At 40.0% G+C, this 59,092-nt stretch overlaps 2 protein-coding genes across 2 annotated transcripts; both read left to right on the top strand.

Moving 5' to 3' along the window:
• The first annotated feature begins 5,872 nt into the window (after nucleotides 1-5,872).
• On the top strand, nucleotides 5,873-6,982 carry LOC139742903 (G patch domain and ankyrin repeat-containing protein 1-like). Its single transcript, XM_071653412.1, has one exon. The coding sequence runs from the start codon at nucleotides 5,873-5,875 to the stop codon at nucleotides 6,980-6,982; it is 1,110 nt and encodes a 369-aa protein (XP_071509513.1).
• Nucleotides 6,983-20,311: 13,329 nt separating this feature from the next.
• On the top strand, nucleotides 20,312-50,292 carry LOC139742914 (CMP-sialic acid transporter-like). The gene is given in 7 exon segments (XM_071653420.1): nucleotides 20,312-20,501; nucleotides 28,048-28,095; nucleotides 44,495-44,832; nucleotides 45,500-45,719; nucleotides 48,890-49,066; nucleotides 50,038-50,243; nucleotides 50,245-50,292. Coding segments are annotated over 7 exon segments (1,053 nt in total). The 5' UTR covers nucleotides 20,312-20,485.
• The last annotated feature ends 8,800 nt before the right edge of the window (nucleotides 50,293-59,092 follow it).

Below are 59,092 nucleotides of genomic sequence, written 5' to 3' on the forward strand. Positions count from 1 at the left end.
ATTCCTCGACCTTCAGAGTTGTCACATTATGTATCATAACACAGCTTTTGGTCACAGTCCTTCAATGCACTGCTTTATCCTACATTTTCAGCTGAATGAAGACATGCTGCTAAAGATAATGTTGTATTCCAATAGCATTTGAGTACATGAAATGAAGCGAAAATCCAGAAAGGAACCACATCTACACACTACTGTACAGCTAGACCCACAAGTTCATTTCAGAAATACACAGACTGAAGGTAAAGAGCCATACTTCACTGTAGCATGTAGTCATTAACTTGACTGTCCTCAAAATTCACCAACATTGGACACCCGACTGGAAAGCCAGGTGATACTGTGTGGTTACCATGGCAACAAGCAACACACTGAGATCCATTCAACAATTCACTACAGCTGTCAAACAGCATTCATCATCATTGTGTAAACACCTATTCATGGCTTATATCAAATATTGATATTCCCATCCTTCATCCCTATACCACCTGCATCTTGTCTACTACAGAGCCAAAATAAAGCAACGCAGAACAAAGTCAATATTGCCTGAGACCACTGGACGGTTGAAAACACAGTACTTTCTCAGGGTCACTTCAGTTGCACTATTCGGAAACAAGAACTGTCTATCTTATCTGTTTGACTGCACAACAAAGAAATATAAATCCCTTATGTATACAGCCATCAATTAAATTTTTGCTTTCTCTTTTCTTCTTTTGTTCATCATAGCAAATTTCAGCCTTTGCCTTTTGTGGTCCTGACAGTGACCCAGGAAAATGTAATCAAGCATTACATTGCTACCACAAAATCAATACTAGATCTAGATTTAAATCTATTATGAGTAACCTACATGTAGGAGGAGCTCTTTAAAGACCGGTCAACCTCTTATCAGATTTACATCTGATACTGCTTGAACTTCCATTGATCAAGATTTCAGCTTTACTACATGTTTACCCAGCATGAAGGAATTTCTCCTGTATGATCTCTTGAAGTCATTGTAAATACTGTAAAGGTTGTGTCAATGTTCTCTCTATTCTCTGTCTTCCAATATTATCTTTTATGATCTCTTTTTCCTTTCTCATCTTCTTTGTTGACACCCCCCCCCCCCCCCCCCCTCCTCACCCACTCTCTCTTTCTGTTTCACTTTGCTTTGTGTATTGCCTGAATTGATTACCGGTACCTAAATAGATGATGACACCCAGTAAGTCAAAAACTTGTAGAGAGCCATTCAAAGGATTCAATCCTGAGCCTTATGAGTTTCCATGTTAGGTATGATCCACAGGATGGTCAGTTTATGCAATCTGGATTAAATTTGCTATGCTTCTGTTTCCAGTGATCATTGAGCTTAGACTTGAAAGCGTCAACAGATGTTGCCTCGACAGCTTCTACACAAAGGCTATTCCAAGAATTTACAACTCTCACGCTGAAAGAGTTTAACCTCATACTAGTTTGACACCTTCCTTTATACATCTTAAACTTTATATGACCCTGTGTAACTTCATCATTGATAAAAATGAGAACAGCTGGCTCAAAATCCTCCATATCAAGCAAAATCTTGAATACTTGAATCATCTCTGCACTTTCACGTTGATACTCTCGGGATAAAATCCCCAAAGACTTCAGTCTCTCAGAATATGACAATGATTTAAATTCAGACACCAACTTGGTCGCTCTCCTCTGAACCGATTCAAGTTTTATTTGCATCACACTTTGGTAAATCATTCCATGTACACAAGAGCAATATTCCAAGAGCTCATCAATAGTATTTATAAAATGGGTTCAAGAATGTAGCCAATTGGAAGCGCTGAAATGAGTCACGTGTGCGTGCATTATTTTCTTCAGGTATGCACTAAGAAGAGTCTCTCTTCCACCTCCCTGGCCTGACGTACGTCACAATGTTTTACACTAGCAGTGCGCACTCAATCAGTTGTTACAAGTGCGTCACGCGCTACTTTAATGCGCTGTCAATCCTGTAAACAACTTCTAGTTCGGGCCGCGGGCTGCCACAACAGCCGGCGGCCTTTCTTGTGCATAAGAGTATGTGGCGTACGTATACTCTTATAAGTACGTACAGTACTTATGTGCGGGATTTCCGAGTGCGACGTGCGTAAATGTTTGGGACGAACATCTTCGGACATCTTGACTTTTGAGCGAGTGCTACATGTAGCTGACTGGTATTGACCCACAAACGTACGTGAATAATGCTGTTAGTTTTCGACCCATTTTATAAAACAAATGATGCACAGGATTATTTCGTGGCGTTAGTGAAGGTGCGGCGCGCTCGAGAGTATTGACAATGGTGCGACATGCACGAGGCGCACTAACACACTCTATCCTGTGCATCATTAGTATATTATAAAATGGGTTCAAGAATGTAGCCAATTGGAAGCGCTGAAATGAGTCACGTGTGCGTGCATTATTTTCTTCAGGTATGCACTAAGAAGAGTCTCTCTTCCACCTCCCTGGCCTGACGTACGTCACAATGTTTTACACTAGCAGTGCGCACTCAATCAGTTGTTACAAGTGCGTCACGCGCTACTATACGCGCTGTCAATCCTGTAAACAACTTCTAGTTCGGGCCGCGGGCTGCCACAACAGCCGGCGGCCTTTCTTGTGCATAACAGTACGTGGCGTACGTATACTCTTATAAGTACGTACAGTACTTATGTGCGGGATTTCCGAGTGCAATGTGCGTAAATGTTTGGAATGAACATCTTCGGACATCTTGACTTTTGAGCGAGTGCTACATGTAGCTGACTGGTATTGAACCACAAAGGTACGTGAATAATGCTGTTAGTTTTCGACCCATTTTATAAAACAAATGATGCACAGGATTATTTCGTGGCGTTAGTGGTGCATGTCGCACCATTGTCAATACTCTCGAGCGCGCCGCACCTTCACTAACACACTCTATCCTGTGCATCATTAGTATAATATGGAATGATCTCTGTTCAATAACAGTAACATCACAGTATCACAAGCCAGCTAGCACAAGCAATGAACTGTGCAATGTTGATCAGCACACATATTATAGCTAGTCTTATCACAACTATTTCCATTTCTGTTTTCGGTCAGAATTGACTTCTCCTCCGCCCCATCCCCCCCCCCCAAAAAAAAAAAAAAGAGAAAAAAATATGTGTAATCTTAGAACTTGATTAGAATCAGATTTCTGAATTAAATGCGGGGTTGCATGTTACCAAAGGGGTGGATTAAAATGACCTCCTGCTGGATTGCTGTTCAAAATTGGATTCTACAGGCCAATGTTTCTGAGAAAAAAGTGAAGAAAAAAAATGAAAAAGTAAAAGTACAGAGCTATGATCTATAATCACTATATTGTAATTACATGGTACAGTAGAAACATCATAACTTGGCTGAATTGCCATTGGGATCATTATCGCGAACTGCTACAGGGAGGTTCCCATGACCTCCCTGGCATGATGGTACCCCAGGCAGGATGTGGCATAACCCCTGGGCGCTCCCTTAGAAATCTAGTTGTCAGGCTTGTCGCAGTTAGAATGAGATGTGGCAGTGCATCAAATAGGGAACACTGTACCCGTTGATATGAATCTAGACACGTACCACTACCACTACAGTCCAGATATCTGTGTGCCTTCTTCTTCCTGTTCAGTAGTCCACCTTTGGCTTTGGTGTATCGTTACAATTCTCCTGCCTTTTTAAGCTTAGTTTGTTAGACACTTCTAGTTACACAAGTCAAGTCAAGTTTTCTGCAATCTCTACCATTGTTTCATTTCATGATATAGAAAGGTCTCTATTCACTATTGTTAGTCTATTTTTTCTTGAAACACATACTTTCATCCCCAAGTTATAATCTGTTGATCTGCCTTGGGCTTACTTAGGCTCAACAGAACATAAGTTAAATCATGTATTTTATGCCATGATAACCATAAAGTAGAGAGGTAGCAACTTAACTTGTGATTTCATGTCGGTCAAGATTGGTTCTCTTTGCTAAGCAGGGGAAAGAAAGCAAGCAAAACTGTGACGGCCAGGGTAAGCTGGAGCCGAATGCATAATCGGCTTCACCCGCAACCCGGCCCGGCGGAGCTGCGAGAGGCGGGTGGTGAGTCCGAGGATCGAGTACTGTAATTATTGGTATTACGCAGTAGTGGAACGTGATAGTCATTTAAAAAACTACTTTCATATGTTAGAAATTTGGTTAATATCACAAATTTAGATACCAGGCATACTCCCTCACCTTATTCAGCGCCCTATTTCTCTCCTCTATGACTTCAAGGAGATTTAATCTCGCATTTTCGTACATCGACTCAGCTCGTTCCGTTGCCATTTTCAGCTCGCTTTCGGTTGTCACAGCAACTTCAGCAACCGAGCCGCGCGTTAAAATGTCGGGTACGCCGCGCCGCCGGCGGGCGGGTCTAGTCTCGGGACGGCCGGACGTGCGTAGCATAGATAGGTGCGTGCGGATGATGACTGTGTAGCTGACTACACACACATTACTAGCGACAGGCTTCACGTCGGGGAAACGTTGCGACTACATTTCTACGACTACGAAAATGCTAGTGACTGCTTCAAAGAAGATGACGTAAGAAGTTTGTGAGTATAATTGATAAATTCCTTTCATTGTAACCGTAGCTACACCGCATTTGTCATCACATTTTGCGCAGCACATGACTGAAAGTCTAATTACTGATCTTCTGACTGTCTTCAACTCAAGTTCTTGTGTGATGTGCACGTTCCCACCTATTGCTTTTTGTGTTGTCAATCGTATTCACCTGTATTCACCTGTCTTGTCGGGCTTCTCTGGAAAGACAGTAGTCTTGTAGTTGTAATGCCCTCCCACTTTCAGCAAGTTTCCACTGTATATCAAACTTAAGTGCCTCGTCTTTTTATAGCACTAATGACTGCTACTATTTAAGATGATACTCTGCGGAATATGTGAACTTGTTGTATTTCTTTGACAGGAATGCGTCTACTTCTGACTTGAATCTAAATTTATATCTGTTATCACTGTTAACTGTAACTTGTAAGTTAAGTGTAACGTTAGTTGCTTCCACAGCTGACTTTGGTAGCAGGTTCCAGTGAGATACTACCCTGTGAGTGAAGTTGTTCTTCCTGATGTTCAGACGTGCATGTTGTTTCTGGATCTTGAAGTTGTGGCCCTGAAGATAAACTTTCTCATCTTTTGCTTTGAAAAGCTTGGAACAGTTGGTATCCGTGAAGCCATTCATGATTTTGAAGACTTGGATCATGTCACCTCTGAGTCTTCTGTAGGCAAGAGTAGGCAGTATCAATTTCTCTAATGTTTCAGCATATGGCAGATTATGAAGATTAGGTATTATTTTTGTTGCTCTTTGAACTTTTTCTATGGTGCTTCTGTCGCGCTTGATTTGTGGGCTCCAAACACAATTGCCATATTCAAGGTGTGGTCTCACAAATGCTTTGAAGAGGAGGGAGAACATATCTTCATCAATGTGGTCAAAAGTCCTTCTGATAGGCTAGGTCCACTATCCTATTTGCTTTATTTGCAACTCTTCCTACATGTCTACTGAACTTGAGTGTGGGGTCAAATGTTACTCCCAGATCCTTCTCTTCCTCCCTTGTCTCGATTTGGGTTCGTTTTACTCCATCTCTCATATCGTATGTGTAAGGGGAATGTTGTTTCCTATAGTGCATGATACCGCATTTACCAACATTGAATTTCAACTGCCATTTCTCTGCCCAGTCACTCAAGCTGTTCAAATCCTCTTGTAAAGTAAAGTAAAATTGAATTCAAACTTTCCCTCCAGTGTTGCAATAATGATGAATTTTATGTGTGCATTGATATTACCGGTAGCTCTTTTGATCATCACTGTAAACCATTGTCTTTACAGGTATACCACAATTGGCATTGTCGTCAGTGATCAGCATGGCCTTTGGCTTGGAGCCAGTGTTGTTTGTCAGAGCGAAGGATTGCAATGACCATGTGTCGGGCAATGGAGAACATCTCCAGCCCCTCCAGACTCGGGACGATGAGGAGAGAGGAAGGCAAGCCAAGGAATTTTATGAGAGTATCATAGCATCTGAACCATCACAGCCAACACCAGAGTTACGAAATAGTGAACAACATCAACAATCGAGGAAAATGGGCAACAAACAGCTCGGTTCATTTCACAATTCAAGCCAGAAAGGCAAAGCAGGCTGTTCAAGTTCAAGTGCAGGCTCTCGTCAAGGAGATACGTCAAAGAGACTTCATGAATTACTGCGTCACTGCCAGGAGGGGAGTTTATGTGGAGTGAAGGGCCTGCTGTCTAAAGGAGATGTATCTCTTAAACACAGTGATCAGTATGGCTGGAATGCCCTCATGTGTGCGGCATACAGTGGCCACTTTCGTCTTGTCAGGTACCTCACAAAGAAGGACCCTTTTCTGTGTCATCACCGTAACAAACAAGGGCAGTCTGCTTCAGATCTTGCTAACTTGGCTGGACACCACTCAATCGCTAGGTTCCTTCAGCAGTGTGAAGAGGGCAGCGCGGCTACAACGGAGGTAGTCACGGGAGCAGCATGCTCTTCTCCTTCCAGAAGTAATCAGCCATACTGGTGCGATGCATGCCAAGTTGAGATCCGCAACAGTGCTTCTGACATGCATCAGCGTTCCACTGCACATCTGTTCAGCTGCAAGCATGCTCCAAAGTCAACCCTCTACCATATACCGGAGTCCAACAGGGGATACCAGATGCTCCTCCAGGACGGATGGGACCAAGAGATGGGCCTGGGGAAGGCAGGGGAGGGCAACAAGTTCCCAGTGAAGACCATCCTCAAGAGAGACAGGCGTGGCCTTGGTGCAGCGGACACAGACAGTAAACCGAGAATTACTCACTTTAAGCCATACGATACTGACGCTGTTAGGAGGCAGCCCAAGAAAGAAAGGAAGAACCAGGTGAAGACAAATCCTGTGAATAAAAAGACACAAGTTAGAGACAGGGACAGGCAGAAAGTCATGGAAATTGACTTTAGAAGGTCTTTCCATTTGCCTTAATGCTCAAATGTTATAATGTCAAGTTCTGTGTGTTTCATTTGCCAAATATGCTTTACATGTCTCATTTATCCTCCATTATCACTACAGTAACTTGGCTTTAAAGGTGAACTCCGATTTCATTATTGTCATTGCAATACTGCATCTGCGTTTATTTTTTATGAATTTAGTGACATCCATGTGCTTGCTGTGCTATGTCCGTTCAGGACAGGAGTCACAAATGTGAGTGCAACCTAAATGTAGGGAACCTTTGTCTTCTATACACATTGATTGGTCGATTGATGCCTTTTTTACGGTTTTGTAAAAGTGTCCACACATGTGAGTTCATATCATAGTATCAAAGATACTATCAGTGATAGACCACATTTAGCACTAAGTGTACCAGTATTACAATTCTAAACCACTACACACTTCATAATAGATGAAATACTGTCAGTTGCATGCATATACAGTTGAACCTCTCTTATCTGGCCTCCCTTTATCCGGATCTCTCTATCATACGGACGCAATCTCGCCGTGATTTTTTAATGGGAGGAAAGGGGGATTCCCAACTCCTTGAGAACCCCTACACAAACACACATGAATTACATATTGCTTCCAACATGATTAACATACATTACATCAAATTTCCTTCCAAATTGTTGCCTTCAGACATTTTAAGATCCCCAAACATCCCCAAATGTAACAATGAAAAGGTTGCAGTATACACATTACTACATGTGGTACTACAATGGGCTACATCATGTGTATACATGTACATGTATAAAGCATTGAGTCTCCTGTATCTGGCCAAATCCCTTATCCGGATGAGCCCCGGTCCCGACTTGTCCGGATACGAGAGGTTCAACTGTACCATTAGTCATTTTGCATGATAACTTTTAGCCTGAAAAAGAAAATCCATGATGATTGACCAGCATGCCTCCTATTAATACCCAAACGTGCTTGTAGACTGTCCATTTAAAGTTTGTAGCAATTGATAATTTATTATCATTTTTGTCCTGTTCATGTAACATCCTTCAATGGAGTGATGAAGAATCAGCTTACATGTATGTAAGATCTGAGCATACTTCAATTTGAAAGCAAGACCAGATTATCTAGATGCAGGTAACAAGGATACACTGCAGGTACAAATACAAAATATGTATCAAAGCTTGGAAGAAAGTTATATAAACGTGTCATTAACTTTTCCACATGACAGTTTGAGCATGTAATGCATTTCGTGCAACCAGAAACTAGCGTGAAACTGAAAATAAGAGTATGCAAATATTTTTGCATGCCATATGTTCCAGTAGTTAACATCATCACGTGGAATGAAAAACATGCGAAATGCATATTACTGTATAAGTGGTTTCTTTCGCGGTGGTTTAATTTTCGCGCTTTTCGCGCTTGGAGGTTGAACCGCGAATTTAACCACACGCGAAAATGTTTTGAACTCATTGCTTGTACAACGCTGTCATTACCGACCGCGAATTTAACCACACGCGAAAAAGTCGGCACCGATGGAGACCGCGAAAGTTTCTGTACGTGAAAGAAACCACTTATACAGTATCCGGTCAACCGCGAAAAATTACTCGCGCAAAAATATCCACTGTTACAGTAAACTAAAGATTCTGTCATGTTGTAAATGGTACTCAAGCCGGAAGGTTCATGTTCAGCTCATGCATCATTTTGTAACAGATTTACTACCGGTACATGCTTTTGTGAGACATTGCAAACCACTCTGAGTTTGATGAAGTACCATTTACAACAGCCTAGCATGGTTGTTCCTCATAATGGTCATAACAAAAAAAGGATAACAATTACCCCGTTGAGGACGAGTACGGAGTATACAGTACTGTACTCGGGCAAGTGTCTATGAGACATGCGTGTTGTATCAAAATCAACCCGTCCTCAACAGGTTAACATTAGTGACTGAATGTACTTAATCTATGTTCATAATATTTTCCTTATGATATGCCAAAATCTTAAAAGATACTTGTCCCTTTTAAGTGCTTGATAATGCATGTTGTAACACCCCTAAAAGGGTATAGGGGCTAGATTGATGAAAGAATGAGGAGAAACAAGTCGTTGGTTGTGGTAGCAGCATCTATGCATGGAATGGCACAAAGGCTGCTGTCACTTCCTGCCACTGCCTCTCCTCACCCAAACTCCTTAGACTCTTCCATTCTCCAGTAGGGAGGGGTTATGTAATCTGGGAGGGGTGCCTCTTATCAAAGTGTGTACAGCAAGCATGTGTTATAACCCTTTAAGGTAAGTAATGAAAAAATGGAGGGGGGGCAATTTCCATCCCATTCCCAGGATCACACTCTTCCCGACCAGAAAAAAATGTCGTCCTCAACATTTAATCACTTAAGCAATCTATTTACAAAACAGCAGTGTAAAGAACAATGTTCCATCTTGGCATACACCAACTACCCATATTTATATTTCACGTGATCAGCTTTATCCATTATTGCTCCCATAATTTTAGTGAAAACAAACATCAATGGTGTGCACTTTCCATTAATGTTGCCATCTGCAGTCAACTGACTTTAACTTGTGACAGTGAGCATTCTTTGATGTTAAAGATAATCTACTGGCATTTTCTTACGAGTGATGTCCGTCAAAAGAATGTCAGCAAAATATATAATGCATTTACTCCATCGTGAGTATCTTTGCATTCTTATAGAGTATCTGCACTCTCTTATTCCCCCACTTTCCTGTCACACAGCGCTGTGATTTCTTTTCCGACTATCACTCCAACATCAAAACCTATGCCAATATATTTAACATTGACCTTAAATGAAATTAAACTCAGATACCAATCTTGTCACTGTAGACTTTCAATCTAACTTAGGTTTTACAGTTCATGAGACCTTTGCATCAGTTCTGCTGAGGGACTTGCTGCTGCACTGTGCTGGTCGGCGGCCACGCCCAACGTCCATCGTTGATCGGCGGCCACAGGGGTTGTCCTACTGGATACGGTGGTCCCATCATGAATGGCCAAGAATGCACTGGCTGAGTCTGTCTATCAGCATTATCACCTGGTGGCTGGAACACTTGGTAGTGAGAGTGAAACGGATTGTGGGATGGAGTGGTTAAAGGAGCAGGTCCTGGGGTAGGATGGAAAGGCATGGGGAAAAGCATTGGAGGTACTGATTGAAAAGGTGAGAAATTAAATGGGGCAGGATGGTTGATGTCAGGGGTGTGGTGGACTGACATCACATTTCCATACTGGGGCACAAGGGATGGATGCCCAAGTTGGTCGTATGTGAGGCGAGACGGAGGGCGTCTTGTTCGTGGGCGAGGCATTTCAGTCGCCACCTCGGTCCTGTCGGTTTCCGGAGTTGCTGTGCCTTCGAGTAAAGGGTTCACTGGCCTCTCATCTTCTTCTCTTGGAACAGTCATGGGCATGTCGTTGGGAAGATCTGCGGGTTCAGGAGCAATACCGGTATCTGGAGCTACATGTATGTCATTTTCCTGAGCAGCGTCTTCAACACCGTTTGTCTGAGAACTACGTTGCCTTCACGAATTTCAAAAATAGCGTCCATCTCTTCGTCGCTCTCATCACTGTTCTGAACCTGTTCAGAGAAATTTTCAACTTGTTCACCCATCATTTTGTTATTTCGTTCTACATGCTTCTTTTTACGTGGGGTCTGCATCTGTCTGGGGTTGTTACTACTACCCACCGTTTCAGTCAGAAATGGCTGTCTTGGGAGGAGGTCGCACGGCAGCAGGAGATTTCGGTGTAGCACACTAGTCTTTCCACCCCCATTTTCTGCTTTGAGTTCATACACCGGCAATTCACCTCTTTGTTTCACTACCACGTATACCTGGTCTTCCCAGTAAGCTCGCAGTTTGGATGGGCCCTCAGAGCATTGCATGTTTCTGACAAGAACACGGTCCCCAGCTGACAAAACAATGGAGTTTGCCTTTTTGTCATACTGCTGTTTCCTCTGATGTGCGGTCTTGCCTGCATTCCTGGCAGCAATGTCATAAAGCTTGCTCCATCTGCTCTTTCCATCGGGGCACATATTCCTTTCTGCTAGAATTCTCCGTGTGATGGCCATGGTCTAGTCCAAGAGCGAGATCAATAGGAAGGCGAGGGTGTCTGCCAAATAGTAGGTAGAAAGGTGAGAATCCTGTCGTCTCGTTTCTCGTACAATTGTAGGCATGCACAACCTTACCAACATAGTCACTCCAGCTGCTCTTCTGTTCCTCTCCTAGAGTACGCAGCATTGCTAGCAGTGTACGGTTAAATCTCTCGACTTTACCATTACCTTGTGGGTGGTATGGTGTAGTGCGGGAGTGAGAGATTCCAGAAAGTTCTCGCAGATGATCGAACAGGTGATTTTTGAACTCCCTGCCCTGGTCATGATGAAGTCTTTTTGTAAATCCGTACTTGAGACAGTAGTTATTGAAGATGATGTTGGCTGCCGTCTTTCCACTTTTGTTTCTTGTCGGGTAGGCTTGGGCAAAGCGGGTGAAGTGATCAACCACCACCAATATGTACTCATATCCCCCTTTACTATGTTCTAGATGGACAAAGTCAATTGAAACCAATTCAAAAGGCTGTGTAGTTTCAATGGGAACAAGAGTTGCTCTGATTTGTCTCTGGGGTTTCTTCTGTTTCAGACATGAGCATTGCTGTGTGATGTACTTGGTCAAGTCACCCTCCATGTTTGGCCAGTAGAATCTCTCTCGCGCAAAATGAAGGACTTTCTCTGGGCCGAGATGTCCCATGTTGTCATGCAGTTCCTTAAACACCAGCTGTCTACTTTGCAGGTAGCACAACTTGATAGTAGGAACTAGTCTTGCGTCGCAGGATTCCTTCCCCATCTATCTCTAACTTCTTCCATTCACGTAGTAGTTGCGACGTTTTCCTTGGCAGCTGTCATCTCTCCGGCCAGTTAGGGAGTTTTCCATCGCGGACAACCTTCAGTACATATGAGATGGAGGGTTCCTCCTCTTGTGCTCTCTTGATGTCTTCCTTGCTAAACTGGCAGGATGAGGACACCTCAGTATCTACATATATCGTCATCACTGTCAGATGCCATCACAGCATTTATCCAGCTGGTAACACGGAACTGGTCTGCTTCTACAGCTTGGCACACAGCACTGATGGTGGATGGGGAGATTTCTTCAGTGAAGTCATCAATGTCACCAGCTTCTAACAGCATTCTGGACAGCGTATCTGCATCTGCATTGGCTCGGCCTGGTCTGTACTTGATGTTGAATGAGAAATCTGCCAACTCTCGTACCCAACGATGACTGTGGCATTCAACTTTGCTGAAGTGAGGACATAGGTTAGGGGGTTGTTGTCAGTGAAGACTGTGAACGGAGGGGAGTATTACAGGTAATTCCTAAAACGGTCACAGATGGCCCATTTCAGAGCTAAAAACTCTAGCTTACCAGAGTGGAGATGATATCATTTCTCGGCAGGGGTGACGGTTCTTGAAGCATAAGCAATCACTCTCAACTTTCCCTCTTGCTTCTGGTAGAGTACCGCACCCAGTCCATCATTTGAAGCATCGGTGTGTAGTACAAATGGCTTCTTGAAATCAGGAAATGCCATGACAGGAGCCTCCAGTAGACTATCTATCAGATGGTTCAAGATGTCCTGGTGGTTCTGTTTCCATTCAATGGGATGTTTTGAAGGCAGGATGTGTTCATTTTTCTTTGTGGTCTGCTTTGGGGATGTCTTGCGGTCTGAAGTTGGTGATAGTAGGCTGTAGAGGGACCCAGCTTTCTTCGAGAAATTTGGGATGTACTTTCAATAGTAACCTATTAGCCCAAGCACCCGTCTCAACTCACCAACTGTCTCGGGTGTTTTCTCTCGGAGTGCCTCAACTGCTTCCACATCGGCCGGGTCTGATCGGTGTCCGTCTGCTGAAACTATCCGTCCGAGATACTTGACTTCTCTCTCAAAGAATCTGCATTTCGAGGGTTTCAGTGTGATCCCCTTTTCCTGGACAAGTTTCAGTACTTGTTTTAGGTGGTGGACATGGTCTTCGAATGTCTCACTGTACACCAGCACATCATCGAGATAGACATGGCAAATGTCTCCACTCAGACCTTCCAAGCAATCCTCCATGCAGCGTTGGAACACGGCTGGGGCATTCGTGAGCCCAAATGGAATCCTGTTCCACTCATACAGGCCCCAGGGTGTCACAAATGCTGTCATGTGCTTACAATTTTCACTGACAAAACCCTGGTGGTAAGCCTTCACTTGGTCCAGTGTCGAAAACCACTGGTTCCCACCAAGGCTGATTAGCACATCTTGGATTCTTGGAATCGGCTGTCTGTCAGGAATCGTTTTGGCATTAAGCGCCCAATAATCGATGCACAAACGTAGTGACCCATCACGCTTCCTGACACAGACGACTGGAGAGGAGTAGGGAGAGGTAGACTTTCGGATCCAGTCCTTTCTCAGCAAATCGTTGATGTACTCTTTCACTTCTTGCAGGAGGGGACGTGGGATTGCCATGTAATTCTTCTGCACTGGTACATCATCGGACAAATTTATCTTCATATGGAGGTCTCCTATCTGGCCAATATCTTCATCTCCCATGGAAAATGCAGCCTTTTCTTCTCGAAGCATATCTAATACCATCGACCTTTGAGATGGATGGAGATGATCGAGCTTGAAGTTGGAGAGCCAGTCATTGGTGGAGACAGATGCCTTGACTTCACTAGTGGTCACATGATCATTCTGAGGGATCCACTGGATATCTCCAATGGGTTCTAGTGAAGCAACCACTGTTTGTTTGGGAAGAAAAATCTTTGATGAGGTTTCACAACCTCTATTTTGCAGTGCTTGCCTTTTCCTATGTCCACGATGGCTGGTTGGATTTCCAAGGCATCCAGTAGCGATGGAGGAAGGGCTGGTTCAAGCAGGGCGGTGGTACCTTGCAAACCCCTGGCATGTATCTTGCAAGTGATGACTGATGTGCCTGGAGGTATGCATTGCACTTTCCTTCCTGATTTGACTGGTCTGGCAGGAGTGACATCTGGCGTGGTTATCAAGTCAATGACAGCTGTAATTGTAGGCTTGGGATAATTAGGGAGGATTTCAGTCATGAAGACGCCAACATCTTGAGTCGAGTCTGCGACTACTTCAGCAATCACATTGTACCCCAGAATGATGTGGTCTTCCCTCGAATTCGTGACTAAAAATGGTACCAGAATTTCAGTCTTCTTTGCTCTATCCAGGCAGACGGGGAGTTCCACAAATCCCAGGTATGGTATTGCTGTGTTGTTTGCTGCCTTTAAGCGTAGCGATCCGTCAGGAAATAAGTCAGAGATTGGTCGTATCCATTCCTGTGGATGATGCCGCTGAAGCCATCTCTTCGGGAGGACAGAGACTTGCGCTCCCTTGTCCCACAACACCTCTGTCTTAACTCCTTTTATATGACACTATAAGGTACACTTCTCCCCCACCAAACTGGCTACTTTCTGTCGGTTTCCTGAAATTGGGGGCGGCTTCACTGACGTTCGGGACGAGATTGATTTGGGCGCTCCATGTCCCTTTGGGGCGCCCTGCTGCCGTTTCCCTGGTCGCGGCAGCCCCTCACAAAATGGTCACTGCTGCCACATTTGAAACAGTGGGAGCAGCTATCTCCACGGCCAGCTTCATGGCATATGTTGCAAGCCCGTCTACTTTTGCGTCTATTAGAAGGAGGCTGGTGGGTTGCAAAGGTCTGGATCTCATTCTGGACAATGGAACGGATGGCTGCCTGCATCTGGTCCCAGTCAGGCAGGTTTGGTTTTTCAGGCGTTCCCTTGGGCTGATGACTCTCTTTTTTGTCAAGTTTCTCTTGTGATGCAGAAACCTTGTTGATGGAGCTGGTTCGATGGGGCTTCCCTGCCATCAGCTTCTGCCGCCTCTCTGTCTCATGTCCTACTGCCACAGTCAAGGCTTCCAGAAGTTCCTCATCCGAGCCATTATTAATCAGGAATGGCTTCAACTCCTGACGGATGACATCACTCTGTAGGCCAGTGGAGACTGCATGGAGAAACATCTGCTGGACCTGCTCCTCCCCATACAGTACTCCCGATCCTGCTTCCTTACAAGCAAACAAAATCTTTTATTTCAAGTCCATGGCTCTGAGGATAAAATCATGTTCCGCTTCCTTTGGGCTCTGAGCAGCAGTAGACAACTCTTGGAACAGAGCTGTTGCGTCTTTCTCACGGTAGTGGGCACGAAGGATTTTCCTCAAGGTTGACAGATCTAGTCCCGACCGTCCTTCCAGGTAGCTCCGAATCCTTAGCCCTGGACAAACCGCTCTGATCACCTGCTCCGTTACCTCTTCCTCTGATAATCCTTTCCTAAGCCCACTGTCAATTTGCCGAGCCAGGCTTGAGAATGACAGACGATCTTTCTGCTGGGGTTCACCAATCTGTCCCATGATGCGAAAATCCCGGCGTAGGGACAGGCTGCTAACTTGAAGGGGGCATTGAGAGTCCTCCACTTTGGGCTGCTGTGGTGCCATGTTCTCCCCTGGTTGGCTAGCTGGAAGCGATTCCACTTTGTGGTTGGTACCCTCCCTATCTACCCTCCTAACCAGTACCTCCTTTGCCCCTATCCCACAATGCCTTACCTTCGTCATCCTGCTCCTCCACCTCCTCGCTGCTCAGGTAGCGCTGGAGTAGCTGGAGAAGCCCCGCACGTCCCTTGGCCTTCGCCCTGGTCATATCCGCCTCTGGTCTCTGCAGTACCCGGGCCACTTCCATGAGCTCCTCCTCCGTGCTCGCCTTAAGCCTTCCGAGCACATCGGCTATCAGCTCCCCCATCTGTTCAGCCATCCTTCTTGATGCTCTGTAGACTGGGTGGTAGCAAGGTTCCTGCCTCTTTGTGGTGGATACTACCAGGTCGTCGTCCGGTTCGTTTAGGTTGGATGACACATCGGCTAGCAAGGCTGCTCAGCGGCAGACTTTACCTGCGAATGCATCATCCGGGCAGTGCCTCCAGAAAATGTAATGCCCCTAAAAGGGTATAGGGGCTAGAATGATGAAAGAATGAGGAGAAACAAGTCGTTAGTTGTGGTAGCAGCATCTATGCATGGAATGGCACAAAGGCTGCTGTCACTTCCTGCCACTGCCTCTCCTCACCCAAACTCCTTAGACTCTTCCATTCTCCAATAGGGAGGGGTTATGTAATCTGGGAGGGGTGCCTCTTATCAAAGTGTGTACAGCAAGCATGTGTTATAACCCTTTAAGTTAAGTAATGAAAAAATGGGGGGGGGGGGCAATTTCCATCTCATTCCCAGGATCACAATGTGTTTGTAATCAAAAGCTGTGAATTCATGCAACTACTATTTCATGTGAAGCAACAGGCGAGCTACCTCTGTGCTAACTTATTTTCCACTGCAATTTTCTTGCAAATGTTACATTATATTACATATTATTTACTTTTCTGTAGACACATGTAAGTACAAGATAGTAAAAGATAGTGAGTGTTATTGAGTCCAAAGAATACAATTTCCAAACATGACCTACATAATGATATTATGTGGAAACGTATCACAATCCCCAAATTTGTTTGGAACAATTTTATCTCAGTAGTTGCCTTGGGTACCTGATTTGTCTTCTAAATGAAAAAAAAAAAGTATTAATCATTAACCTATGAAATAATGAGATGTTCCTTACATCTCAGTATGATTTTTTACACAGTGGAAATTTTACATGTTTAATTGAAACACATGCACATTAGGTTGTCCTCTGAACTGGAAAGGTTGCCTATTTTTAGTAGGAATATAGATATATTTCCAGAACACTTTCAACAAAGTTAAAAAATTAGCACCAAAGCCAGAAGTAATGACATTTCCTGCCTACAGTAAATATGATATGTGATGCATTCACAGCTCCATTACTTGCATGATTGTCAAACAAATGAGAAGATTTTAGCAGAGTGCAAAAGCTCGCTATAATAGTACAAATGGTGTTCTCTTCAAATTTCAGTGTACTTGTGGACAGTCATTATACAGTGTATATTTTACTGAATGTGTCATTTTATATTTGACCCTTGAGCGAGCTAGCTCATCCTCAGAAATAGGACATACCCGAGAGATACTGAATACAGAGTCATTACACATCTATGATATCTGAAAAGGGATTGGATTTTCTATATAAAATGTCCCACCAAATGAACATTTTTGAAATCATTTTGCTGTAAATCAGACGGAAGCTTTACATAGTAGAATATTACCCAATGTATAAAAATGTGCAATCTACCTCTCTATCTATTTTCAATTGAGAATAAACCACTATCTCTAGAAAAAAAAGCAAGCAAGCAAATGAATAAATAGATTTGAAATAATTTTCTCTCTTCAAAGAAAGTCCTTTCAAACCTACAGTGCAACTTAAAAATCCACAGGAAATGACCGCTAATGGAAAAGCATAAAATGTATACCTTTCAATACAAAGTATCTATATATATATATATATATATATATATATATATATATATATATATATATATATATAGTGAGTGTGAAAGGTGTGTTTTCAGTTGTTAAAATGTATACCTATCAATACAAAGTATATATATATATATGAAGAGTTTGTTCGCAAAAACCAGAGTCCATTTTTGAAGATTTTGAAGTACGGTCTCTGTCATAAAAATAATACCTTTTAAATGACATATTGGTCACTACATATAACGGTACATTTTTGAAGTTATGGTCAAAAGAAGCAAATATTTTCTTATTATTCTCTTTATTTTTCTTGACCTTTGATCGCAAATATCTCCATTTGACAAATATGGACTTATCGGTTTTTGTGAACAAACTCTTCATATATTATATATATATGAAGGGGTCGGTGCAATATAGTACTAACCCACACTTTTGTCAAAATTGAGTTACATGCATTTTCATAATCCTTATCCTTCACTCTAACCTCCGTGAAAATATCATATTTGAATTCAACCGATAAGATGGTAAAAAATGCATGCATTCATGTTTTATTAATGTACAATGTATGTACTTTCCAAAGATTCAACAGCGATTATCTCAAAATGACTATTGTGTGGGTTAGCACTATATTGCACCGACCCCTTCATATATATATACATGTACATATATATGTTATATATATATATATATATATATATATATATATATATATATATATATATGTGTGTGTGTGTGTGTGTGTGTGTGCGTGTGTACATGCATTTATTTTGATCAAGATATTACTATATGTTTATTTATGTATTTGTATCTAGGGAGTCATGCTTCAAAGGTATAAATGAATTTAAAATAAACATGCCCCAAATTTGGTGAGAAGGTGTAAGAGCGGTTGCTGTTAGAGTGAATTAGATCCAGCCACCCCGTGATTAGGGACAGACCTGGATCAAACTAAATGATGAGATACAATTGTATCTCTATACACGTACTTATATTCATGTTTCTGTGCTACCATATGATTAAAAAAAAAAATCATTCTAGTAGTGCCCTGATATGTGACAATTCTGTGCATTGTTATATGTGTGTGTGTTTGTAGGTATGTTGTTTTGGTGCAGTAATGAAACAGGTCATCTTTAACAGTACTCGTGTAAGTATTAGCCCAGTGTTGTCTCCTGATAATAATAATAATGATAATGATAATGATAATGATAATGATAATGATAATGATAATGATAATGATAATGATAATGATAATGATAATGATAATGGCCACAATAATACATAACAATATGGAACTTACAATAGAGAAAATGTAAAGGAACAGAAACACACACACAGGCACAAGACGTTCACTGTAAACAAAGGCAGAACAAACAACGGGAGACAATGGGAAGGGGCAGGTTAGAGGGAGAAGGGGGAATACACACACATAATATATGCCCCCCCCCAAAAAAAAAAAAAAAAAAAAAAAATCAAAAAAATCACAGATTATGAATCAACAATTTCAGTGCATTTGATATGACCACCAGTAGGCAAGTCATACAATGATAAGTAAATTTATACATAACAATGTTGATCTCACTGAGGACCTAATTATGGAATAAAATAAAGGGTAGGCCTATACATAATGAATCACACAGCCAAAAAAAAAAGAATGAAATAACTAAAAAATGTTTCTATAATTATAACAATGTATAGATCATTACTGGAGTGTTATATCTTCATTGATTGGCACATAATTATGTCTCAAAAGTAACTGTCTAGGAACTGAAATTACTGCTGCGTCCACTCCAATGGAAAGGAGAGCGGTGTGATGTGGTGTATTCTAATTATAACATTTTGGCTTATTCCGTTTTAAAAAAAAAAAAAAAGGTTGCCTGACAATGTTTCCCTTCCTGTGGTTGCAAATCCATTGAAATCTCTTTTTTTTTTTTTTTTTTTTTTTTTGGCTGGTTTGTGGTTTTCTTTACGAGGTGTAAGAAAATTAAAGCATGTCAGTCGTATATGACTATATATGAGTGTGAGAAAGACATGAGTATATCGATGTAGATTTTGATCTTTGATTTTGATTTTTGACATGAGGTGTAAGTCTCACGCTTAATTAAGGGATAGTACAGTATTGGTGGAGATGAGTATTGGGCTTTTAACTTTTTGTGAGATACCAAGAAAACACTTATGAAATAGAGCATACCATTTTAAGAGGAATTCAAAGTTTATTATTTGATGAAAATCGGGTTTGGAATGACTGAAACATCCAAAGACAAAGTAAAATAAAGCAATCATAATAAAATGTGGGTCCCACACTTTATTGAATCGCTCTGTTTTGGATATCTCAGCCATTTCAAAACCAATTTTCATCAAATAAACGTTGAATTCCGTATGGATTACATGCTCTTTCATATTTCATAAGAGGTTTCTCATTATCTCGCCAAAAATGTTAGGGAGAAATTACAGAATACAGAAACCTGAAATTTGGTCTCAACCAAAAATATACGATCCCTTTAAAGCAGAAGACTAGGTACTGTAGGTATGATTCTTTGTCATCTAGTCTTTTTTGATTTATCATTACGTAATGTTGTCCCTGTTAGTTGTGGGAGATCAACAAAGAGATTTTTTTTTCACTACAAATAATGTCGAGTACTCTCTTTTTGGAGATCCAATGTCGCTTCTGCTTCAAATCCTTCTGGCTTCAGTGCCGTTCATGTGATTAACGCCATCTACGTTTGGCTGGTACTTCGCTCGGTCTCCCATGGCGAGCTGTGCATGCTTGCAGCTTCCACGTACTGTACGTACAGTACATCCACGCACGAGTCGAGACTGTGTGCATTGAACATACAATACATTTGCGTTGACGTTGCGGCTGCTTGCTGGCTACGGCTCTACTGCATGCTGCTGCATGCGCAATGCACTGAGCTAGCTGTAGCTGTACGTGTGTGGTCGCTCGTTCTGCAACATATTCCCACTCCCTCTGACGACCGAAGTCCCACCTTATCTACTGATTCCAAGTGACAATCCACCATTGCACCGTAGCAGAATACTTGGCGACAACCATTTTTCTATTTAATCAGAAACGGGCATAGGAGTTCCACATCATCATCGTTAATCTCACATCACCAAGATGGCATCCACCAGTGGTAAGTATCATGAATTCGTTTCCTGGATGGAAACCATCTAATACTAGTAATCAGATAGCCATAGAAGTAGAACACTGGTCACTGTCTCTCTAACGTTAACGTTATAACTTATCTCATCAGTGAATGCCAATCTCTAACCCATGTTGAACGTATGCCAGTTGTTAAATAGCATGGTTAGGCAGCTGCTTGATTATGAATATGTTATGATGTCAATTATCTAAACTTAATTCATCTACTTTTAGACCCTAATTGCATTTTGTAAATTGTCACTGTTTGTGTTGGGCTTGATGTTGTAGAGTTTCGTTTCTTAGTTAGATCTAACCGTTAAAGTTGGCTAATGTTAGTTCCAGTTTTGTATTGTGAAGTGGAACCCTGGAATCCCTACTCACCATCACTGACAGCCACACTCATGCGTGTGACTATTTAGTAAGTATTGAATTCTAATTTCTAGAATTCCAAATGTGAAACACTTCTCCTGCCCTGCACATACATGACCATACAACGTTGCTGGTTTACCCGTACAGTTGATTCTGAGTAACGTTAGGGTTCCTATACCGACGGAACCAAAACAGAAACAGAAACAGCAGCAGAAACGTTCTGGCTAGGTATAATACACTAACGTTAGATTAATGTTTCCACAGCACAGCAGCTGCACAGTTAGCCTGTGCTGTGAGAGGCCAGTTGGATACAGCCCCATCAACACGTAATGTTCATCATGGTAATATTCAAGCGCTACCATGTCCATTATTACGATGAACATGACTTCAAAGTTTTCTTACTTTTTTTTCTAGACAACTTTGTTTCCTTAAAATGATAGTTTCATTTCCTTCTCGTCTTTTCTCCTTGCTTTTTTCGGTCTTGTCACAAACGTTTTTTGAAGGCCCACATTCAAAGGTCACTGGATACAGCCATACATACTGTACATATCCATAGGCCTACACACAGAAAAGCTGGATATATCAGCCGTATGGGGAACCTGCTGTGTGTGTGTGTGTAGCCACATCACATGCGGCTACACGTCATGCGGCTGCATGCTAGCTAGTGCAACGCTGTTCACATCAACACACAACACGTAAACGCTAACACGAGCACATTGCCATTACACTATCGACAAGTTACTGCTTTTATTGTGTTGCTTGCAAACATCAAGGTCAAGCAACATAACACAAAGAGCTAAAGTGTGCATATTTTCTGAATAAGCACTACATGCTTGTGTACGAGTATAAGCATGAAAGTCAGAAAACCCTATCCAGATACTGTAAAAATGGAAATTTTCGCGCATTTCGCGCAATCAGAAACTAGCGCGAAAATAAAAGCACGCGAATAATTTTGCTTGTCATATGTTCCAGTAGTTGACGTTTTGATTCTGTGGAATTAAAAACACGCGAAACTCTTCTAACCCCGCCGAGCGCGAAAAATTAGTCGCGCGAAAATATCCACTTTCACAGTATATGTTGCGCCACAAGTCCTTCTCTGTTCGCAGTTGTAACAACTGGAACTCCTTGCCAGACGCAGCTGTCAGAGCAACAAGTGTAAATCAATTCAAATCTATCCTTGAGAAACACTGGAACAGCCATCCCCTAAAGTACAGCCTATATCAGAGGGATAGTGAAACCTGGAGGGGCAAATAAGCAATGCTTTACGTCTCTACATCCAAGTAAACTCCAAGTAAACTCCCAAGTAAGCATACAGGGTCCACAAGCCACCACTAACTTCTCTATGCTGCACTGGTGCGGCTGGCTGGCTGTTTTGCTTCTGGCCGTCGATTGCGGAATCAGGATGCACCAAACCTGAGGCCTGACGTTTGTGACATGATAAAATGTTTTTTTTTTTTCTTTTTACATGGCATGATAATGTGGCTACAGTGATATCCAGATTCTCCTTTGTGTGTACAGATACAGTCTAGTGTAGTGTATCAATACATGCGAGTGGCTGTACCCAGTTTCTCGGGCCATGGATACAACCACACGTGTGTGGCTTGGTGGTAAAGACACTGTATGGCCGTATACTGCCTTCTAAGAATAGATGCTCAAATTGTCTTTTGAATCAACAGTCCTGTTTCACTTTACAGGATGGCCTGAGTAGCTATGGCAAAAATGCCAACTGAAACTGTCTGGATAATTATGTTATGAAAGCAGTTAGACTTCTACTACCAGCTGTAGATGTTTACAATCTGATTCAGTGACCTTGTGTAGAGCATATTTATTGAACTTCCACAAAGAATCTGGTTCAGAATCATCCAAAGATGAATTTCCCATGGCAACCAATTTGCAGTGTAATTCATACGACAATCAATTGAAATTGACCCATATTCTTTCAAGAGGAAAAAAATAAACGAATAGAACAGCAGTATTAATCAATATTATTGATCAGTGGATTAGTCATTGTTTTAGTCAAATTTCCAGTCAGTGATTGAATAACATCATCAGTGATGGTGGACCATTTGTAAAACCTTGCAATGGGCAGGATATTCTCAGGAATGTTCTCCCTCAAGAGAACAGTTTCATTTAAATGGCCAAGAAGGAAAGAAGGGCATTACGACGCACTGCATTCAGGAGGCATAGAGACATTGAAGGTGCGTATAATACACGTGTACGTGCATCAGCGTTGATATGATACTTTAGTATCCATGTAAATATCTCAAATTCCACAAAACCAAAGTGCACCAAAATAAAGGAAATACAGTAATTGCTCACAATAATTTGAACCAGATCGGTTATGAGAAAAAGTTTAAATCGACATCGACTTGCATGTCGTCACTCAAAACAACTCACACGTTGCGAGCTTCACGGAGTGTGCTGCCAACACAATCTGAAACTGAAGTTAGTCATCTAATTTTACGCAAATATGAGATGTTTTCATGCCATCGCTCAGATCAACTTGCTATTTACAAGCTTTGCAGCATACGCTGCTTTAATACACAATCTGAAACTGAAGTTAGAGCTCTATCAAATTTTATGTGAGTATGTGGGTACCAGAATTTGATGCCAACCTTCAGTTAATATGCTGTGGAGCTTGGAAAGAGTGACTTGCTTTGAGCATGCAAGTCAACATCGATATCTATGATTCCTGATAACAGATTAGGTTGAATTTACATGAGTGATTGGAGATTAGATATTATTGGTTTACACATATTTCATGTAATTTTATTGCAGTTTGGTTATGCGGAATTTACGATATATAGAACATGAACACAAAAGTACATTAGTGCCGGTGTGTCTAGTTGTGCAGGTAGCTAATTGGTAATGGGTTTGTTGGGGATGCAACAAAAATGGCTAGCACAGAATCAAGTTTAATGTACAGGCATTAGTCTAGAAGCACTTTGACTAATAGAATGTATTATGAGATGATGACTTGTCAGGAATGTGAGAATGCGTCATCAGAGTTTAGACTTTAAAGTGCTGTTTCAAGGAGGCTTAAAATCCTGAAACGACATCTGGGCCTTGCATTTCAAACCCTATACATGGATCATGCTAGATGTTCCATACCTCTCATGCTGGTCGTCATCATGTAGTGTGTTCTTGGATGTTTTGTGGTATGATCTGTTTCTTTAGGCGTTTCTTCATCAGCCCGAAGTTCAAACTAGCGGGATATAATTGCGGTCTTGGAAAATAGCCCGATACCGCGAATGTGCGTCGTCAGCTCGAACGGCCCGCTTAGGGAAATTAGCCCGAAGTTGATGCATGCGCACTTTGCATCACTACTCTGCTTAGCTTGCGGTTCGAAAGTGGATTTCCCCGCGCAAAATCTCCTTTATCACCGTATGTACGATACTACAACCAGGGAGGTGAGCAGTACAGCATATTCTCTCCAAAGGGGTATCTATAATGCTACTCTGTCCAGTGAGGTATCTTATATGAAATTAACGATTTGCAATGTTTAAAAAAGCCCCAAATACACACAATCTGCAAGAATCTTCAGTTTAGGTAGAGTGGACCAGAAGAAGAAGAAGTACAAAAAAACAGCCAGCGTGCATGGCACTGAGTTTAACAGTGAGGTGAGAGGAGTCACGAGTAGACCTAGTTTAAGTACACAGATGTGATCCTTGAATACACCATTCGTGTATGTATACTATACACAGTCACTAGCTTGTACATGCGCTTTCCATAGCCAGCTGGCTGACCGGATCATAAGCGTGGAGGGATCGAGAAAATTTCGGGCTGATGGAGATGCACCCAAAATAGCGCGCTATTTCACAAATTAGTGCTCTAGTTCACGAACTAGACCAAGATTTTGGGGAAAATTTTCCCGATCAAATAGCGCGCTATTTGCGTCTTCACTACACAGATAGCGCGCTATTTTGACATCGGGTTAGTTTGATAACCGCAAGATAGCGTGCTATTTTGAAACTTCGGGCTGATGAAGACATGCCTTTTGTGCTAATGACAGCCATGTGTATGCACATCATGACAAGTGGCCGTTGAAACTGATGACTGCACTGCGTTGGTTGATATGGCAGTCATGAATGCTTCATACACAGGCTGTATGTTGCAGTAGGATGTATTCTGTTTCTACGTCTGTCAATCTGACGGACTGTTCTTTATTTCTAATTCTAAAGTACTTCTTGTTTACAAACCATGGCAGAAGCGGCAGTTTAAAACATGGAAAGGTTTAACTAAACTGTGCTATTATTGCAAGTTCTAGACTATATTGTAGACCACCTCAGGGAAAGCCACACTTCAAACTGAGATGAATTCTTGCAGTTCTTCAGTTAAGTGAGAATAGAGGTCTATTAATGACATCTATAAGGTTCTGTGAGTCATTTAGATTGAAACAAAGATTTTAATGGTCTTAGGTGCCAAGTGGAAATTTCAGGTTTGTATAAGTACAAGTGTACAAGCAGTAGACTGAAGTACAGGTACTTAGTTTTATATTTGAGATCAAAATATCACATCTAATAGTGTTTCCATATTCAGACGTGATTTACATGTGTACACTTTTATCATCTAGATTCTGACATTTTATACAGTTGTCAGTGTTAATTGTAATATTTTATGAGAAATGATACTCTTATCTTGTATTGATGTACAGTAGCTGAACCCTGTCTATGAAATCATGTTCAGATATGAAGTTTCTTCCATAATGACTAAGTTTACACATCATTGTACATTGTCTCTTTTGTGGAAAATTTGACACAGGTAATCCTTGTATAAAGAAATCAGAAGGGCTCCCCCCCAAAAAAAAAAAAAAACAACAACAACAACAACAACAATAACAACAACGTCAACAACCAAAAAATACCCAAACAAACAAACAAACAAACAAACAAACAAACAAAAAACATAAACAAAACAAGGAAATCCCTGTAGATCTTCATGGAAAGAGAGATCAAAATTTGCAACTGATTGACAAAATTTCATGAATTAGAATGAAATTAAAACTTACCATATAACTGGGCCATCAAGAACATGAATGAAATACACGCTCCCATTAAGCCCCGCCCAGTTATACCGTTTTATGGTCGCCATACGTTCAGATGCACACGGAATGCTGATTCGTTATCGAGTTCTAGTTCGAAACGATGCTCTGACCATCGTTTCGCTATACGTCGTTTCGCTATACGTCGTTTCGTTAGTCAGTGTTCAGACGTATAAATTCATCGTATAGCTATACCGTTTCGGTATAGCTATACCGTTCTAGTATAAATTTCTTGCGTCTGAATGCCCTGTAACTTTTAACTTTAACTTTTGTAACTGAATGCCCTGTTTAAAAAAAACAAACAAACAAACAAACAAACAAAACTTTTTTTTTTTTTTTTTTAAAGAAACCTGTACAATATACATTGTGCAATATACATTGTGCACTTTTATGCCTCGAGTCTCATGTCTGTTATGAGTGAGAGCCTACCATAGATGTGTGAGTACATTGTATACTCTCTGGAGGTTCTGCACAGTACAGGAAGAAGGAGAAGATTACCAACAGCATACTACCTTTGAAATGAGAAAGAAAGGTGATGGATACATATGTACGTGCCATTTGCTGTGCAATGTCAAAACTGCATCTGCTCTAACTGTAGTAAGGAGACGAGAGCCAGTGTTAGTTGTCTATTTTTTTTTTTTTTTTTTTTTTTGTAGCAATATATTGTTATCATGACCCTGGAAACTGTGCCAGAACAGTTCCATATTCCAGAAAGAGAAAAATGTAGTGATTGAGCACGTCAGTGCCCCTTATTCACGAAAGTTATGAAAGTCTGTGATCCTTTCCACTGATAGTTTAGGCTATGTTGCACAAACAACGAAAGAGCATACCAAAGTCGTCATGATCATGTCTACTTTGGGATAGCTGTGTGCCCCCCCCCCCCCCCCCACCGTTTGTCATCGTGTTGTTCATGTGGAATGAAGATCGCTATTCAATTAAACAAGCTGAATTGAATCCTGTTTGAACAGTTCAAAGTACATGATGCTGTGTACATGTACTTTGAAAAAAGGGTATACAAACTTATCATATGTTGTAAAAATGCATTCAAGAAATAAATATGTGTGAGGTTTACTTAATTCAATTTGATGCATTTTTTTTTTTACTCATACAGCGTACACTGTACTTTGTACAAACATTTTAATCTGCACGATCACGGAAAACATAACTACAGCACTTATCCTACAGGCATTTTGTTAAAGCAGGACCTACAGCTTAGTTTCATCAGTTGTGCTAAAGTCTGTTCATTACAACTGTAGATATTGGAACCAGAAGAGTAAAGGTAGGGACATGTGTATGTCGGAGATGATAATTAGGAAAGATATTGTACAGCAGGAAATACTATCACAACATGCAAGGACTGCTTTACCACACATTCTTCTTGATGGTTCTCAACATGCTTGGCCATGTTGAAAACTTAAAATAAATAAATAAATGAATAAATAAATAACCACCATCAGGGGCCAAGGAGTGGAAACAGGAGTGTGTGTGTGTTGGGGGGGGGGGGGGGGGGGGGGGTGGTGCAGGTCCCTACACAGTTTGGCTCTTTGAAAAAGAACAACTACAACTGCAACTACAACTACAACTACAACTACAACTACAACTACAACTACAACTACAACTACAACTACAACTACAACTACAACTACAACTACAACTACAACTACAACTACAACTACAACTACAACTACAACTACAACTACAACTACAACTACAACTACAACTGCAACTACATTACAGCTATAACTACAACTACAACTACAACCACAACCACAACCACCACAACCACAACCACAACCACAACCACAACCACAACCACAACCACAGCCACAGCCACAACAAACAAACAGCAAAATAATTCCCCCCCCCAAAAAAAAAAGTGATTTTCCAAGGGTTTTGTCCTGATATTCGAGTTGAAATGGTGGGGATACCAGTGACCTTTGACACTTGCGTCCTGCAGCTCCCCCCCCCCCCCCCCCCCCCACACACACACACATGCACTATTAAAGATAAAACATTCGGACCGTTTATCGTGAGACAAACCCGAAAAAGAAAGAAGACATCGTAGGCTGACTATAAATTGTATACTGCACAGTGGTCTCATGCAATTATCTCCGACACTCTCCACTAGACTCCAGCAGCAGCACATCTCAAGTATCTACAGCCACAAGAAAGAGTGGTAAGGAGTCTACAGCTTTATCATCTCTACTACAAATTATCTTTTTATCATGGCAAAATCTTGGTGTGAAAAAAAAAAAGTCTTTGAACCCTTCGCAAGATGAAATGCAGTGGTAGTTGCGCATAGCTCTCCACGTCTGCAGCTTGGTATGGTGTAAGCTTGGATACAGGGTACTTTTGTATAAGTGTGTCTCCTTTTTTCCTTTTCTCTACTTTATATATTCTATCGATATTTTGTGAATGAAGGGCATATTTGTGTTAGTAATAGATTATGTTCGTACTCTATTGCTGCCAGATATTTCCCCATCTCCAGTTGTGACTTGTGTAAAGGGATGGTATAGTATTGGTGGAAATGAAAATTGAGCTTTTAACTTTTTGCGAGATACTTGGAAACCACTTTGAAATGCTGCAGAGCATACCAGTCTAAGGATGAATTCAGAGTTCATTTGATGAAAATCAGTTTTGAGATGCCTGAGATATCTGAACACAAAGTAAAAACAAAGCGATCCTAATAAAAGGTGGGTCCTACTTTTTATTTAGGATTGTTTCATTTCGATATCTCGGCCATTTCAAAACCAATTTTCATCGAATAAACATTGAATTCTTGGAATTATATAGAGTGACACACATAAGTATGCATACCCTCCTCATTGTGCAATACTGCTCTGTCTCGGTAAGCTGTAGGTCCAATCAGTCTGAAATTACAGACTATTGCTGCCAAGATGTCAGCCTACCTGATGTGAAATTTGCTGAATTTTTGATAATTTTTCATGGATTTACAGCTGTTTTATTTGGACTATATCTTTGAGGTTGTCCTTGAAGGACTGGAATTTTCACTGTCAATCTGCTGGATCGACAAAATGGCAAGAAACAAGGGGAAATGTATTTGTTTCAGAAGGAAAGAGGGTAATTGAACTATGGCAAGCAGCTAAAATCATTTGAGAAGTTGCACAGATACTAAACAGAAAAGACAAAAAGTAAAAGATTTGTTACAGCCACCTGGGCTAAGAAGGAATAACATCTTTCAGACAGGAAGCGGAAGGTTAAGAAGAGCAAATTGACTGTCCTACCAAAAAGATTTATTACTGCTTTTGTTAAGAACAATGTTATCAAAAATCAGAGGGAAAGCAGCTCATACTAGTAACTGGTAAATCTTAGGAATGAATACAATTCTGTATTTTCTGATTTTTGCAGTAAGAAAAAACTATGAAGTTTCTTTAAAAAGATATGGAAGTTGTGAACACTTTAGTCAGGTTAATGCCATGAGGTATGCATACTTATGTGTGCCACCCAATATACTCTTTCATATTTCATAACAAGTTTCTCATTATCTCACCAACAAGTTACAAATCTGAAGCCACGTCTCAACCAAAACTATACCATCCCTAACTTCCCACCTGTATGTCTGTCCATCTTTATATGTGTTTCTCCGTTTATCGTGTATGTGGGATCTGAGGAGCTTGCTAATTTGGTACAAAGCTTACGTATGTTTCAAGTGACATCCCTCCTGTGTGAAATATGTTAATATTAATCTTTGGGAGTATCTCTTGAAGTGCAGATCATATAACGCTTCTCATATTTGTCATCATTCTGGCTTCCTACATTTGAACGGGGTATGACACAGTATCTGCTTATATGTTTTATTTTTCCCAAGAGACATTCTTGTCTATGAATGTTTATGTTTTTGTTTCTCTCATTTTGTGCATGTTGAGAACCAATTATATCATCTTTTGCTCATTAAAATTACTACAAGTGCAAACATGCTATTATTTGATCATGAAGTTTCAGTACAGCATCATAACGTCTTTTTGCGCAGTGTCATGATGGGTAGAGATTTTCAGAAGCAGTCATATTCCATGCATGAAATACCAACCAAAGATTTTGTTTACATAATTATTTTGTCTTATTTTGTGTCATTTTAATGCATGACAAGTTGACCTAGAGTTACATGGTGTAGGCCTTAGAAATCTTCATGATATTACAAAGATGTGTAAACTGCACTCTAGAACAATGTTTTTACAGATTGCATGAATACGCCCTCTTCTCTGTCATAATTTATGATACTTTTTATGTTCTTTGGGTCTTCTATGATACCGTTAAAAGGATTTGTGTGAAGCCTCACTCGAGCTTTGAAATTGACACGAAGGTGCCTTGTGGAGAAACACTAGGTCAGATGTGATGATCCTAATTTTTTCTTTAATATACAGTGTATAACATCATTTTTATGATGTGTATCATGATCATAAATATTGATTGATTTTGTGACAAAAAGCACAATATATCTTATACATTGCTGACATTCATGGCTCCAAGCATAACAGTGAGTAAATGTGTGCATGAAGGAAAAAGCAACATTACAGCTTATTCTTTAAAAATTGTCTTCACGCTAAGTTGCATTTTCATTGGTCACTTCCTTGTTTGAATGGTTTCATCAACAAATCTCATTACATAAACCTCAATGTTGACTTACGGCAGTTGTAAACTAGCATCTTGGGAACTGTGTCCCTTCACCTAGCAGTAATTGCACAGTTATTGCAACAGCAGTGTGAAAGCTACCACTTTTCCGGTATGATATCAATAAAAACACAGGACATTTTGTTAAAGGTACAGTTTACCATTGGGAGCAGTGATTCTAAAAATGTTCAAGTTATCACATTGGATGCATCATGTGTAGGTCAGTTGTATCACCAAACATCCCACCATATAAAAATTTTGCAATAAAACCTAAAATATATGGAAAATATAAATGGAGATATCACTGTTTTCCTCAATAAACCATAACTGTAGACGGTTTAGTCGTAGAAACACTCTTATTTTAACTGTTGTTTACATTTTGAATATTTAACAATACTTAACATTAATTATCCTAATGAAAATTTTCACATTGGTTGTTTCTATCCATAACTCACATTTTAGAACTGTATTTTGAAGCACTAAAGCTGGGTTTTTGTTTCACCTGCAAATGGTAAATAATGCCTTAAGATTTGTGTGTTTGTCAATAAGAGAAATATGAGGTAAGATAACACCTTATTGACTTTGCATGATTAAAAAAAAGGAAGAAATCAGGTAGTGAAAACATCTTCAGCTTTAATAGCCCATAACTTTCTTGATTCTGTGCCTGATAGTGAAAAAAATCTGTATCATCCTGTGTGTATGAGTTTACTCATTCTAAGAACTGAAGACACCAGCTTCCTATTAGAAAGCATGAGTAGGGGAAGAAGCACAAAATATACCTTAAACCATGCAGCCTAAAAGAACTTGACTATCATACCCACATACTGTAGGTCAAAAAAATTTGGATGTTCGTAATCCGTAATGCAAAATTCAAACTCATATTGAAAAAAAAATACTGTAAAATGAGGAATGTCCACATGCATTTTTAATTGCGCGAGAGCCAAGATTCAGGAAATTAAAGTGCATGCAAAAGTTCTTGTCTACACTATATGCATTGAATGTTAAGGCAACTTGCGAAAATTTCATGCCACAAAAAAAGGCCATCGGCTCCAATTCGCTAAAATTTTATGCTGCGAATATATCTTGTTTTACAGTAAAGTGAACAAGATTTGTCAAATATTTGAACACATCATGTGTTGCTTATTGGCTGTTCTGTCCCAGGAATATGAATGGGATATCTCTGAACCATTAGTGTGTATTTCTTTGTGTTTGCACTTAGCCTGAAATGAGTTAATGCAAAACCTAAAAAAAAAAAAAAAAAAGGTCTGACAAATCATCTGTTTGGCCCTCTGTAAAAAAAATTGAGTGCTGTGCAAATATGGTCTAGTTTGCATGGTTGCAAGTAACACATGTATTCATTTATGAATGTTAACATTCTGCAGAAAAGGTCTGGTGAGTTACAAATTTAATGAAGACTGAGATGTAAAATTCTCAATTCTTTTGAGATGTATAATGTGTGTCCATTATAGTGTGCAATGTTAATGAAATGTGAAATACAACTTGTCAAAAAAAGAAAAAAAAAAAGAAGAAAAGATATGTGGTACATTAATGTACCTTGATTTCTGTTATGCTTCAGATTAGGTCCATTCTGTAAAAGTGGAAATTTTTCGCGGTGTTTAAAATTTCACTCATTTCTCGCAACCAGAAACTAGCACAAAAATAGAAGCACATGAATATTTTTTTGCTTGCCATATAGTCCTCAACAACATTGATTCCCTGGAATTAAAACACGCGACAATCATCTTACGCGGCCTAGCACAAAAAATTAGTCACGCAAAAATATCCGCTTTTACAGTACAGTACAATCAAAAGCAGTTCTTCACACACATATATGTGAATGTTATATCTACCCTGTATGTAAAAATGACATCTGCTTTGTTGATGCTATGGGACTTTTTCTTGGCTCCTTGCTCCTTTGTGTTATTCACTGCCTTGTAAAGCTGTAATTGTTTCCCCCAAAATGATCAGGATATCATATTCATGATGGACGTGACCTGTGAAGGCCAGCCAAAGCTTTGTCTCCTATTAGATCCCTGACCAATCCCTCACTGTCAGCTGATTCTCAAACAATTCATACAAACGGCACAAATCCAAAGGCAGGGTGTTTGTGAGGAAACAATAGGGCTGTTGACCCGGAGACTAATCTGACTGTACTAAATTGTAATTATGCATTCAAACCATAATTTCTTTGGGTTACTAATGTCCAAGGGGCCAAGTACGCTAAATGTGTTTCACCCATTGCATTCTTTGCCCACTGCATTGTGTGTGTGTGTGTGTGTGTGTGTATGTGTGCTGGGGAGGGAAGGGGAATTGTTACAAACTTGCAACCCCCCCCCCCCCCACACACACACACACACAATGGCATTTTTAGGCAGAATCATGATCCTAAACACTTAATGAAGCATTTTTTTTTTGGTGATAGATGAATTCAACCGCATTTCAAACGCATTTGCAAATGCCAACTCGAAACACTATTCAAAGGGTGATTTGAAACACGTTTGAGATCATGATCGCCTTCCTGCGAGTAGATGAAGGCAATGCCGTTTTGATACTCCTTTCTCCAAGATGGTAAGATCAACTTCTAGTATACTGTACGTGCTGTCGATTACCAAAAAAAAAAAAAGAAAAAGATCACGCCTTCGTTGACCTCTACTTCCTGGATCGAACGGCGCAAAGCAACTGCGTAGTGACAACACTCAAATCGCGATTATAGATAGTTTAGATAAACGCGGCACCCAAGAAGCGCATTTCAAACCACCTTCGTAAATGCCATTGGAAACACATTTTGAAACTTGATTCTCCCTCTCGAGTCAGATAAATGCAACCAAAGTCACGAGCAAAGCTCAGAACTCTGAGATGGCAGCAATAGAGGAAAAGGGAATGATAGCACCCACATAGGGAAAGGTCATCAACTTTAGGAATGTACACGTGTATTACAGTCTCATCTAGAGGTTTATAGAATCCAAACGATATATTGGAGAGAATAAGAACTGAATATATTTTCAGATTTTTTCATATATGTTCATGATCATTTTGACTGTTGGAGGAGGAAGAAAATGCAAGTTTTTTCTTCATCAAGCCAAATGCAGTTCCAGCATAGATGTGGGTATGAAGGCTTTTATTTCTTCTTTTTTTTGATTAAGTTTGAATCGCTGAAGTTTACTTTTTATGATAATCCCCACTGTGGAGATTGTGGAAGAAAATTGAAATGTAAAGGCCGTGTCACACCTTTCCGGGCAAGCTAACCGGGCTTGTTGCGAGGAGGGATTTTCCGCAGGCAGGGAAATTTTCCGTGGGCGGACAAGAATGTTTGCGAGTTTCGCACCTGTTTCTTACATATTAGACACGTACTACTTGCCTTCCACTTGCGTGTATTCCGTGTGACCTGCTTGAGAGCTTTGCAACCGATCCGTTTTCTGTTACGAGCGACTTACAGGTACTGAAATGTACCTGCTTTGGAGTTGCCTGCGAGGTGCTGCTGGTAAGGGTCTCGTACTGGTGTTCTGCGTGTACCTCTGCGAGCGAACCCCATGACTCACTCGGAACAAGTTTTGAGCATGCTCAAGGCCTTGTCATACCACATCTGGGGAAGTTTTGCGGCTTGACTTGCAGGGAAACGAATTTGCTACCCGGAGCTCTCCGTAGTTGGTTCGCACCTGACAGTACCTAGTGCGTATCTCGCCTGTAGTTGCCCGGAGGTGTGCACGCAAGTCTGATTTAACCGCAGCCAAGTTTTGAGCATGACCAAAATTTTTTCAGGGTGAGTCGCAGGAATGCCCGGAGAGGTCTAAGCAGAACGCCAGGAGGAGGCCCTTAGCGGCAGCACCTCGCAGGCAACTCCCATGCAGGTACTTCGCAGTCTCGTATGCAGCCAAGATAATGACATTCTGTGGGATTTCAGCTGTTCCTTCAGAGGAATTCCTTCACTGAATTGTCAGCCCCCACGCGACTGGTACAAAGGTCACACAGTATACTCGCAAGTAGAATTTAGGTAGAACGCGTCCAGCAAGTAAGACACATGCACTGATTCGCTCAAATCCTTGTCCGCCCTCAGGAATGCCCGGTATGCTAGAAAATCCCTACACTCAACAAGCCCGCGTAACTTGCCCGGAAAGGTGTGACAGGGCCTAAACATAGTTGCGGGTAAAAAGATTTACGTGCGCACCTCCGGGCGACTTCAGATGAGATACGTGCAAGGTACTGTCATGTGCGGGTCATCTGCGAGTCATCTGCGGGGACCTTCGGGTAGTAAAAATTGTTCTTCGTAAGTCGTACGCAACGCTTGCCCGGAAAGGTGTGACACGGCCTTGATACCACTTGAAAGCCATTTAGGCTCGGAACAATCAAGTACAACCCGAAGAGACGATATTTACATGTATTATGCAGTCAAATTAGGCACAAAAAAAAAAAAAAAAAATTGTATTGGTGTAACGGGTCGTGTAAAAATAGGGTAGGTTGGTTGATTATTTTTGTCCCCGCCGAACGAGTTCGAGCAGGGGACTATGAAACGGGCTCCATACGTGTGTGTGTCCGTGTGTCTGTCCGTCCGTCTGTCCGTCCGTGTGTGATCAAAATGTTCAAAATTCTACTCCTTCGCCATTTCTAACCCGATTTTGATTCTGTTTGCTTTATATGATAGCACTACATGGGAGCTTCAAAACTTGTACACAGAATTTCAGTTGTGACCTTTGACCTTGACCTTTGACCTATATTGAACATTTTGCTTCAAAATGCTACTCCTTCGCCATTTCTAACCCGATTTTGATTCTGTTTGCTTTATATGATAGCACTACATGGGAGCTTCAAAACTTGTATACAGAATTTCAGTTGTGACCTTTGACCTTGACCTTTGACCTATATTGTACATTTTGCTTCAAAATGCTACTCCTTCGCCATTTCTAACCCGATTTTGCTTCCGTTTGCTTTATATGATGGCACTAGGTGAGGGCTTCAAAACTTCTACACAGAATTTTGACCTTTGACTTCTTTGACCTTTGACCTTGATTTTTGACCTATATTGTACATTGGCTACAAAATGCTACTCCTTCGCCATTTCTAACCCGATTTCGATTCCGTTTGCTTTATGTGATGGCACTAGGTGAGGGCTCCAAAATTTTACACAGAATTTTGACATTTGACTTCTTTGACCTTTGACCTTGATTTTTGACCTATATTGTACATTTTGCTACAAAATGCTACTCCTTCACCATTTGTAACCCGATTTCAATTCCGTTTGCTTTAAGTGATGGCATTAGGTGAGGGCTTCAACACTTCTACACAGAATTTTGACCTTTGACTTCTTTGACCTCTGACCTTGATTTTTGACCTGTATTGTACATTTTGCTACCAAATGCTACTCCTTCGCCATTTCTAACCCGATTTCGATTCCGTTTGCTTTATGTGATGGCACTAGGTTAGGGCTTCAAAACTTCTGCATAGAATTTTGACCTTTGACTTCTTTGACCTTTGACCTTGATATTTTTGCCTATATTGTACATTTTGCTACTAAATGCTACTTCCGGCGGGGACATATATTACGCATCGCGTAATTTCTACTTTTCCTTGTTTTTACTGATGCACTTTGCAGTGAAGCAAACACTGTATGGCTCCATATGGTGAAGCACAAAAAACAAAACACAAAGTAAATTGCAAATTTTCTCTTTGAGAATGGGCCTTTTATTAAATCGTCAGCTGTCTGAACTAATCTGATGCAAAGTATTTTGTTGTAACTTCTTTGCTCTACCTGAATTTTTGTAGGTATGTTTGACCAGTCTCACTGTTGTGAGAAGACTTGGTTTTTTCGACCCCTCATTTTTGTCTGATTTTAAGGAAACAACGACTGTTCTGTGTGTTTGATTTTGTCAATATGAATGTGAAATTTTGACCATCTGAGATTCCTCTGAAGAATTTACATGTGGCAACAATGAACAGTCAGTTTGATGTTTGATACATCCTGTTCAAAGGTCATAATATTCCTTTTGCAAACATCACAAAATTTTGTGTAGTTGAAGAACTATGTCGCCCAGCATTGTGTATGAAATCTTACGGTAATACACCTCAGAGTTTTTAAAATAGAAATGAAAATCTAATCCCATGGTACTCCAGAAGTTGCAGCCTCCCCTTTTGCAGCAGTAATAAAGGTTTGATTTTTTTCGGGAGCCGAATAGATTCACTGGAAATTTGTAGTACTGTTTCTCCCTCCATCATAATGAAGTTTCAAATTTTATCACTCTTTTGAAAGATCTGAATTATTTACCTCTACAGTAAGCCAGCTTATAAAGGGAAGCTAATCTTCAGGGTTTGAAAAGGAACACATGAATGTTTAAATGTTTCACCTTTCATTATAATTGGCTATGCCACAAAGACTTTGACTTAACAAGTCATACATAGATGCCTTCACTCTATAAATGCCCATTTCATGCCCAAGTGACATTATTGTGTTAGCAAGAGGTCTATAAAATCTCCAACCTTACCAGCATTTACCATGTTAAGTTTTGTAGTGGAATGATCTTGAAGCTTTACAATCGTTAATCATTATCCTGCCTAAGAGGTTTTTCTTTTCTTTTCCATTCATGTAGGTGACATATGATATTGTGAACATCTGTAGCCTAGAATATAAGTTTGTATTTGGGAAAAGCAATTGGCATATAGCAAATATTGATTTTATACACCTGTGAAATCTCACTTGTGAAGGCATCTGTTGATCGAATTCGTGCCGAGTGCTTCGGCCAAATGTCAATGATGACCATTAAATGTATAATTGTACACATGCACTTCAGCTGACTAGTGCATATTTAACTATAATTAGCCTCTCCAGCATAATTGCTTTGAAAATGTGAAGTTAGGTATTTTATACGGATTTCGGTAAAAGACAAAATTGCGTGAAAATCTGCAATAGGAGAGCTCTAAAGGAGGGTATTCTGAAAATCTTCCTAAATTTCTTCCTAATTCAGAAACTTAAAATGTGCCGAGGAAAGACAGAATTGGTATTCTGAAATTTCTTCCTAGGAACTTCTTAATGCAAATTAGGCCATCCTTATCCCCTCCCACGTCCTTTCCTAAGCCAATACAGCATGCCGTATCTTAAGGAACCCACCTATAAATGGCAATCGCGTATTAGTTATGACGTAGGGTTAAAGACATGTGTGCGCGGCATGTTCCCTTTCTCATGCCCATTTCGCACATCAAAGTACATGTTGCGTGCATTGAATGCCAAGCGCCTATGACAATGATTTGCAGCTTGCTTTATCTTAACAACATACTTAGGACAGGAGTGGAGCTTTCCTAAATATTTTTCTCAAATTCTTTCCGAAGTGCCTTCTAGAATACCAACTTCTTCCTAACTCAGAAATTTGCATATCTCATCATCATTTGCATATTCTCCTAAGTTTCTTCCTAAGTTTAGGAAAAAAGTTATGCCAACACTTGGAAGAAACTTAGGAAAAAAATCCTGACTTAGGAAGAAATTTCTTTCTAGGAACTAGGAACTATTTCAGAGTACTACCTAGGGTCTTCTGTCATTCTCTGTAAATGAGATGTAATGGCAAAGTTTTGTGAGGGCAAGTCTTTTTTGAGACAGACTGAGATCAGCACTCATTCAGGAAACAGTAGTTAATACTGAACCCATGTTTGTACCATATCACAGTACACAACTTGCCACAGAAACCCTTGTTATAGTTAACAAACCGTGCCATATTGTGCTAAAAAAGCATGATATAGTACAGTGGTCTCTGCAAAACGGGGGGGGGGGGGGGGGGGGGGGGGGGGGGGACAAATTTACTCCCATTTAAGGTGGTTCGTGATTACTCAGTGAGCACTGTAGTACATAAGTGGTATCGATGGTATTGTGTTCAGTTTTATGCCCCAGCAATGAAGTGTTACCAGAGGCATTGTGCATTATATTTGTCCCTTCATGAGCAACAGTCATAAAGAACGAAACTTGAAATTCTTTCCTCACTCCGTTAAAAGGCGCCTCCCTTCCAGATAATGCTCAGATGACATGTGCTGTAGAGCAAATAGAATACCTACGGTGTACCAGTATTTATGTGTACATTAGCAATTCCGGCTTTCTCTGAATGGTGCCACGTCCCCAAAGCTACGCCTGGTTGAGTAGCAGTGAACTCTATTGAAATGTGTCCTTCCTGTGTAGTGGGAAGAGTTCCTACTTGGGAATGGCTTTATAACTCAATGACTTCTTTTGGGAGATGCAAAAAAGTAACCCCAAATATTTGGAAGTTCAATGAAAATAATGCAAAGCGCCACATGTACATTGTGTAGTGATTGTGTTGTAGACTGGAAAACTACACTCCTGCAGTTCCCTTATTTGTTTTGGTGTTGTTTTGTTTGGTTTTATTTTTTGCCATTGAAATCATAACTTAAATGAATTAATGAGAATGTGCAGCCAGGGCAAAAATTAGCAAAGTTTTGTGTGTGTGTGTGTGTGTGTGTGTCTTCTCTTGTCATTATATTTAACAGTTGTTCAAAAAGTTATAAGAAGTGCCTGCATGTGCTTAGTAAAGTATCTCCCAAGATTTTCCTGTATGCACACTAATCTTCTCTAGTGGCAATAGGCCAATCACAAATGATCTCAAATAATCAAAAGATTTTGAGCCATAGCCTGGGAATGGGTTACTAATAAAATGCAAGTGGACGAATCTCAGTGAGGATCTCAAAGCTGATATGAAATCAGAAGTTCATGTATTCCATGTTTGCTAAAGACAGACGAACATGCAAACATTGGTCCAGAAGGAATCACTGATAATGTACAGTGGTAAAAACGTATTCAAAGCTGTTAGGAGAATGAACATTGTGGGGAACACGCAAAGGCCAAACAAAGGCTGCCGATGGCTGATCCCAAGAAAGTTTACTGCATATTATTCTTACTAAACAAAATAATCCATGAAGAAGCCCATGAATAGATAAAGAAAACAATAAAAGGTATGAATTTTGATCATGCACTATCGAACATTTTGTTTTGCAATACAATTGTTCATGCTCTGTACAGGCCTCGAATTAACCGACGGCCACCGACGGCCATGGCCGTCGGTGCCCCTCTCGTTGGCCGCAATGCCCTTTCTTCCGTGATCAAAGTTACGGCCAAAAAAAAAGTGCCCTTTTTCTTGTGGCCGTGGTGCCCTTTTAGAATGAAAGTTCTTGTTTATGACGTATAATATGCCCTTTCTCAAAGTCTACACTTCAATAAGCTTGAACAAATTTCCTCATCTCAAATATCATACCTTCTGTTCAGTTCACTCGCGTCCTGTATCTGATTCAAACTCAATGAGACAACGTACACTTGTACTCATGTCCGTACGGCCGACCGGCTTTGACCGTTCCGTCGACTGCCTCCGCAGCGCAGCGGCCATAGAGTTACTAGCTAGGTAGTATAATTTATGTAGTCCACTTCCCGGACTGTATTCGTAGTGTGCCTGCGCGTACGTACGGAAGTACGTTGATGGTGTCTGTACGTCGAGTGTCGCAATCAGCGGTTGAGCGCGTTGGGTGGGTGCTATGTGCATGCGTGTGTTACTGTGGGGAATGCGTCTGGAGCAAGTGGTCGTAAGCCATGTGCCAGGCATGTCGGACGGCTGCGAGCGTTGCCATCTCTCTCGCTCTGCATTCATGCCCGCATGCTCAAAGTAATTTTGATCGAGGGCACGCATGCGAAAAAAAGTGAAATAAAATGTAAAAAAAAAAATTGTGCAGATCCCCGACCCCCGTAACGCTGTATGTGAACACGGGTTGGCTGGTTAGTTGAAAGTTAAAAGTGCCCTTTTATTCCTCAAAGTGCCCTTTTTGTTCCTCAAAGTGCCCTTTTTGTTCCTCAAAGTGCCCTTTTTGTTCCTCAAAGTGCCCTTTTTGTTCCTCAAAGTGCCCTTTTTGTTCCTCAAAGTGCCCCTTTTGTTCCTCAAAGTGCCCTTAGGCCCTTTTTATACCATTGTCGGACTAATTTAACTTTGGACTGAGATTTAAAACTTCGGCATAGCGAACTTTAACAATAATTCGTAATCATTTTTTTTCATTGACATTTTGTGAAGCAGCATGCGTTTCGGTAGTTTGAAACGTGTAAATGTTGCGATGTCTTTCCCCTGCAAGTGCAGACTAAGTTCGGTCACGGCGAAAGTTCCGTTACGAAATAAAAAATAATGCGAGCCTTTTCAAAAATAACGCACTTCCGTACATTTTTATGCGTTTGAACGCAGTTTCTAGTTTCGGACAAGAACCGCAAGTCTTTTCTGCAACGCTCTTGCGTTTTAAAAACAGATTTGCATTTGATTTTTAGAGTTGCGCTTAAACGCAATTGAGTTTAAATTTCATACAATTTTCTAGTTTTGTGTTATTATCAAACGCAAGTCTTTTCAGCGTTCCGTGTGATTTGATGGACTTGTATTTGATTTTCAGAATTGCGTTTAATTTTTAATTTTGCTTACGATAAGTCTTTTAAACAATAACACACTTCCGTAGATGTTTAGAGATGCGTTTAAACGCAATTTCTTATAGTTTCGTACAAAAACTGCAAGACCCTTCTCTGCAACGCTCTTACGTTTGAATACAGCGTTACGTGATTTGATGGACTTACATTTGATTTTTAGAGTTGCGTTTAAACGCAATTGAGTTAAAAAAAGTTCCCTACAATTTTCTAGTATTGTGTTATTATCAAACGCAAGTCTTTCAGCGTTCCGTGTGATTTGATGGACTTGCATTTGATTTTTAGTGTTGCGTTTAAACGCAACTGAGTTTAAGTTTCCTACAATTTTCTAGTTTCGTGTGATTATCAAACGCAAGTCTTTTCAGCGTGCCATGTGTTTTGATGGACTTGCATTTGATTTTCAGAGTTACGTTTAAACGCGAGTTTAAAAAAAGTTCCCTACAATTTGCATACAGTTGCATTTAATTTGTAATTTTGTTTACGAAATAAAAAATAATGCAAGTCTTTTAAACAATAACGCACTTCCATAGATGTTTAGAGATGCGTTTAAACACAGTTTCTTATAGTTTCGTACAAAAAACGCAAGTCTTCTCTGCAACACACTTGCGTTTAAATACAGCGTTATGTGTGATATGATGGACTTGCATTTGATTTTTAGAGTTGCGTTTAAACGCAATTGAGTTAAAAAAAGTTCACTACAATTTTCTAGTATTGTGTGATTATCAAACGCAAGTCTTTCAGCGTGCCATGTGTTTTGATGGACTTGCATTTGATTTTCAGAGTTGCGTTTAATTTTTGATTTTGCTTACGAAATGAAAAAAGTAATGCAAGTCTTTTCAACAATAACGCACTTCCGTCATTTCCGTAGATGTATAGAGATTTATTTAAACGCAGTTTCTAATTTCGTACAAAAACCGCAAGTCTTCTCTGAAACGCTCTTGCGTTTAAATACATCGTTGCGTGTGATTTGATGGACTTGCATTTGATTTTTAGAGTTGCGTTTAAACGCAATTGAGTTTCAGGTTCGTAACAATTATTTTCTAGTTTCATATGATTATCAAATGCAAGTCTTTTCAGCAACGCAATTGCGTTTAAATGCAAAAGTTGCGTGTGATTTGATATCACCTGCATTTGATTTTTTTTTAGTTGCATCATTAGTTGCATTGTAATAAATCTTTTTAGAAAGGGCCCTGGTTTTGATACCGCTTCGGAATAATCAACGTTTCTATTCGGATTTACAAAAACACCTATTTCATGTTCGGATAGTGAATACATGTACCTACTGGGACATAGAAGTGTGCAAAATTTGTGCGTTTTGAGAAAAACGAGAGGGAAAAAAGGGGTAAAGTGAACTGTCTTGGGTACTACATGTAATGCTCCAGTGTAAATGAGTGTATGTCCTTTCTATATTCTGGCATACAAGACAATAGACGCATGGCGCGAACGCTACCGCGCCGTACACTAGCCAATTACCGAGTAGAAACGCAGCGAATCGGAGCGGGAAAACAATTCTTTTTCAGAGAATGGCGATAAGATTTTGAGCAAAAAATTATGTCGACTTAGACGAGGGAATTAATACGTATTTCAGCTCAGTTGGCACTGAAAAATCAGGTCGACTTACGCGAGTTGTCGACTTACGCGAGTTGTCGACTTATAACTGTCGACTAAGACGAGGAAATTTTCAAGGAATAACAAAGGCAAAAATCTGGACTTTTTTATTGTGTCGACTTAAGCAAGTTGTCGACTTATGCGAAGTCGACTTAGGCGAGGTCTACTGTATGCTATTATGTATGGGGGGGGGTTGTTAGAATATGAAAAAAAAACATAAAATTCTTGCAACGTCGCAAAAATCACCCTTTAAAAAAACACCCAACATGCCCTTTTTAATGTGGCCTTGGTGCCCCTCTGACTGACCTAAGTGCCCTATCATGGCTGGCCTCATGGTAAAAGTGCCCTTTTCTAAATGGCCTTGCCCCTCCAAAATCCTATTTCAAGGCCTGTCTGTATATCCCTGAAGTTCAATCACATCAGAACTTAGTTTCTGAACTACTCTCTGTAGTAAGATCAACACATCTTGGTGAAAAGAGTATGCTATTTTGCAAACCCCTTTTGCCGGCCTTTCCATTCTCTCTTCTATTTTTTTTTTCTACAAAGTTTGATTGTAATATAGCAGTTTGCATCAGTGCAGTGTCGTCTTGAATTCATGTCAAATAATCTGTAGGCATTACAAACAGACCTGGAAATCTGTCAAGTCTAACAACTTAGGTGATCGGTTCAATCCTAATTTACATACCAAGGTACTGTAAAAGTGTTGACATATTTGTGCATTTCATGCAACCAGAAGCCAGCAAGTAAATGAAATCACACGAATATTTTTGCTCGCTATATGTACCAGTAGTTCATGTCTTGATTCAGCATAATTAAAAACCTGTGAAACTCATCTCACCTGGCCGAGCGCGAAAAATTACTCACACAAAAAAATCTACTTTTACAGTACTGTAAAAGTGGATATTTTCGCGCGACTAATTTCTCGCGCTTGGCCGGGTGAGAAGAGTTTCGCATGGATTTAATTCCGCGGAATCAAGACATCACGCACAGGAACATATGGCAAGCAAAAATATTCGCGTGCTTTTATTTTCGCGCTAGTTTCTGGTTGCGCGAAATGCGCGAAAATTTCCACTTTTACAGTAACCAAAATTGAATCAGATCAAGAAGTTTGTCAATGAAGTGAGCTAGACAATATGTTCTTTGTGTGTGCAAAATCGTGGGGCGATGAGGCATGTACTGACCAAGATACAGAGTGAAGTATTTCTTACGTTAGAACCTAATTTTCTTAGCCAGTATGGTGTCTTAGCAAAAAGTAATTGTTTTATGAAATGATCCATGTAAAATGTCCAAATTTCCTCAAACTTATGAATTTAAAGTATCGTGCTATCATCGCTGGATAAGGAGACTACTGCTACTACTACTACTACTACAGTCGATGACATCATTATGGACAACAATGTTAAAAAATAGCAGAAAATTCAACATATTTTCACTTTTCTAGCATAATGAAAGAGCACTCATCTCTTAGAGAAAGTAGGGGGAATGAGATTACTCTCAGCATAAGTCAGTAACAAGTCCACGGGATGAGTGTTTTTCATGAAAAAATACATTTTGTGATATTTTGTAGTGGTATGGTTCACTTTTGAAACATTTGGTCACCTTTCAAAGCTTGTTCTAACTTGTAGATCACTCTCAGATGCTGCAGCATGCTTTCAAAATTTCAAGTGCACACACACTGTCACACACACACAATACAACTGTTGCGTTGTTTTTAACTATACAATGGAAATCATCCAAATGGCATTGCATTTTCTGCTATTTCCCCTAATTTGAATCTATGCTTTCTGATCTGAAAGGAATTACCTTCATCAAAAGGCAATTGAATAGATATGTTGTTTTACAGGTGAGATCTGCCGCCTTCAACTTGCACCCTCTTCTTTACCCCACCACCTTCCTTCCCTTTCTGCAGAAGGAGTAAGTCTCTCCTTCAAGATCTACATCCTGTGTGTGTTAACCTTCAATGCAACGGGGTACATCCTCCTAGTCCGCTTCACCCGGTCCCAGGATGGGCCACTCTATTACCCGACCACCACCGTGTTCCTGTCGGAGTGCTCCAAACTCTTCATCAGTCTCCTGATCCTGGTGAACGAGCACCGCAGCCTGCTGGGGATGGTGCGGGACGTCTACCACAATGTACTCTGCAGTCCCTCGGACACCTTCAAGATGTGCATCCCCAGCATCATCTACGCCCTGCAGAACAACCTGGCCTTCGTAGCCCTCTCCAACCTGGATGCGGCCACATACCAGGTATCGGGCCGATGCTGCTCCAATATACCAAGGATGATGCTGATGACGTAATGATGAAGATGTTGATGATGATAGTAATGAAGATTGTGATGATGATGGTAATGATATTGATGAAAGTGGCAATGATAATGATAGAGAAGATGATCATGGTAAAGGTGCTGATGATATAAATGATGGAGATGGTGATAGAAATGGTGAAGATTTTGTAATGATAATGATGAAGATGGTAATGATAATATAGGAAAAGTTGATAATGATGAAGATGTTGATGATAATGGTGAAGACAGTGATAATGATAAAGATGATTATGTTTGTGATGAAAACGAAGATGATAATTATTATGAATATCGTTCGCAAGGAAACACAACCTGCAGCTACACTTGGTCAAGATTCACAAAACTGCAGTGCGTTTATATGAAATACCATAGGATATAGAGAAAACTGTTGAAAGTCTGAAAAGCTTAGAGTTGGACATATCTGCCCATAAGTATCTTCTTAATTTGATAAAACTTGTTGGTAACAGTAAGTGAAAAAAAAAGCACAGAAGTTACAACTTTATTTTGCCTTGTTTACATAAATTGTTATTAAACATGAAGTATAGATTTATGGTATCAAAATACACTTACGTCACATTAAACTGATTTTTGTTTTGTGTTTTGATGTCCAGATTTCCTACCAAGTAAAGATCATCACCACAGCCATATTTATGGTGATAATGATTGGGAAGAAGATCAGCTCAACGCAGTGGCTAGCCATCATTCTGCTGTTTGCGGGCGTGGCGATGGTACAGGTGGAGTCTGCCACAAGCAACAAGGACCAGAAGCATTATAACTACACCAAAGGGTTGATAGCCATCATAGTTTCCTGTCTCTGCTCAGGATTTGCAGGTCAGACATCAATCCCAGCTATATGCTAGTTGGTATTCTAAAATCTATATCAATCCCAACTATATTCAGACATCAATCCCAGCTATATGCTACTGTATAAGTGGTTTCTTTCGCGGTGGTTTTATTTTCGCGCTTTTCGCGCTTTGAGGTTGAACCGCGAATTTAACATCACACGAAAATGTTTTGAACTCGTGGCTTGTTACAACACTATCATTACCGACTGCAAATTTAAACACGCGAAAAAGTCGGCACCGATGGAAACCGCGAAAGTTTCTGTACGTGAAAGAAACCACTTTTACAGTAGTTGATATTTAAAAATTGATATTAATCCCAATTATATTCTAGTTCAATTCAATTTGTCTTGTGTTATGATCAATCCCAGCTATATGCTAATTGGTATTTTAGAATAGATATCAATCCCAACTATATTCTAGTTCAATTCAATTTGTCTTGTGTTATGATCAATCCCAACTATATGCTAGTCGGTATTAAAATCTTTATCAATTGGAGCTATATGCTAATTGGTATTTTAGAATAGATATCAATCCCAACTATATTCTAGTTCAATTCAATTTGTCTTGTGTTATGATCAATCCCAGCTATATGCTAATTGTATTTTAGAATAGATATCAATCCGAGCTATATGCTACTTAGTATTTTAAAATCGATATCAATTTCAGGTATATGCTAGTCTAAAATTGATATCAATCCCAGCTGTATGCTAGTTGGTATTTTAAAATTGATATCAATCCCAGCTATGTGCTAGTTGGTATTTTACAATTGCATTTTGTGTGCACATGTTGTTATGTTGTCTCTTTACACTGAGTGCATTAGGGCCTTCACTTACACCAGAAAGCATGCAAATTTCGAAATGAAGCCAAATCCTCATGGTTCACCCCAGGTGACTAGAAATTGTCAGTAAATGGTATCAACCAGGCACATGTGTCATACCAAGAACTTAACTGAAATGAGTGCAATTCTGTATCAAGTGCAAAAAGAATGGAGTGATGGTATACTATATATCACCAATAAATCTTTAATGTTAAAGCAAAATGCACAAAACTAAAAGGGTGGGGAAACCCCTTGAGTAATTCACAGTGAAGACCAATGAATTCATTTCATGTACAGACATTTCTTCAGGACTTCAATGAAGGATCTAAACATTGCATTCTGTTCACCCATCTCTTCCAAAAAGTGGAAGTTACTTTAAAAAGAATCCTTCTTTGATATTTTTGACTTCATAAATAAGTATTCCCCATAGGACTAGTGTTGACAGTGAAGATGGACTAATCATAACATGCTGAAATGGCTACTCTGTGTCATGCTGGCAGCCAGACACTGTAAACAGGGAACCCACTGTGCGCCATTGGCATGACAACAGCACATTTGATTATCTGGCTAAGGGGGTTAAAATCTGATTTTCCTCGAACTGTTTGTGACTGTTGGGTGATTAGAGGGATATAGCCTCTGTCTGTCTCCAAACCCCACACTTCCTGTCCTAACATGATCCCCTCAATGAAGTGAGTCCATGTAGTGAGGCCAGTTGTGCCAAACTCTCACAAAGTACTATTCCTGGCATGATTTTGTTGTTGTTGCGGATGTCGCAAACTTAATTCATTTAAGGATGAAAGTTAGATTATATATTGAACCAGTGCATAAATAGGACAAAATATTGTTGAGCAAGTTGTGGCTTGCTGGCTGAATTGTCGTGCAACTTGTGGTTCAGTACTAGCATGACAATTTATCCCCTGCACAGCAGAAGGATTGTGTTCTTTGGCCACAGAGACACTGCAGCCATTGTTTTGAAAGCTTCATGCGCAAGTTCCTGATATTTACAAACAAGGGAATTCCTCGTGTATCACAAAACAGTGTGCATGATTTAAGTTTGCATGTTACAATGTTACGCTGGTTCAGAGTTGGTCCTCCAACACAGCTTACATTGTGAATGGATAGACAAACCATGGGGTAATATCCTCTCTTCTTTTTTTTTTTTTTGAGGGGGGGGGGGGAGGGGGAGGAGGTACACAGTTTATTCCTCTGGTCAACATTTCCTTTAATGAATGCTCTCTAGCTAAGCAGAGAATTTCTACTCTTTGTTGAATATTTTGAATCCTGTTGGCCTTTGTCTCTGGTATTTTATGACACTTATTCTCTTTTCTCTTTTACTGTTTGTGATTTTATTAGTAATTTTGTAATTTGTTAGAAATTTAAGCAGGTACTTGCTATTCCCAGGCAGTCTAGTTGGAAAAAAGTTTGAACAGATCACCTTTTGCCCGTCGAAAATCGCACTCACAAACATTCAACTTTCCACTTGATTCTTAGATTATTCCTATTCACAGTGGCATCACAATGCAGCTACTGATCTTTTTATATGAACTGGCTGCACTGTACTACTGTAAAATAAGAAATACAGAGCTGGCATTTATGTATTGATATAGCTGTTAACATTAAGTATTGAGATCTTGCCCCCCCCCCCCCCCCCCCCCCCCCCCCCCAAAAAAAAAAAAAGACATTTAAACAATTGTACCGTACAACGTTTTATTGTGCACATAATTTCAAACAATTTCTTGATGTGAATTTCTTGAATGGTTCATATGCTCACTAATCTCCTGGGGGGTGTTTGATCAACGTTTGTTAGCGCTGACAAGTTGTCAGCGCTGACAATCACCATAGTAACAGTCAGTGACCAGAGCATCTCAGCCAATCTAAACCAAGGATTTTGCTGAAATTGTCAGCGCTGACTAACGTTGATGAAACACCCCCCCTGGTGTCTTTTTGTTTGAATTTCAGGAAATTCATTGTTGCTTCTTATCTCTTACACAAATATGCCAACTTACTTTTTTTGTGGTATTTTGTACTAGTTTTAGCCCAATATACTGCAGGTTTCATGGAAAATATTTTATTTCAGATTGTATTACTACACATATCTGTTGAAGGAAATGTGAAAAATACTGTTTTTCCACTAAAAGAATTTGCTTTTCCATCCTTCAGAATATTGCAATGTTGTTAACAAGATTGCATCCCTATACAGGATACAGAACATTTGCAGTTTATTGCCAAATGAAAGGCTTACAGGTTTACTGCAAGGAGTCCACATTTTGATTGACCTGTAGTTGTTACATCTGTAGGTACAATCTTGACTCCTACCCCCCTCGTGTTCTTTATTGCAGGTGTTTATTTTGAAAAGGTCCTCAAAGGTTCAGACACAACTCTGTGGATACGCAACGTACAGATGTATCTGTTTGGAATCATCAGTGCTTTCGTAGGTGTATGCACCAAAGATTTCAAGAACGTTGTGGAAAATGGTTTCCTCCATGGCTACAATATTTATGTCTACGTAATAATCGGTAAGACGGAAAAAAAGTCCTCATTCCTTTGTCTAAATTATTGTGTGTTTTAGGATTTAGTCAGTACAATGCACAAGTGCAATTGAATTGATGTAAACCTTATTTTCAGGACCCTGTGTGTTTACTATAGTGCACTTCCATTATAACGAACACAGTTTATAACAAAATTCCGGTTGCAACAAAGTAGAAATTCATGCCGTAACATTATCCGCTCTATGTGCTTTTACTGTTTATCTGTTCGGTTACAACGAAATTTCGATATAATGAAAGAAAACTGCGGTCCCGAGGGACTTCGATATAATGGGAGTCCACTGTAGTAAATAGAGACATTCAGAAAGAATGATTGACTATCCAAGAGACTTGTAAGAAGCAGTTGTGGAAACAAACAAACAAGGCCTGTTTCAATTACAATAAAGTTCTCTGTACCTTGTTTTTGATTGTTTTAGTTTGCTTGCTTTTCCCTATCATAATTCTATGCTGTTTTTCTTCTTCAGTGTAAACATTAGCAAGATGAATAATAGTACTTGCTTGTGGATTTCCTCAAGTTTCACTTTTGGATTTTTCACAGTGACCTTTCTGATAGTCAATATCAGTCTTCAACACCTTGCTCCACCCTATCATTGTTTGCTGCTTTGTTAATCTAGCCAGTAATTGTAAGAATATTTATATTGACATACTGTAAAATATGATATATTCGCGGCATGAAATTTTTGCGAATTGGAGCCGATGGCCATTTTCGCGGCATGAAATTTTCGCAAATTGCCACTGGCATGCAATGCATATAGTGTAAACAAGAACTTTTGCATGCATTTTAATTTCGCGAATCTTGGCTCTCGCGAAATTCGCAAAATTAAAATGCACGCAAACATTCCTCGTGTTACAGTAGCGTTCTGACTCCAGTGTCATTAGAAATAAAAATCCTCTGTATCTATTTGTAATGTTCTTGTTGCCCATCTCTCTCTCTTTTACAGCACTGGCCAGTATAGGAGGCTTGTATACATCTGTGGTAGTCAAATACACGGATAACATCATCAAGGGCTTCTCAACATCGGTCTCCATAGTGATGGCTGCTCTAGGTTCCTTCATCCTCTTCCACAAGTCATTCGGATGGCTCTTTTGCACCGGCTCTCTCCTCGTGATCGTGGCCGTATACCTCTACAGCCTGCCGAAGCCAGCGACGACGGTGGCAAGCAAGGGGACCCCAGAAGGGACCTCAAAATGTCTAGCGTGTTTTTTTTTTTTTTTTTTGAGGGAGGGGGGAATGATTTGTGGGATGGATGGATGGAAAGAAGGATTGCTGTTGGTAAGGACCCCATCGCGAGGTGCCCCCACGACTTAATGAAACATTTTCTACACTCTAGTGAAAAGAGTGTGCAGCCATCGTAGTCTCAACTTCGGAGGGATGTTGTCAGCGTTAGATGAATCCAGAGAGATGCATGCTGATGATGGAAGGAGAGAATAAATTCATGTCTGTTTTTTTAACATTTTTATTTCTTAATCCAGTCCTCATGCACTCAGATTTAGCCTTTTTGTCAGAAACCGTTTTCTAACCTGAACGTACGTTTCTCAGCTGATACATCTTGTCGTGTAGAAATCTTTTCCTGTCTTACTTATGTGCGTGTATAATATGTTAGTACTTCTCTGACACGACTTTGTGACACATGTGCTCTATTCTTCCAACAGAACATGAAACGGTTTATGCCCAGAAACAATGCGTTCTGTAGCAGAGCTTGTGTAATACAATGAAAGTTAACTGGGAATGTGGTTTTTAGGCAAAACAAGAAAGGGAGAAATTCTGTCTCTGTCAGTATACAAATGACGTACAGGTCTGAGTGCGTCAGTCGAAATTGTGTGCAGAAGGTAACTATGGAGTGTTTAACTCACAAGGCGAAGCCGAGTGAGTTTAGGCTTGATTTCATAGTTACGTCATGCACACTATTCCTACTGACGCACAAAAAAGATGTGCAGCATATGTTTTATAGAACAGGGGATGATTTTTCTTTTTTTGCCAGAAATCCGTTTTTCGATCATGTAACTTGATGGCAAATTGACTGGATGCATTTTTTTTTTTTGGCCTACCATAGACTAAAATCGTGCATACAGTGTTTCCAACCATGCATCCATTACTGGATGCACAGTAAATTTACTGGATGCATGGTTTGCGAGCCAATAGGCATCTTATTCTGACTGCGCAAACTCTTTCCACAAGTGCGCGATAGCATGTTTACAGTGGTAGCTAATGTCATGAGGCAATGTGCGGCCAGTGAAAAATCAGCACACAGCTCTCGACCAATGGGATTGTAGGATTTTCGTTATCTCTTCTATAATGTGCATTGCATACCCAGAGTGACAACAACTTTCTTTTAGGGAGTTTGAAGTGAGATGATATGTTGTAACCCTTATGCATAACAGTACTCGTGTAATTATTCAAAAGTGAAACATCATTGTAAATCTAGTATTTTGACTCTCCAATGTTAAAAGGTAAGACAAGGGGTTCTTGTGGTGAAGTCATAAATCTATTTGAAAATGTAGAGTAGTGCAAGTTTTTTTTATATTCTTACTGTGAACATTCTGTGATATGTCAGAAATTTCACTTATAAAATTCCTACAAGAATGACAAATTGTGTTTTATGAGTGGATTTATATTTTTGTGTATTTACCAATATATGAGACAGATCGACTGACCATTGTATGAATGAACCTCAGTGATAAAAAAAGAAAAGAAAAGAAGAATCATTAGTATCAATCCCAACATTTAGAAGCAAAACCGTCTGGTTTGTTCCTGTGCCTCACAAATTGTAAATGTAAGAGGAGGAGAATGAGTAACCATAGTATCATGCCTGAACTATTCCTCAAAAGTCAAAGTAGATATATTCTGAACTGAAATGACACTCTGCTCAACATTGCCTCTCTTTCATATATTATTTTGAAAAGGTGGCCATTCTGTATATCGTATAGGATGTTTATCCCACTGCCCTTTTTGCCATATTTTGTAGTTTATTTCAATTTTGTAGCCATTCAAGATACCCCTCGTCATTATGTACTTAAGGCAGTCCTAAGTTACCAAATATGACTGTTCTTCAGAGAGAATTTTTAGGAATAAGTCTTGAATGATCAATCAGTAGTAAATCATAACATTGTCTACTACATTAGAATGGGATGCAGGGGTACTTCGATGTCCAGCCAAATTTCTCCAAGGAAATTCACTGATGTTTGCATTTCCTATTTTATGGGACTGAAATGTTTAATTCAAATGATTATATTTGGATTTTTTTTTCCTAGTGTCAGCTGCTATCCAAATAGATTTGGAATTTTGAAAATTGGTATTGATCACACATGTGGCATAAGAGCTTGAGTGATGCAAAATATACTGGAAACTCTGATACCCAAGTTTTTAGTTCACCTGAGCCAAAGGCTCAAGTGAGCTATTGCGATCGCCCTTTGTCCGGCGTCCGTCGTGCGTCGTGCGTCGTCCGTCGTCCGTCATCCGTCGTGCATAAACTTGTTACATTTTCATCATCTTCTTGAAAACCCCAAGACCGATTTTCATCAAACTTGGCAGGTAGCATCCCTAGGGGGTTAGGAACTCAATTTGTTAAAATGGGCACCATGCCCCACCCAGGGGGCCCCCAGGGGGGCCCAAACCCCCCAAAATTAAGGAATCTGTAAAAATCTTCTTCTCTAGAACCAGAATTGATAGAGCTAAGTTAATACTATGAGTTAGTACATTGATGACTGTAGTTTCAAGTTTGTTCATGGCAGAATCAGGGGTGCCCCCCCCCCCCCCCCCTTGGGACCCAGGGGAGGGGGGTGGGGAGGGGTTCTAATGGGGCCTAAATTGTACATTTTCATCTTCTTCTTGAGAACCCCATGACCCATTTTCACCAAACTTGGCAGGTAGCATTCCTAGGGGGTTAGGAACTCAATTTGTTAAAATGGGCACCATGCCCCACCCAGGGGGCCCCCAGGGGGCCCAAACGCCCCAAAATTAAGGAATCTGTAAAAATCTTCTTCTCTAGAACCAGAAGTGATAGAGCTAAGATAATACTATGAGTTTGTACATTTATGACTGTAGTTTCAAGTTTGTTCATGGCAGAATCAGGGGTGCCCCCCTTGGGACCCAGGGGAGGGGGGTGAGGAGGGGTCCTAATGGGGCCTAAATTGTACATTTTTATCTTCTTCATGAACCCCATAACCCATTTTCACCAAACTTGGCAGGTAGCATCCCTAGGGGGTTAGGATCTCACTGTATTAGAATGGGCACCATGCCCCACCCAGGGGGCCCCCAGGGGGGCCCAAACCCCCCAAATGAAGGAATCTTTAAAAATCTTCTCTAGAATCTGAAGTTATAGAGCTAAGATAATACTATGAGTGAGTACATTAATGACTGTAGTTTCAAGTTTGTTCATAGAAGATCCAGGGATGCCCCTCTTGGGGCGGGGCGGGGGGGGGGGGGGGGGGGGGGGGTTTGTTGGGAAGGTCCAAATGGGGGCCTGAATTGTACGTTTTCATCTTCTTCCTGAAATTCTCATGATGTATTTTCGTCAAACTTGGCAGGTAGCATCCCTAGGGGGTCAGGATCTCAATTTATAAAAATGGGCACCATGCCCCACCCAGAGTGCCCGAGGGGGCCCCAATCCCCCCAAATTAAGGAATCTTAGAAAATTTGGGCCCTTATTGTACATTTTCATCTTCTACTTGAGAATGCCTGGTCAAATTTTGGTAGAGCTGTGAATAATTTAGATTAGTGACTGCGCGGAAGGTGAAGTTGCGATACTCAGGTGAGCGCGAGACCCGCGGGTCTCTTGTTAGTTATTAAGGCTTCACTCAAATAAAACAAGCGACAGACCAAAGCATAGGAAGTTAGTGTATCCCAGGAATCCATTATTTATTTTTTATTAGGTGATCCGAGTATCCTCTCGGATCACCTATTGTATCTGTACGGATTCTTTCTTCTTCTTCTTTCTTTATTTCTCCCCAAAAGTTGTGCAGAGGTTAGCTCAGAAAGTACTCTGCCTATCAATTTCAAACTTATACCATGTATGTATCGTGTCCCAAAGACGGCAATCGAACTAAAATCAAAGTGATCAGTCGACCGTGACGTCACTATGACGTCATTATATGAAAACACATTTTCAGTCATATCTCATTAATGGAATGAAGTTTTTCAATGAAATTTACGTCACATATATTTCAAGTTATGCGCATTCTACTCATATTCTCAAAATTCACATTTTCTCTTGGTACGTGCGCGTACGCGCGCGTTGAAATATTTGTATGCTCAAATCGAGCTCAAATTTTTTTTGCACACGTTTCAGACCATTTGGAGCATTTTTTGAAAAATTGAAAAAATCGGACGGACGCGTACGCGCGCGCGCATATACGCACGCACAGCTTATATGCAATAGAAATTTCCCGTTTTTTCACACGTATCGGCTGCCTGAAATGTCAAGGAATATTTCTACCAAGTTTCAAGTCAATCCGACTCAATATGACGTCATACGGGCCCGTCAAAGTTGAAATTCCGCGCGCGCGTCAATGGCGATATACAGTACAACTATGCCAAAAAACTGCCAATTTTAAATCCGATTTTACTCGTCAGGATGGACGGTGACCCCCCATTTTCTATACATATTTTGAAAACTGATGAGTTGTACATGTCATTTCATGGGTTGGCAACGCTGACAAAATGATTAAAAGATATCAAATTTCTTAATAAAGTAAAAAAAGTAAATTTTCAAAATGACGTCATCAAATTTCAAGTTCATTCGAGCGTATCTCACTAGTCCTTTGTCAATTTTCACCCAGATTTCAGTATGATGTAGCTTATTTAATGTTCTTTCAAACATAAAATTACAGTGTTCTGATTGGATAACGGTATCACCTCGTAAAAATGGATTAAAAGTAACCTTGTCAAATTTGACCAGTTTACGTGTTATCTCTATGGGAGTGCAGTTTTTCTGGAAATGAAAATTGACATGACTATCTTTATCGAGCACTAGCTCACTTAAGCTTCGGTAAATTTCTCCCAGATTTTAATATGTTGTAGCTGAGACTTTACGCTACCGTAAGTGTGCCCTTTGTTTTTTCATACGATGTCAAAATCACGTCAAAAAATTGGGTTGAAATTCAGGCTTATCTTCGATGTATTGAGATATTTCTTTCTTTCTGCAACTTTCTTTGCAATAACTCAAGAAAAACGGCCTCTATCACTTCTATATTTTGCACATGTTTAGTTCATGTCACGTGAATTATTTCATAAAATAACAGCTACTTGATCGGACACCATCTTGGGTATGTAAATTAGGGTCAAAGGTCATAGGTGTTTCACCCTGTATCTTAGTGAATACATGTCTTATCTTTCCCATATTTTGCACACGCAAAGACCATGTTACAAGGATCATTTCACAAAATAATCACTTTTTACTCAGATGCCATCTTGTCTGTGCAAATTGAGGTCAAAGGTCATATGTACTTCTTTTTGTATCTTCGTTATGACGTGTTATCTCTATGGGAGGGAATTTTCTTTAATGTGAAAATTGACATGATTGTCTCTATCGAGCACTAGCTCACTTACCCTTCGGTGAATTTCTCCCAGATTTTAATATATTGTAGCTGAGACTTTGCGCTATCGTTTCATGTCCTTCCTTTTTTCATACGATGTCGGAATTACGATAAAAAATTGGTTGAAATTAAAGCTTATCTTCTATGTATTGAGATATTTCTTTCTTTCTGCAACTTTCTTTGCAATAACTCAAGAAAAACACGCCCTATCACCCCCATATTTTGCACATGTTTAGTTCATGTCTCGTACATTATTTCATAAAATAACAACTACTAGATCGGACAACATCTTGGGTATGTAAATTAGGGTCAAAGGTCATAAATGTTTCATCTTGTATCTTAGTGAATACCTGTCCTATCTTTCCCATATTTTTCACACGTATAGACGATGTCGCGAGAATCATTTCACAAAATAACCACTATTTCATCAGATGCAATCTTGGGAGTGCAAAGGTGGGTCAAAGGTCATATGTATTCATTGCTGTATCTTCGTTATTCAGTGTATACAGAATTTGGTACCAAAGATGGCAGATATGACTCCCTTTTCTAAATGAGAATGCAAACATCACACGGCCAATGTCTCTAAACACAGATGAAACTTGTATGGTCATGCCTATTGCGATCAGGACTCGAATCATTGATAAAAAAAATCGGATCACCTTAATTTGTCAGTGATGACAAATTAAAATCTCTAGTTATTATTATTATCATTGTTGTTGCTGTTATTTTGTCTGGAGAGCAAAGATCAGTCTGTTGCGTACGCAAGGGAAAACATTACATAATGAGATATTGGTACAGGTGTATTATCTTTTAAATCAACACATATCTGTGAGCATGTTGGTTGAGTTGGTGGGCAGTATTTCTTCATGGCATAAGGCAGGGAAGGCGTTTATCTGCACACCACCATTATTGAAATAGTAATTTTCATTAAGTTTCTATGAGAGAAAGTTGATTTAATATCTCTTGGAAACAATCTGAGCACTGCAATGAATGCATAGTTGACGAGAGGTGAATGTCAGTTGTGACAGAACAACGAGTAACATGTACTCTGTGATTTTATGAATTGAAAATTTGTGTGTTGTCAAAACTTATTGTATGTTTTTTTAACACTTAACCCTGCATGTTTCCAGAATCCATCCATCATGCATGGGCACCCCAACCTTCAAAAAAATAATGATAAACTGTTCTTGAATAAATCGACACAAGGTCAACAACTACGAGCAGATGTAAAGCCCAGGCAAAGTTAAGGTAACAAAAATTAATTCAGATAGAAACAGATTAAATCTTTTCCTATTTGTTTATCATGTTTAAAAAAAAAAAGAGGAAAGAGGAAAGAGAAAAAGCATAATCCCACAATTGTCATTTACATGGATAATCAAATAAGGTAGTTGTGAGTGTATGAGGGCTATGCAGCACGGGTGTTGCATTAATCTTTTTGGAGCTAAACACACAAGGTGTTCTGGGCGAAGTGCAGTTTGCATCGCTGTAAATGATCTCTTGCACTACATCGTATGGATGTAACCAACTTTTATCTGAGCATTGCTTGAGTCATAAGACAGGTTTTTTTCATATTATCATTCAAACATGGCCAAAAATGGTGTTTACATCATAACAGTTACAGGTAGTTAACTGGATTATTACATTATGTACTGCAGTACATAGCAATATCCAGTATTGCACTGGCTGGGAACAGTGTTGACCAACTGCAGCTGGCTTACATGTGATACACAGAGAAATGTGTATCTTGGCTCTATTACATGTAATATGATGTTATCAGTTATATATTACATGTAGTATCACATGTTGACAATTAACTCATTAATGTTTTGTGCCGCCGCTGCACGAAGTGTAGTTTGCATAACATTAACGCATGTCCCGTGACCTGAATATGCATTTACAATGGAGCACATTCTTGACCCTGATAAGAGAGGTCACATTGTACAAGCTTTCTAGGTGCTTGTGCTACTTACTATTTACGATTCACAGTGATTGCTTCAAGAACAGGTATATATATCTTCAGCGAAAGTCAATTACTTTTAGAAAGCAGACTGTGAACAAGGAGTGTAGACGCGGAGTATGGAATGACAAAGATGTACGTTAGTAAGTTAAAAGAATGTATATCATAAATATAGATTTATCATGGTACAGTACTGGGTTTAGGTATTGCTTGTACATACTAAGATGCCATTGAAAGGCCTGAAGTGAACAATGTGTCTATCATTTATTTTATTCTTCTTCTTTTTTCTTTTTTTTTTTCCTTTTTGGCCATTCCATGCTGCCCCTTTGGGCTATTTATTAACAAAATAAAAAATCGTCTGGGATCTTATTTTCCCAGGTATGTTAAACCAAGAAATCAAAGTTGTAAATATTTGATGTATCCCGTTCTTTCTGGCACTGTTTATGCTGAGCCTGCTTCTTTGTTGCGGCAGACAGATGCAGTGTAACTTTAATTTCACGTAGTTATGACGTTGCTTTGGTCGTTTTTTGTTTTTTGTTTTTTGGTGTGACTATCTCTGATTTTGAGATTATACTCAAACCAACAGGCAGTTTTAAACTAGCCACAAATTCTCGAGAGGATCTAAATTCTTTACTTTAAGCTCCACTGCTGCCATTGCTCCGACCTCTACAAATAGTATGACTATTACACTCCCAACTCAAATTATTCAGATGACTTTTTGTGAAAAGACTTCTCTCCTGGGTGTCATCTACATCATTCACTCATACGGGCTGAGAGGGGTGTAAATCCACCAGTTATACTTTCTTATCTCATCTGGAAAGATGAACAAGAGAGTAAAGGTATTTGGTATACTGTAAAACATGATATATATCCGGCATAAAATTTTCACGAATTGGAGCCAATGGCCTTTCTTGCGGCACGAAATTTTTGCGAATTGCCACTGGCATTCAAGCCATATAGTGTAGACAAGAACTTTCGTCTGCATTTTAATTTCACAAATCCTAGCTCTCGCGAAATTCACGGAATTAAAATGCACTCGAACATTCCTGGTTTTACAGTACATTTTTGTATTCTGTATATGAAAGCAGTATACACAGATATGACTTGTTCTTACCTGCCAGCCAACAGCTTTGTACATGTACATGTATGTCATGTTTTGATCCGTGCAGGTTGTCTTATGATGTTTCAAACCTCTTTTCTGTACTATGTCTACATGTAATAGTGTTGTTCAGTTGATGGAAGTGTGACAGGACTTTTAGAAAGAAGTGGATGTCTGTTTAAACACCACTGCAAATGATATGTCACTGTAAAGCAATATTTGCGTGATGACTTAACTCTACTTACTTTTAAGTGAGTGAAAGGTGCCCTGATATGTTGATAAACATTGAAAGAAGTTCTGGGAATATTTCTGCAGTCTTATTTCTCGGCCAAGAGGCTGTACAGTTTGAATTTTCTTGTTTCGTATTATTCCTATACCACATACGAATCACATCTGAGAACCGAAA

Source organism: Diadema antillarum, unplaced genomic scaffold, assembly GCF_040938485.1.
Source record: "Diadema antillarum isolate AM-2024a unplaced genomic scaffold, OU_Dant_1.0 seq00001036_RagTag, whole genome shotgun sequence".
NCBI classification, from domain to species: domain Eukaryota; kingdom Metazoa; phylum Echinodermata; class Echinoidea; order Diadematoida; family Diadematidae; genus Diadema; species Diadema antillarum.

What these genes read in the sequence shown, in the direction of transcription:
- LOC139742903 (XM_071653412.1), top strand. Translation starts at nt 5,873, where the DNA reads ATGGCCTTTGGCTTGGAGCCAGTGTTGTTTGTCAGAGCGAAGGATTGC.